The following is a 72,089-nucleotide window of genomic DNA, read 5'->3' as shown; positions in this document are numbered from 1 at the left end:
AGTGGTAGATTTGCCACTGACCGTTCCAAGACGGTGCCCACTGTGTTCCTGTATTTGTTTGTTTTCTCCTCTTGTGTTTTATTTTTGTGTGTTGTGTGCGAGAGTTGTTCGTATGTATCTTTGGGGAGGCTGCGTGTTTTGAACGTCGATTTCCCTGTTGGATATTCTTCCTTGTTTTTTTTTAGCTAATATTTTTTTTTCTCAGGGTGTATTTATTATTCTCCAATATAGTGACACAATATATAATATTTTAGTTTAGAATTTCCGTAGAAATTTAAGCTATATCAGTTGACCTAAGATACTACATGTTTTACTTAAAAGACACATCTGCATGAAGCCGAGGCTAGCTTAAAATCTACAGAACCTCTTCACTGTCATTGTAAGTTAAAAAATGTAAAATTACTAGAATTGAACGCTCCACTGCTGACCTGTTTACATTTGTGCAAATATATTTACCTTCTCTATTGACTGAAAAATGAAGACAAATAGTTTACAGCATTTGGTTTGATGGGCGAATATCCACATCATAGAGTACACAGACAACAAATGGCATAATCATTTTATCTAAATATCCATTTATCACTGGATAAATATTGTTCCTGCCTCATAAAGGCTCTGCCAAAGTCACACTGTCACTCAAAACAGACCTTACGAGACACCATGACTCTGTATTGGCAATAAAATGAGCCATAAAATGTGTTATTATACGTTCTTGGTCACTATTACACATGTAATCGTAATGTAATAAACACAAAAGCTAAATTTGTTAATCATCTGACGGCTAAAAAGGCTTGCAATCAGCAGAAAACGCACTTGCTAATGATACAAAACATTTGTCTCCATCAGATTGTCTTCTGGGCATGGACTAGTTTGATATTTTAGCTCATTTTGGACCAAAAGTAATAAAAACATTCGTAGCCTATTAAGCGTATACCAACGACTTGGTCTCGTTTAGTTAAGGTAGCAATTGGTAGTTTCCAGCCTTAGAATAAAAGTAAGTGTCAAAACTGAAGGCCCTGCTTTCATTCAAATTGATATTCAATGCAGATTTTGTGCTTTGGTGCTGTGTAACGGACATTTAAAAGACTTCTGACAAGTATTCAGCCAACCTGAACGGAATTAGTGCCCTGAAGCTGGTCAGATGCGAAACTCGATTGCTGGTTCTATGTGCAAATGTCAAAACAACAAATTCAATAAGGAGTACTGAAAACAGAATCGGTTGACAGGTTTTGTTAGGTACAGGGGAGGCTTGTGTTAAAGGCACTGTGCATTGTTGAACTCTTGCTTTTCCCCTAACATTTTTCCACAAGGCCAAATTTAGTAATAATTTGGAATATTTGTCTATATTTTCGCGAACCTATGTTTCACTATTAGGTACGTATGGACTACAGCGTCTGATAAATGGCAAATATTTCTATTGGATTTTAAGAAAGCTTACAAAGAAATGATAACTTTATCCTTTATTTCTTTCAAATCTCATTGTTTACTTGATTTCTGCTGAATCGAAGGAAGACGGTCTCCGGCCGGCTTGCGAAAAGTCCCAAAACTGGCATCTGCTACCTAGAGGTTTTTAGAGCATTAAGATCCACTTCGTAACTTTTCTAATGTAATTGAACATAAAAATACAGGAACTCTATATATATATTGTACCCTTTATAACACCAATATTGCAAATGGTTTCAGACTTCCCTATGAACAAAGGGACAAAGAGTATTTTTTTCTCATGTAAATTACTTGGCACAAACGTTACCATATTTTGAGATATTTTTGAAATTCATTTTGATTAGATGTATTTTTCAAAATTAGAATGACCAGAAGCAGCTGCACAATCAGTAAGATTGCCTCAAGATTGCTGTATAATTAAAGATATAACCGCGTAAACCAAATCTTATTATTATACAAAAAATATCAATTATATTGAATTAGAATTAGGAGCTCAGGTGTTTTATTCAGTGATCTGTTTTTTGTTAACAAACACTCCTGGATGAAATATGATCCAGTTTATTCTGAACACATTCCAAGCCTGTCATGGTAATTATTAAGAGCACGTTAAGCTATATTTCCATATTTGAACGAACTTATAAGAAAAGTAAATAATGCCTTTTTTCAAATGAAAGGTGAATGAATGGGCTTCCATTAATAACGTGAGGAATATTAGCATACACGTCTCGTACTGTACACAGCAAATAGAAGGATTAGTGTATTCTAATTCAATGAACATCTTTTATTTTATATCACTAATATGGTACACTTATTAAACTGTTTACAGGTCAATACTCAGAAGTGTTGCCCGAGTCCAGAAGGACCAAGGGCCAATAGTTTTAAACGCAACCAATTCAATACTAGTAAATGTTTTACTAAATGACTTCGGAAATTACTTATAAGCTAAGTAGACTTGTATTGTTTATGGACCTGTCATAAAGCGCAGACTATGGACCGCAAATATTATACATCATGTAATTATTCAAAATCGTATACACTTATCATAATACTATTGCTCTATATTATAATACACATCCTTATAATTATTTACATATATTACGCATAACAAATGATGCATGACTTGAAAACCATAGGCGCATTAAGCATTGCTTTAGAATTCAGTATTGAGTAATTCTTACTTGCTACGTCCAGGAACATTTAGATTACTTAATAGGCATAATCTCTTACTTTGTTTGGGAAAATCGGATGTCTCTTATTTCCATAAACGAACATTATGAATGATATGTTTCTGTTGAAATCACAATTTCGTAACCAATACCATTTGTTGAATGACTCTTTATTTAGATTTTCGGTTCATAGTTTGTGCTTTTGACCTGTCTACAGCTGAATATTAAATTTCGCTGGGCTGAAGTCAATACTTTAAAAAAGGTAAAGACCTTTTTATTTCTGATGTCGTGTCTTAAGATATTTCGACTGTCGGGCAATAGTTCTGCCTTTTGTGTGGTAAGCCATTCAATAAGTGTTTACTAATCATTTGTTACCCTAGGGAAGCTTGGATGCACAGATATATGCGCCTTGTTTAATCTGGCGTGTTACTTGCCATTGTTACAGCTGTTGTCTGCCAACAGAAAGAACATCTTTAAGATAATGACAAAGCAAAAGATGATCGCTTGACATAAACAGCAATCAATGTCTCTAGAAGAAAACATGTCTCATCCAAAACAACATGTAAATGCCATATTATGTGTCGTAAAGACCGAGAAATGCGTGCAACAAATGGAACAAATGTCCACAAATTTGTATAATAAATGACTACTGGAGCATATTCACCTGCTCTTGAAAAGTGGATGGTTCTATCACATAGATGGATATCGTATTTCTGAAATAGAATTTTGTCAAATAAATATATTACTAGGAAACAAAGCATGTCGTCTGTCACATGAAACACTGATATATCAAGAAGATTAATTATTGCTATTATTTAAAAATCTCATAAACCATTTGTTTAAACTGGCACTTTTTGCGTCTCTGAAACTGCATTTTACACAGTAAAGTAAACATAAGACAATATGGGCAGCGTTCTAAAGTGATAACATTTTCTGTCTCCAGTTTTGGAGAATTAATTTATTTCTTTTATATTAACGAGCAGCTATTCTCTTAGTGTTTTATACTTAAGAGTTTCATAAAACATTTTCTTTCTAATTTTCCGTTCACGTTGTTAGAATACAAATGTAATTATATCAAACATTTGTATCATTAATATATGTGCACTAAACACGAAGAAACAATAACATTAAGCTTTGTTAACTTATTGATATGTGTGATATGTATGGGAATTGAACGATGATAGTTTTTGAAAATCTCTTTTTACTAGCTAAGGTTTAAATATGAAACTGACTATTCATTGTTCATTGTTATAAGTGTATATGATACATCTAAATCTGATGTATCATTTCACACCGTACTTTAGAATAACACATAAGCCTCATACCTGAACAATATTACAGTTAGTGAGAAAAAAATATGAGAAGAAAGCATTGGGAAGGAATAAAATCTTTAAGCCTCTTTTCCAACCTACTAACCTTATTTTGACTAATTCTAGTTCAACGGAATAATCAAATATCACTGTAAAAGATATAGTTTAAATTCTTCAGAGAATTGTTATTACATGACACAGATTGTAATTGGGATTCTATTATAGCAGTTATATAACAGACAGATAATTTTGTCCATTTATCATATTGAATGCATAAGGCAGACTTTTGTCTGCAAAAATACTTTCTGAAAATGTCTAACAAGTACAAATTAGTGTCTCAATTTTAAATTAATAACCATTCATGAAGTCTGATAAAAATAAACCCAGAATATTTCTTATAAAACTTAATTTTTATCCCATGCTTTCCATGAACTATGTGCATGAGTTACATTTAAACGTGCTGAACTGAAATACATTTGGCAATGTTTGTTATTAAACTGGTTAACACAGCAGTGTTGCTAAATACTATTTTCTGTAACAATTTCTGTGAAATTTCTGTTGCATTAAACTTTTATCAGAATGAATACACAGAACTGATAATTCATGTTATTTTAAACTTTAAGTCTAAAAACAAGGACAACTGTTTAATGGAAACTGTCATGCTCAGTGAATGCTGCCGCGCTAAACAATACTCAGCATGGAAATAGGTGCACGTGAAAATCACATAAAACATAATAAAACCTTCTCATTTCTACCTGCTTTCATCATCATTTTTAACCGTTTTGTAAGGCAGAAGATTGCAACTCCCATCTTGACAAATGGCAAAACTTTCGCATCAACATCAGTATTCCTATAGATGTGTTGTTTTGGTGTTGATGCAAAATGCATGGTGATCCTCAAAAGTATTAAGAATGCCAAAACATGAAATGTACACACAAATAATACATTTTTAGACTTGTTAACATGTATGAATTTTTACAGCAGGACTTTAAAACATTTTTAATTTAGTATATTACATGTTTTACGTCGTTGGTTTAAGTTTTAAGATTTCCCTTTTTCTTTTGTCGTACAAATAAAAAAATATATTTCAGTTTAAAATAAGGAAAAGGAAAAAAATGAGGAAAAGCCACACTCAGTGACCGCAGCAGCCAATAAAACACTCTGAATATAGAAGTATGCGTAAATATATATACGTACACAGCGGCTGAGCATATAAACCATTGACACAAAAGCATGTAATAACAACAATATAGACGTAACTCTTAAATATCAAGTCCTGTTCATTTAAAAAGTATAAATCTAGGAGAGTTAGAAAGGAACTGCGGAATTTCTAGTTTTCCTTTATTGTATGCATTAAAGTAAATTGACATTATGTACAATATAACAATATAAATACGTTTAGTTGTATTACTAATTTCTATGTAGAAGTTATAATTTAAACAGAAAATCATTTAGAATATTATTTTGATTGAGTCTTGAATTTCTTTTCTCATGTTGTATAGAAACATAGTAACATCTATTATAATTTTACAATTTAGATAAAACAAAAATGACAATGCACTGAGTAGTGAAATGCATTATCGTTACTATTGATGAACAATGTCATTGTTTTACTATTAATACATTGGTATTGCAAACTTGAATGAATTAGCTGGAAACGGGAAATGTGTACTATTGTAAAATTTATACAATCTTCCATAAAAGTTATTAGTGCTACAGATGGGCGCTTGCAGAAATACAACATCTTTGGGCTCAAAGTCTTTGAAGGGAAAACAAATATAAAATAATAAATTTTTTATTGTTTTAAATGATTGTTGATTTTGTTCATTTTATACCAATCTTGTCATGGCATTTTTTGCATATTATTTCGTCTTTACTTGGAGAACAAATAGAGTTTTCTTATCTTATTTAATGAAAGATCAATCTTTCTCTTCTATATGATGATAGACCATTTATTAATCATACGTAACTTGCGTTACGCTGTATTTCCTCCTAGGGATGAGCGTTGTTTATAGAATGTGTGTTAATATATATTCTAATATTTCGTTGTGCTAAAATGCCAAGCAGAACTTAAGAGTGTGTTCGGCAAAATCGGTATAAGTTATAATCATGCGGTATAAGTAACATGTCTCATTGCTGACATGTATCGTAAGGTCTGGTTTTGTGTGGCAATATTTCATTCTAATAGAGAATCTTTTATGAACAGGGGACAATATTTATCTTGGGATAAGTAGATATTCTGACAAAATAATTGTATCCTAGATCGTTTGATTACTCTTCGCAGGAAAATCGCAATCCCAACGCATGTCATAGAATAAACGGAGCGGCTTTTGTCTGGCAATATAATTGGAACCAACATTTTGTCGAAACATACTATCTACGCATCACAATACGGCTCCTGGCTTAGAAATCATTTTTTAATATTTGCCTACAAATTGCAGTCAGCTCTGTTAACCGTTATTTGTTTTGTATTTAAAGTTAAGCTGAGATTAATTGGCATTTGACGGTTATATATTATGTTTATAAAGGCAATGCTCTCAGTGAAGTTTTGTTTGTTGCTTCTTAGTTATAGAGACCTGTCGTACAAATGTAAGTTTAAAAATGTATAAACAATTACTTTCCCATAATGGTCGTTTTAATAAATACAAGAAAGTCATGATGACCCAATGTCGCTAACCTGTTAATATTGGTCTTGAAATCATCAATATAAACATTCAGACAACGTTTCATGAAGATTGGGTCAGTGGCCTCTGCAGTGTTCACAAGCCTTTCGTTTGATTTAAGTGGTGACCTACTGTAGGTTTTGACCCAAATGACCCAGTTTCAAATTTAAACAAGCTTTTCATTTGATTTGGGCAAGTGACCTAAACTGGTCTAGGAATCATCAAGATAAACATATTGACCAAGTTTCATGAAGAAGTTAATAAAGGTAATAAATGTGGCCTCTAGGGTGTTAACAAGCTTTTCCTTTAACTTGACCTATTGACCTAGTTTTTGACTCCACATGACCAAATTTGGCCTGAAGATCATCAGGATAAACTTGTATGAAATCAAAGCATAAATGAAACCTCTATATGACTTAAAGGGTCGAAGTGAAACAAATTCAGTCCTTATGAATAAGAAACTAGCACGATGTGCTTTTTATGTTACCTTTTGACATTTTAAATTCAGGATTTTATCATATCATGATCAGTTATCCCTGACAGGGTTTTCTCAAGTTCTAATACGGAAGATTTAGTCGTTTTTTTTTTTTGATACCATCTTATGATATGTAGAGGCCACCCATCAACAACTGTCGTATGAAGGTGTTTTGTGTCTGTTCTAGGAAATAGATAATGGTTTGTTGACATCAAAAAAACTTCTGACGTCTAGAATAAGGAAACACCTGTCACCCGCAGTGTAATAAATTTTTGAGGTTTGCAGAATCGTGACATTTGTTTCGCAAGAAAGCTCCACTTAAATATAATTGATAGCTTCATGCATGGAATATGACAATAATACAAAATAAGACGTAAGAAATATTGAATATATCTGTTATAAGATTTAATGTATTATTGTTCCTAATAACTGTTTAGGTCTATGTAAATTCTGCCTCGTGGCGTAATTTAAATATGCCCATTGTATTCAAGTTACCTAGTATTACATGTTTTTCATGTATTATCGAAAAAAATGGACATTACGTTCAGATAGCACGATAGCGAATATTTAACCGGATGAGAAGCATGCGTATAGAATACATTACACATACTGCAATCATATGACTCTCTTTTCTAATGAAACAGTCATTTAAAGACGTTTTGTATTTTATAACGATTTTGTACATGCATCAATTTATTTTCACCAAATCAAAATCAAGTCTTGAAAGATATCTCTAGGAACAATTCAGGAAATGCAGCAAAACTCGAGGGAAACTAAATATCAATTAATAATAAATACATGTTACTGGAACTGTTTATATAATAATTACATAGTACAATAGAATGAATGTGTTACTCAGGACATATCTGAATGCGATGTTCTCTCCTTCTTAGCCGTCAAATGTCTGAAATGGACTGGTCCATCATTCAATTTGGGCAAAACAATTTATTATTCCAAGGGATGATCACTGAAAACTTACTGACTGAGGTCTGCACTGGTTGCAAAGACAGAATCAATTGCTGCCAGCGAGCTAAAGGGATTAGGAAACCATTGTCCAAACATTGACAGTTTTATCTTTTGAAATACAAAAAAAGAGATATTCTATTGACTTCTGTAACTCATTTGCGACAAAGCTTTAGATATTAACGTTATCTTTTTCACATACATTAAAACTATGATTTGTTTTAATCTTTGTGTATGTGTTTCGACATTTAAAATGCGTTGCTATACTCATCCATCTCCAAATCTTCGAATTGATTATAATCACCTTGAGGCCGTTGGATAAAAATGAACAGGAACGCAATTATTAGCTTTATCATGCGTCTAAGAAACTCGCCGAATCTCCTATCGGCGAAATGTGACGAAATTCCATATGAAATGTCTAATCTTTCATAACGATAACAATTATATAAGTTGTACTTAACGTTGACAAGGTAATAAGCAATTTAATTAAATGTTAAATGCAAGTCCAATGAACAAATTTATCACAAGTTTGACGTCGCGGGAGTGCAATAAAAGTCATTACATAAAATTGATATAACACTAATGTAATACAGCTTTGACGTCCATGTCGTTTAAAGTTGGTCAGATTGACTTGTTTATAATAGTAAGAGAAAGTAGAAGTATTGATGTTCCGGCAAGAAAAGCTAACAGGTAATAAAAAGAATATTTATCTCGTCTGATGCATTCAATATAAAAAGACACTCCTGTAATATCCTCTATATATATTATGAAAAATACAGATTGGGTGTTGTTTATTCCATCGGTTGGATCCTCCCGTTTCATTCCTTCACTCATATCATTCTTGTACACAGTTCTAAATAATAACTGAGTCGCGGCTTGAGAAAACCAACATAGCGTATTTGCGACCAGCATGGATCCAGACCAGCCTGTGCATCCGCGCAGTCTTGTCATGATCCATGCTGTTCTCTTTCAAAGCCTATATCAATTAGAGAAACCGTTAGCGAACAGCATGGAACAGCATGGATCCTGACCAGATTGCACGGACGCGCAGGCTGGTCAGGATCCATGCTAGTCGCAAACACACTATAATGTTGGTTTTCTCATGATGCAGCTCAAATATTAAGACAAATAATGAAATGCTTTTATTAGAGCAAAACATAAATAATTTGTTCTAACTAATTTTCGCCGTATTCTTGTCTCAGTGTTTTCTTTTTTTCAAACTTCTCGCAGGCGTGTACTCCCATTTCAAAAGAATATTGGATCTCGATGGTTTCAACCCGCCGGGATAATGGCGGATTATTAAGATTTAAGCTGATGCTGAAAAGATAAGATAGATTTGCAAAATATGATATAACGCTATAGCAGGATGTTTCCCCCGTAACAGTTATGGGATTCTTTTAAAAGTCGTTTTTCTTCGCGAAATAATAACAAAACTATTTGTTTTTTATATGTATTAGATATATGATTAAAAGTATTTTTATTTCAAACGTTGAGAATTGGAAAATACACACCGGAGAAAAAATATTCCCACGGGAGGGTCAAATTCTAAATCGTTTCAGGAATTCATTTTTTATTTTGACATATGTAATTGGAAACGGCCAAATATTGCTTTATGAGGCCCCACCTATCGTCAACTAATACAAAAGTCAAAATCAAAAGGTAGCGGTGTAAGCAAAAAGTCCAAACTAAATCCGGAGACTGTATCTAATCAAAAGGCGTTTCAATTTATAAACCGAAACAAGGGGGGTCATGATGGTCATAGATAGCTAGTGCAATTCCATTAGTGTTATTAATACATTTAGCCATTATATTCAGCGTTAATGTAGCTCAGAAGAAGTGCTTCGCATGATAGAGGAAATAGGTTTTCTCAGTGCTTTTCTTGCTTATTAGATTAATGATAATATGTTTCCGAAATGTCTGATACTAAATTTAATAGATTGGTAGACGGCATGTAGTAGTAAGCTAGGATGTAAATGAGGTTACTGGTTCATAAATTTACTCTTGAAAAATGTTGCATCATTAAATAACATTGTAAAACGGTATGTATCATTTCAATAAAACATTATGTTGTTCACAGCTGAAATACAAAACTATTAAGAATAAGTAATACGTTTGTTTCTGAAAAATCAAACGTATAGAAATGTTTTTGACATCTTTATTTAATCCAAGCAAATCTGTTGCAGACCCAGTTTGATTAAGTTTATTCAGATACGTAGAGGAATTTTTCAACTCAAATCGAACCTAGCATATGCTTAAGCAACGCTATTTAATAAAACAAACAATGAATGGTTACTATGATCGAAACCAACAACAAAAATGAATCTGAAACTTAACAATAGTCTTATCTCTGTTAAGCCATTGGGCATCAAACATAATTCAAGTAATTCGTATTTCCAAGTCACCATTTAGTTTAAGGGTAAAAAATGTACTCATTCATCTACAGACATGCCCCTTAATGAAGATTTACGCCAATTCGTTTGAACATATATTACCTCGATAATGTACACAAGAGAGTATTTTGGAAACGTCAGCATTGTTGTAAGTCAAATACTTCTTATTAATGATAAGCAAGATCTTCAGATCGGATGTTTTTAAAAGGGAACATTCAAAAGTTTTACATATGATTGAATTTTAAGCGCATAGATCGAACATTCCTTGGTCTTCAATACAACAAGTATCAATAATGTTCGCGAACAACGTCAGAATCTTCGTTTCAAAATATGTTACTTACGTTACTTACGTTATCTAAATGCGGTAGGTTTATCAACACCAACATATCTACTGATATGTAACAGTTTTGTCTATAGTAACGTATCTTTTATATATATTTTTCTACTAATCTAAAGACACTTTTGCACCAAGGTTTATCACGACCAGCCTTTAATTTTGATACAGAAAGATATTTCGTCATGAAAAGTGTCCAGTTGTCAAGGGGGGTATTCGATCTACTCCTTACCACCGAAACAAAATGGCGGCCAAAACTGAAAATGTGAGTTTTTCTTACTTTTTTTCTTTTTCAAGGATATCTAGACAATAACACATGTCTATCAACCTGCTCCACTGTTTTCTCTATCAACCGGTACCTTTCACTTTGGAAACAGTGCTGTAATTTGTCTGGAATGCTGGTCATTAGATTCGAATCGATGGAAAATCCTCCGTTAAACACGGGATAAGGAATAGTGCGATTAGCAAAAATGGTCTTTTTCCTAAAATACCGCAGGTTGTAAGCTATTTTTCTGACTGAGAGGAATATTTCCACATGCTTATCTAATACTGTTCGTTTTGTGCAGACCACACTTCGTATTTTCAAAAAAAAAACACAATTTTTGTCCGATGGTAAGGAACAATGTGCGAAATCAGAGGATAAGGTGCAGTGCAATTTTTTCAAACGGATTTTACAGTCTTTTTTCATCGTTTCTGAGATAACCAGTTGACATTTCTCTACCATGTAATAACTGAAGGGGTCGGATTGAGGAGTAGAACAGTAACATAATCCCCGAATGAACATATTACCAGACAAGATATGTCAGTAGGTAAGCACACTTGACTTTTTCAGTGATTGTCGATTAAACAAAACTGTTGTTCTCTATTCTTCGTGGTGTCTTATATCACTTTTGGCCAATCAAACATTTTATAGGAACTTATATTTGGCCATTCAAATGCTAAATAGGTAGGGAGCAAATGTAACCGATTTTTCCATTGGTTAAATATACAAAGCAACCAATTTCCTCTTCAGAAGATATACTACAAAGTTTGATTTCCACTTCAGAAGCTTTTCACGAAATATAAACAAGAACGATTCTTCTGAAAATTACAAATCGGTTAGGTCTCTTGGTAGACTTTTATAATTATTCATGACGGCCAAGAACCGTTGCTTTTTATTTCACAATCTCATTTGCATATTTAAAGTGAAACTCTGACCATCTTACTGTAATTCGTGTAGTATAATACTAGTAGCAATTTTCAGTTGCTGTGCATTTCCATGTGTAAAATGAATGATATTTCCGCATAAGTATTTGGTTGTCGTGCTTTTGAAATATATAAACCAGGCATTCGGAACAGGACAATGCTCTATTATGTATGCTAAAACATACTAGTACGGTAATCCAATCTCATTTGAAAGACTTCCAAGTAGGATGTCTCGTTATCAGCCTGCATGAAAAAAGTGAAAAATGTAAACATTTTCATAAACATGGCTATAATTATGGGGACTCGGATTCAGTCTTCATTTAAAAATGCAAAAGGAATTATTCACCCAAAATCACTAGTGACGCGCATGTGTATGTTACTGTTTACTATCTTATTCACAAATCAATAGAAGAGTAATTCGTCTCCATGTCATATAGCACTAAGCTTGTTTGATTTTTATACCGAATCTTTGACTGTTACCTTTGTCTGTTAGTAATTTATGAAGCTTCAAACTACCGTAAACAATACATACGTTACTGGGAAGTTATTTTATAATCAAACATAGATACAAATTTTTCCGGACTCCTTTGGTATCAGTCATCATTTAAAATGATGCCAAAGAATATGATAATGTGTTTGCCGTTTCTGGGTAGAATAAACATTCACACATGTCTGTTTGTAAATTATATAACTATTATGCTTGCTCATTCATGCTGTTAATTCGGGTTACATTTTATACCATATCAGCGTGGAAAACCTTGCCCAAAAGCGTATATAACAGATTGATACATCCGTTACCGTACTGTAGAAATATCACAATTTAATTCATTTTTTAATGCTCTTAAAGACGAAGATCATTGTCATATCTGATAGCTGATTACCCTTTAGGCAACAAATATCTATCTATGAATATTTTTTATGAGCATCAAAGAAGGAAATGATACATACGTGATCGATATATACGTTACTGAAATATTTAAAACTAACTCCTACGTCAGCATACGTCAACAGTGACGCAGGGTTTCATGTTTACAAGCTTTTTAGGTCGCCAACTTTTAATTTTGATAACCTTTTATCACGTACACATTGTAAACAAATTCAGTTTTGAGAATTGTATGCTATAGATATGATAAGAGAATAATATCACACCGTAATAAATTTTCATATCTAATAATTTTTAAATATAGAATATGTTTATTATTTTCAAATGAAATCATTACATGTATATTAATGTATATAAAAGTAAAGATACAGTGTTTACGAGTGATACATACGTATCCAATAGTAACGTATGTATAATTTCAAATAAAAAAAACATTTCTTTTTTTGTGGCATTCGTAATGTAGTAATACAATAATTTGAATATCATGCTCGGAATATACAGGATATGAATAGATAGGAAAGTATTTTCGCATTATGTTCAAAACGGGTGCCATTATTTATCTCCAAAGTTGATTTGACAATGTAATTCAAATTCCATTTGATCTGTAATTCATTTACATCAATACTAATGCTTCAATTCAGTCGTACAGGATGGATTTTATATCGTTTCGTAGAATTTTGATAATTACATAACGCAGATTCTTACTTTTGTACAGCAGGAGGTTACATGCCAGTGTAATTGTGCAGTAACGTAATAGGGGTGGATTAATCCATCTTTTTATCAATATGTGCATCGCATGTAGAAGTTTGTGAAATGTGCAAGAAGAAATGATGGATTAATCCATGTCCGCGAACTGGTTTTCACTACATGAAATTGTTACGGATTACTTTATCTTTTATCAAGTTTTGTAAACTTGCACACCAAAATACATGAATTAATCCATGTTTTGCATATATATTTTAGACGGTCTTACAATTTGTTTTCATTATATATAATAGGGGTGGATTAATCCATCTTTTTATCAATACTTGCATCCCGTGTAGAAGTTTTGAAAAAGCGCATGAAGAAAAGATGGATTAATCCATGCCGAACAACAGGTTTTCATTACATGAAAGAAAAAATAATTTATCAAGTTTTTAAAACATGCACTAAGAATGCATGGATTAATCCATGTCTTTGATTATATAATTTAGACGGTCTTACAATGTTTTCTCATTGCATATGATAGGGATGGATTAATCCATCTTTTCATCAATATTTGCATCGTATGTAGAAGTTTTGGAAAAGTGTAACAGGTTTTCACTACTTGAAGAAAATAATTTATCTTTATCAAGGAAGAAAGGATGGATTAATCCATGCTTTTGACTCTACATATGAGATAGTCAGCTAATGTGTTTTCCACTACAAATATTGGGATGGATTAATCCGTCTGTTTCTATATTAACATTGCTTGTAGAAACATGTAAACATGCGCGAAGGAAGGAGGAACATATCTGTGTCTTTCATTTTCAATTTTAGCATGAAATGGAGATGGATTAATCCATTCTTTGTATTTTTTATCAATATTTGCATTTATATGTGCTAGTTTTCAAACATGTACACAATATAGATGGATTAATCCATGTCTTACATTTCCTGCGTTAGATAGGGATCCATTAATTCGTCATTTTCTACTATCAATATCAGCAATGATTTGTAGATGATTCGAAAACATGCAAAATAAATGCATGGATTAATCCATGTTTTTTATATATATATATATATCATACCAGGTTTATATTACCATGATTATGACATATATCAACAGTCCAAATGAAAGGATGGATTAATCCATGTTTTATAATGAACATAAAGTGTAATATTTCTTCAAAGTATAGAATTCATTTGGACTGAATAATGGATTAATCCATTCATTATCAGTAATGAATTCTGTATTCGCAGATGAATTAAACCATGATAAAATGGAAATTATATCTTCTTTTATTCGGGGTTTTGCCAATGCATGGATTAATCCATGTCACAAATTCCGCGTTTTTTTGGAAAGTTGACAATTTCCAAAATAGTCCTCAGATATTTAGTCAAAATAAAGACACTCTAAACGGCGTATACTACCCCCAAACAGGGATTTTTTTGTCAAATCCCTTTTTATAAAATCATCAGTTGTATGTATTTGCTTTGAAAAAAAAGCTATTTGTTATCGCGATATTGTTTATTCTTCTTTTCTGCAATTCACATGATATGCATAACTGCCTTGATAGTGATTAAACATCTTAAAACATTTCCTTTATTATAGTTTTGGACCAATATACTAGAAATTTAGGACGTACATAAATTTCAGGGCAGTATCATAGATGATTGAATTCAAATGAGAATACACTATTGCCCATAAACAGTCATACAAAATTTAATGTGATCGAAACATATTCAAAGGGCATATAAAAGATTTTATTGAATTAACGAAAAGTGGTATCGGTAAATACATTGTATATGCATAATTTACTTAACTGGTACATACGTTACCTTGAGCATACTCATCGATTTTGTGTTATGTATGATGAAAATATAATAGAATGTTCTCAAAGTTGTTAGAATGACTGTAAATATTCCAGGACTTTTCCTTCAGACAAAACTATTGTTTGTATTACGTTTAAATTACATAGAAAAAAAGAAAAAACTGGTTTAGTTCACTCTGAATGTTTAAATAAAATTTGATTTCAATTCATCTTGTTAGTTTGATATACGAAGCCGGAAAAAATAAATGCAGTTTGTATAATCAGTATGTAGCTAAAATGCTGGTATATTTTCAGCTATTCTACTAAACATACCGACACAGTCAACCGCGCAACTGTTCCCGAAAACAGTTTGTTTTTTAAACACTGGTGTAGTCACGTATGTATTTTGAAAACCCTCAAGGAAAAAGTGGTGATGTTTTTTAATGTATCATAACTTTCTTCAGAGAAAATTTTCATGGTTGGTTTTTTTGTGTGTTTAATCTAGGTATCTTTTATTTTGGAAATGAAAACACCTCACTTGTATACCTCATTTTTTTTTCCAGATTTTTTAAGACCTATATGCGCCTAATTTGTAATTTTGGGTGAATTACTTCCCCAAAAAAGCTTTTAAAATGTTTGAATTATTATATACCATTAGGGGAAAGGCTTCTGGAAAATAAGGTTTAGTCCTTTTCATAAATAGATGTCAGCAGTAGTGTTTTCAAATCATAATAGTAAGATTTAGATTCGTTTTTTTATAAAGCTTATGGAACTAGATGTGTTGATAAACGTATTTTATGATACTGCTTTCACCACTGAAATTAACATGTATGCTTTAACACATAGTGGGAACTCCAGAAACATTAGAAGCATAAGCACCACTTGCCAAAACACAAATGTAAAAGCACATAGTGTAAACACTCCTATACCAAAAAGAAATTTACAGATAGTTAAATGTTGGCAAGGGATACTATATTAAATACTTGCTAAACTTTTGGCTTTCAGTACATCACGTGTCTGATAGACAGGCGGATACCTTTTAAATCTTACTACATTGAGCAAGAGATAGTTATAAATGATCACCAAAATATTATTTTAACAGAATTTTACTTGATTGTCTCTGAAAAGAGCGAAGGAAAAAGTCGCTTGAAGAAGTGAACTGCACCTTATCCTCTTATTTTCGTACACTGTTCCTTACCATCAGACAAAAAACTGTGTAATTTAAAATTACGACTTTTAATCGGCTCCAGACTAACCATGAAGGAAATATATATGATATTTTACTTCTAATAAAAAAAATAGCTCACAGCTGTTTGAATAATTAGGAAAAAAGACCATTTTTGCTAATCGCACTATTCCTTATCCCGTGTTTAACGGAGGATTTTCCATCGATTCAAATCCCATGACCAGCATTCCAGACAAATTACAGCACTGTTTCCAAAGTTAAAGGTACCGATAGATAGAGAAAACAGTGGAGCAGGTTGATAGCCATGTGTAATGGTCTAGAAATCCTTAAAAAAGATAAAAAGTAAGAAAAACTCACATTTTCAGTTTTGGCCGCCATTTTGTTTCGGAGGTAAAGAGTAGATCGAATACCCCCCTTGAGTTGTACTCAATAAAAATATGAAAAGTTTAATAAATGAGGTTTTGAGTCGCATCGCATGCTTTTGTGTTTAGCCCTTGAATTGTCTTACTCGACCTATTCTTCTGTGACATTGTCGGGACAGTAGGAATACGCCATGACAGGCGGTTGACAAAGCCTAAAAGAGATAGTAATAAGTTTCAGTCTCACTGATTTATGACGTTTGAGCACGATGGGAATTACGAATGAGGGTTTGACACGGTTTTAATTCCCTGATTTTGACACTTACTTTTTATATATGCGTTTGTTTTTTTTATTTACTTTGTCTGCGTTCTTCTTAAATTATATCAAATATGTACACATTCGTAAAAAGACTTAAATTTTGTTTTTGGATAAGTTCTTTTGACATGGCGTTCAAGTTTCGGAACACAGCCGATGGTCTAGTGGTAACACGTTTGGCTGTCAATCCAGAGGTCCGGGGTTCGAATCCCGGTCCAGGCACTGGACATTTCTGAGATGCTCTTGAGTGTCTCCCACCTTACTAGAGGCCTGTACTGGTTCCTCCCAGGAAAGACGGCTTCGCGTGTATCGGTGCTATACACCGGGCACGTTAAAGAACCAGACTATCTATTCGCAAAGAGCTAGGCTAAGTTAGCCGGACACGTCTGTATCTAAAACGTTCTCTCTGTCTGTTTTGGGGGCTTTATCTCACTCTGTCCCTATGGTCAGATCGCACTGTGTCTGTACTAGTAGAGGATAAATTTCGCGCCCTGTGTGGCTGCGTCTGCTATATGTGAAGTGCCTTTGAACGTGTTTATCATGAAAAGGGCGCTATATATCTGGTATAATAATATTAATAATAGCTATACTGATAAACAATTTATTCCAATACTCGATTAATGAACAGAGGGATTCAAATACTTGACATTGCTTTTCTCGCTTGGATAAAGATCCTTTGGAAACATAGAACGAAAACAAGCAAAGTAATTACGACAAATGATATATACTACAAAGCCTGTCAAAATTTTGAGTTAAATGACAAACATATTAAAGCTTTATAAAGAATTTATTTCTGACTGTTGTAAATATTTTTCAGTCCACTATGAGTTGAATTCTTTTTGATAATTAATTGATTTCAGTTAATTTTCCTGCAAAGCAAAATCTAAAATTAAGAAAAGTGTCCAAAGGAACGCCACCACCCAAAACGAAAACAATGTTTGTATGGATATATAAATGTTTGTTTGTTTGCTTGTTTTAGGGCAAGATTAAGGGTCAGATGAACAGATGAAGTGAGAGGCAACGAATGGATTCAGGAGCCACAGAGTCTTCAGCAGAGTATTACAGATTAAAATGTTTGATGAATATTTGTTTCAAAATAGACAATATGTTCCCACTTTCTTTCCAATATGTAGATCAAAATGACGTCATACAAAGTCATTAATTTGTTTACTGCATATCACATAAATGTCAAATATATGACACCTGATCTCAATTGATGTGATTTGCAGACGGCTGATATGTTCGGTAGAAAATACACAGACAAATGTACAACAATTAGTCTCATATAATGACACATAAATTTACAGTAGCACCAAACTTTTAGTATTCTTGTTTTCAATTGTTTATTTGAATGATGTAGCCTGAAATAAATCAAATTGATTTTTTAAGACACGTTTTTGCAAAATCTTGCAAAGTCAACAATTATGATGTTGAACATGTGTTCGTTTTTTATGTGTTAGAGGAGAAACTCATACTTAAAGGTCTTCTGACCTTATTTTTCAAATGACCAATCCCTGCAGTTTTATTATTGATAGATGACATACACCCATTTGTTTTCTTTATAGTATCGCCCGAGGAGCTATGCACAAAATAGCTTCCTGGTTATTTCAGTACTTAATATTACTTTAAGTATCAGGTTAAATATAATTTTGATTCTGCCATGATTTTGAAGATGTTAGTACTAATCAATGGTCATTGATGAATAATAAAATCTATAAGATCCTGCGGAAGCATAGAAAGCAACCAAGCAAAAACAAAAGCAGACTCGGGTTGAGTGTGTCGGTTCATGAGAGATAATGGAATGTGTAACACTCACCATACCCCTCGCATTGGCTTAAGCGGAATTCAATTCCATTGCATGATCTTGACGAACTAGAAACTATAACAACTCTAACTTCGACGGCAACATGTTTGTAGAAGAGTTTTGCTTGCGTTAATATGATCAGAATTATTCATAACTTTATTATGGCAACAGGTGTTCTAATTGAACAATCAAAGAGCTGCATTTTCAAGTACCACTTGCATTCTACTTGGGTAAAGCGAAATATTTTTACAATTACCAAATATTTACTTTAGAAATAAATATCAAGCCATTTCAGAAATCAAGTTCATCAAGTTAGATTATTGACAGCACATGCCCCAGACAATGCTACAACCTATGAAAGTTCGAAGTTTCATTGAAATATCATATGGTTTTAACACTCGATTTTAGTTTGAGATTTTACACAAGAAGTCTGTGATAATGTCTGAGTAAAATTGAACAAATACCCAAGACAAATTAGTATAATTTCGCAATGTTTCGAACATGTTACAATTATAAATAACTGAAATACATAAATTCAATGTCTTTTATATGTCTCTTTTGAACATCAATTTTGCATTAAGGGGCCTTTTATGGACACGGAATATTGTTTACATATGGAGACAAAATAGCTATATATCGTTGATTGCTCAATAACTCCAGACAGAAGAACTTCGTATGTCAAACCGAATGTCAGATTCTATTTTTCTACGCTCTTTCGATTGGTACAAATATGAACAGTGTATGCCCAAAAATAAGTCACTGCCATTGCATACACGTTTATACAGAGATAAAACATAAAGCAATACTATTATGGGTCTGTTACTGTTTTCAATATGACCCTTTACCTTATTTATATATCAACTGTTCTTATTGTTTTCCAAAATATTCTGCAGAAATGGAACATACCATACTATCTTATGTTTACAGAATTTCTATCAATAATGACAAAAAAACTTACAATGAAATATATTTGTTCGTCTGTTTAAATATTAATGAAATTTACTTTCTTATTTTCCTCTTTGATCAGCCGAAGTAAAACATACAAGAAAAAGTACTTGCATTACGATTTAGAGGAAAAAGGTAACTTATGATATGCGAAATAAGATGCTGAAAATAGAGGTGAGACGATTAATTTGTAAGACAATATTTGTTTCAACACATGCTTACCGCACGAATTCAACGCTATTTCAAAACTAGAATCGCTCATGCCTTACAAAAGATGTAGCGATGTTGATATTTAATCATTATCTTGATGTACAGTTAAAATTTATATCAAAATAGCATTGTCTGTATGATATTCTATTGAAAAAAAAAATTTTGTCTTTTATTGTTTTACATGTTGATTTAATGATTTTGAACGTTTTCAGAATGCTTTACTTTCATTGAGAAAAATAGCGGTATAAAGGCAGTGACCCACATTTTTTGCATAATGAACGCACCCACGTGTGCGCCTGTTAGCTTAAAATATTCAAACATGGGCATTATCCAATTATTTGATTCGATTTCTGTTCGAAAAATATGGTCAAAGATAAATTGTACATTTTTTTTTCAGTTTCGGTAAAATCTGTACAACACTTTCGTTGGAAGTCAAACTTTTCCATACGAGTACGTTTGAGTTTACGTGTATATAGTATGTTAGTACATATTTATGAGTATAGATCAGCATTGAAATAAAGACTGGAATTACAAGAATGATACGACATATCGTCTAACAAATAGGTGTATTAGACAATTTATGAACAGCTTGACCTCATACCTTACATAGACAAAATGACACAATAATTATTGTAATTCCCCAGATATCTAGGACAACATATTTGTATTACGTATTAAATCACGTTTATCAGACAACCTATTTGCATTTATCACGGTTTATGCAACACATTTCACTCAACAGCTGACATTTGCCGACAAAATCGTCTTCGAGAATCTTCCTTTGTCTGGTAAAACAGAATATTTTGAGCTTTTGCAGTAAACGAAATACTACACAGCTGACAGCGAGAAGAATTAATTTTTATACATGTAGTTTTATTAAATTTCAATTCAAATCTGTTGATTGTTCAAACATATTTGCGAAACTAACATAAATACAAGCTCAACCCATGCACCAAATTACAGTATTAGTAACAAAGATTTATCCAAGAACTAATGGACTCATGTATATTGAATCAACTGGAAAAAAAAAACACAACAAAAACACAAAAACAATCAGATACAGGTGGGTAGGCTAAAGGGTTGAAGTTATACGCCGAAGCCAATGGTGGACTATTTTAAATCAAACAGTTTATACCTTTTTGGCTATTAGCTATTTTCAAAATGTTGGGTTATTCAAATACGCGGAACAAGCAACGTCTTACGTGAGTTAAAGTCATAAATGTATTACTACATATGTAACGTATGTAAACAAATTCATATCTTATCTCAAATGATGTGTCTTATAGACAGTTAATGTGTCTTATATACTGTAACAACAGAAATAATGTAGTTTCAGACTTTGCCTATTGACATCAGTGCCAATAAACCCCTCAAACATTTGCATAAAATGCAAAAATTCACTGTCATAGTCTATTACACATGTGTTTGCTTTTATTTCGTCTGGGCAAAATATTCACACTGAACGGCTTCCTGAAATGAGATAAAAGACCTTAATTAGCGCATGTTATTTATTAAGGTATTAGGCCCATAATAGAGTACCTCCTTTTTGAAGAGTATTCAATTCCTACCATAAACCTACTTTGACAGCAATTTTCAGGGGGGCGTAGGTTCAAGCCCTACTGGGACCAAATTTTTTCCCCCTGTTTTCCTTTTTTTCTAATAAGTTTTTACTTCTTTCAAGACTTGTTATTGATTTATCGTACAAAAATGGAAAAAAAAAACATCTGATATACAATTTCATGCTGTTAAAAGTGAATTTACCTCTTAAACAGAAGGGGTAGAGTTAGACAACTTTAAAAATACTGAGTTACATTCGGTAAAAGTTCTCTATTTTGCCTTCATTCTTTAGATTACATATTGTGGAAGAAATATAGGTAGGTTTTACTTCTGCCCCAAGGTTGTTTTTGAATGAAGTGAGCAGAATTCAAAACAGACCCACAGGATTCGACCATAATTTTTCAATATTGGAGTTGGAATTCTGTCTGATTAAATCCGTTTACTCGAGGCACCCTAGAAAAAAATATATTGACAGTTTTTATTTTAAGTTTTATGATTGTTTACCAATAGTTTGATGTTTCTTTCATAAAAAATAATGGAATAATAAATTCTCTGAAAACGTTTTGGATAAAGGCCACCACTTTGAAAATTGTCTCTACTTGAGCTTTAGGAAATGCCATAAATTACACAAAATTTATAAAAAACGGCACGGTAAAAGTTTTTAAAAATTTGCATATAAGTGCGAAGCACGGTCAACTGTAAGAATATACCAAGTGAATGCCATTTTTTAAACATTGCTATTAGGGGTCTAATACCTTAAGTCAGTAATTGTTTCCTTGTAAAAAAGTAGTTTGTTTTTCTATTCTCGGTCATTTAGGACTTAAATATTTATTTTCAAATATTTTAGATTCAAGATGAATTTGCTATAATTTTGCAGAGAAATTCGTTTGCGTATTTTACAAAACATAAGAATTATGTCCTGCAATGTCTGTTTTGAGCACCAATTTTTCATCAAGGAATCCTTTTTATGGTTTGATTATACGGACACCAAAACATCGCATTTCGAACCCAATCACATAAATTTCTTTTTTGCAATCGATAGAATGAAACAACAATGAAATCACGCGTTCCCTGTGTGCAATTTCGGCATTCTCAGATGTTTACGGAAAGTCCGAAGAACGCCGAATTATCGAACGTAAATACGAGGTTATACGGTAACAAGAAATATCTTTAAAAATGATGATCGGCGAATTGTAATAAGGAAAGAAGTTTATGAATTTTTCATCTAATATTCATCTTTCATTTAACATTTTTCAAATTGCAAAACTAAACACCGCACTTTAACAATTTAAATGGTTCTCTTTTAATTTTTCGCAAAGGTTTCGTAGGGTTGCAATTTTGTTTCGTTTATCCTTAGACGAATAATACAGCTGTAGTTTGATGAAGATTCATGAAGCGGCTCATGAGAAGAGGTCATTAAACGTGTTTATATTTTTAGCTAAATTGGTCCCTATCCCCATTTGTAACAAAATAGCAGGAGACCTTACGATATTGTTACACATCGAGTTTGATAAAAATCCATTACATTTTAGTGGGTTAATGCGAAGAAAGGCATATCTACTTTTAACTATAATGGTACCTAATAGGGCCCAAGTTCCTATATAAATAAATTTGGAAGATGACCTTATAATGTTGCTCCAGATCAAGTATGACAAAGATTCACCAAACTGTTCATGAGACGCTGTATAAAGGCATTTCTAGTTTTAGCTCTAGCAGCCCCTAAAAGGGGTCAAATGTCCCAGCTGAATAAAGTTGGCTGCGGGCCTAATAAAGATGCTACAAATCTACAAAATTAGAATACATGAGAAAAAATCAATTAAAGGATTTATTTATTTATTATTTTTATTTATTTTTAAAAAAGGCCAATTGATCCCGTTTTAACAAATAGCATATTCGCTATTCATGAATCTTTGGACAATGACGTCACACCTATAAAAAAGTGAAGGTCAAGCAAAACATACAATTGTAATTATTTCAATATTTCTGTTTCATAACCAAAGTTTGAACGTAGTCATATCACATAGATAAACTGTATGCAGCGTACCTTCATTTCAGTGTAATGAGATTCAGTCATTATATAGCATATATATTATAATAATAAAAAGATTTCAAGAGTTCAATATTTGCATACCATACTAAAGAAAAATATTCATATATAATAAATCAGTTAAATAATCTATAACAAATATATCAAAGCAAACAAGTACTCATTTTAATATGTCATCTGAATAAGTCACAAAAGCAAGGAACCTTTTCATATACAAACGACAATTGTAACAAGGAAAATCTTTTAAAAAGCACTTCTCTACATAAAAGACTCTTATCACACCATTATTCATGTGATACGCAGACCGTATTCAGCTCTTTCTTTAATTTGATATATGTTGGTATTTGAACATGTTTTTATCATATTTATTAAACTTACTTAGCTTTAAAACTGTGAACAGCGTCGTTTAGGATAAACGCTTTGTCTAAATTTCACTCAGCGTAGCACAATCAACAGAGTGAAAGAAATTGACACTCTCATTAAATCAGGCAGAGTGTTGCATAAATCTTCCATTTTGATAAATTATCTATAATGCGTTATCAAGTAGTTTGATTTGCAAACTGAAGTCACGTGGCATAGGTAACTAAAACGAATTTAGACGGCGTCGCCGAAAAATATAAAGTCATTACGAGTCCACTGCTGGTGCTAGGGGAGTGAGCAATGCTGCACAGTTGCACAAAATCATCACTAATTTATCTAACATACAGACTCAATATAAAACGAGGCTTCATTCATAAAGATTGGTTTATTTTTTGGTTCCAAAGTATTTCTTAAATGCAATTTCGTGCAAAAATTAAACATCAAGCAGTTACATGTTTCACCTGAAACTGTTTGAAATAATACCATTGCTAAAAGAAACTGCTACTTATTTCATTATCAATACCCTCGAGTAACCAGCTTCCTTTATGGTAAGAGGACAGCGCGCAATTTCGTGGATAATAATTGTATAAGCTCAAATTATTTTACTTAGATATAAAGTGAAAATCTGTTCTTGTTTTACCCCCCACAATTTCAAAACGTATTTTATGTTGCTAACTGACCGGCGCTGCCATTTTTAAACATCAACCGGAACTGACTTCCATTTAGACTGGTAGAACATTTTACGTTACCGTTGCGAAATGGTTGACTTAAACGGAATGAAAGGTACTACAATAACAGAGACCCTGTAACATTCGAAAGTTATTCGTTTCTTATCACTTTTGACACAAATATACTGTTATGATTTTATTTGCATACAAAGATAATTGGAGAATACTGCATGTATTATCGTTTTGCTGGAGGTGGGCTTCTATAAACCTACATCACTTTTATAAAGAATTTTACAATGAACAATCTATCTATCAATGAATATGACCGTTACATGTGTATTGATAAAATGCTTTTATTGAAACAAATGAGCATGACCTTCTTATTAACTAACAACAATACTTCGATCAGGATATTGTTTTTACACTGTACAAGTCTTTTCGAGTCTTTAGCCATATAAGGTAGTGACCTTTTTCTCTCCATTTCGTTAAATAAATTAAAGCTTTTAAACCAGTCTTCCGAGGCCGTGACCTTTTTGTAAGAAATGTAAACAATCGGCTGCAAAACGCTATTTTTTGGAAACATCGATGTATTATATATAATTTAATGGAAAAATTAAGAAGCATTATTGCATTAATATGTTTATACTATTTCACGTTAGTATTGAAAGTAAAACTGTTTTTTCCGCCTCCAAGTACTATATGGAGCATTTTTTGGGCGCAGAAGATGATTTCTGAAGGTGGCTTCCAGGCTATCACGTCAGAAGACAAAACAGTGCGCGAGCTACATGTAAAGTTCCCGGTATCACGAAATGAAGGGTATCACGAATTAAGGTTACTACATAATGTACTGTGTATACATTTTTTGTATTTGTTTTCATCGACATTCAAAACAAAAAATACGAAATGCTTACGAATGTTTTTTATATATTGATTAAAATTTTATTCTATTACTAAAATCTTGTTCTTATATTCCCCGTTTCCCGGTACAGCAGAAAAGGAAAAATATTGAATGTGCTACATTTTTAAGTGTCTACTATGACATCCACCTGATGTATTTCACAAAATAACAATATTTAGAAGTGTTTTGTAGTAAGTCTACTTCGATCTGAATTATTTGAAATTTAATCAAGAGTTAATCTGTATCTAAATAACTCTCAACGAAGCCATTAAAAGTCAACAAATACCTTCTAATGATTCGTAAAACTCATACCCATTAGGATTAGACTCTCAAATGTATTTTGAGTGCTGAGTTCAAAGGCGTAATAAATCGTCTGACCATATTTTGGAATGAATACAACGTGCTATTTGTAATGCAGCAGTGACCACTCTACCGCACTTTTTAGTCATTTTTGCTGACTGTTAACCGCGTAAGACAGGGTCACGCTTTTTAAAAGTTCAGTTATATAGGGATAAACAACCGTCAGACCTCAGGCTTGTCGTTACAGACAGGGTCACCCTATATAAAGATATCCGCTAATGCAGGTTAGACTGTATATATTTGATAACTAAGTTTCGCTAACGCCGGAGCTAGAGACGGTGAGAAGTGTTTATATTTCATTTTCTTTTAAGAACAGATAAAATTAGATAATCTATTTTCATGCTTGGTAGTTTTCTTAGCTTCCAAATAATCTTCTAAGTCTTATTATATAGAAACCTATCACTTTCTTTGTAAGTAACTGTTCGCTTTAGATATTTTTCTTTGTTAGTTTCTACTTAAAGCTTGTGAAACAATGTTTTAAACATGTCGGTAAATTGTTGTGTTTTCAAAATAACTTCTACAACTTTTTGTTTTTGTTGGTTGTTTGGTTTAACGCCGCACCGGCTTACCTATAGGCCATATGGTGACTTTCAAGCTTTTGCGGAGGAAGAAGACCTAACGTGCTATTCCAAGCATTATTTCATCCTCGGCGGGCACCTGGTTAGAACCACTGATCTTCTGTATTATCCATCAAGCCGGATAGGTTCCTCACAAGAAGAATTCAACGCCCCGAGAGATGCTCGAACCTACATTGGTAAGAAGCAATTGATTTGAAGTCGGCGACGTTAACCACTCGACCACTACCCATATTTTTGTAGGTATTTAGTTGTCGAAATTAACGTGTTTGTGAAACGCAGATGGAACCCGCAAAAAATACATGTCCTAACCCACGCCTATTAAATTCCTTCCTAACATATTACAATCTTAATTAAAATATCTGACTATGGTATCAAACATATCATATCATACCTCAAAGTGTTTGCAACTTCCATTTATAGGTTTTGTTTAAGCTCTGACTGAAAGGCAATTTTAGAATTACACAGAATAATATTTTGTTTGAACACATACATTCTTGTTGCATTCTAAATTCAAGCTTTCCATACTTAAAAGAAAGATACAGTTCACACAAAAACATATGTGTTATATGCAAAGAAACATTGAAATGTATAACGAAACACACGTCTCCTTCTTGGGTTCCTTACGAAAGAATAGCCACCTGAAGTGTTCGTGTTTTAAATTTAGAATCAAAAGTCCTGTCAAATGATTTTACCAGTTCAGTATTAGCTATTTCGTTTAGATGTCCGAAGAAGAGTGAATCTGTTCAGCTTTATTTTGATGTTAATAAGAACACCTTTGAGTGGATGTGAATCAATCATGTAGCTGGATAGCCTACAACTTATCAACATGTGTGTAAAGCTCTGTCAGCTTTTGTATTAAACAGCTGTATACTCGCCATTAGAAAAGATATAGAATGATTTTCGCGGACGGTTTGATCGGTTTATCAGTTGAAGCCAAACCAATGGTCTGTTGAATGCCAGAATGTCATGCAAAACCTTATTTATTGTATTAAATGCAAGTGTAAATTGTTTAATCAGAAATATCTTGTCATTTTGTAGGCTTTCCCTTCGACTTTTCCTTTATATTTTACAAGTTTTTCTAAGGATTGTCTTGTACTTTACTCGATACTCCGGCTTAAGAAAATTGTAATAAATTATAAGTGACGGTTAAGGTGTGTTTACGCAGTAGATATACTGTCCAACGTCTGTGCACTATTGTCAGAGATAATACATATTAGAGGACCATATTGTAAATTGTCGGGCTTCTATTTCTTAGTGGCAGCGGACATTTAGTACTTAGATAATCATATTGTAATTGTTTTAGATAACGATTATAGAGAATGAAAAGTTTTTCATTTTGTTGACAACGATGTGTTCTAAAATCATCAAAGGCAGTGCAAGAATGTTAATAATTGGCTTTTAAACATAAAAGTTATAACATTTCAATATTTATCTACATAGAAGCCGTTTTGATTTGTTCACAACTGTGGATAATTCTTTGTAAGATATTCATTTAAACATATTTCCACATTTTCTAAACAGACGGAAAAAATAAACATAAATTTAGTTCTATTCTCGCTGGATCCGCCCATGTATTAACGGGAGAGAAATTGTGTGCATACAAGGCAATTCATTTTAGGATAGAGTACACAATACAATACATATAACCTAATAACCTGATAAAAATATATAGTAAACATTGTCGTGCAATCTTTCGAGATCTTCCAGTTCAAACAATATAGATACTGTAATTATCTGTACCTATGTCATCTACACGTGCATATGAATATGTGTTGTCTTCTTTTACAGCAGACAACCCATCCTTTATACTATATCTAGTCAACCAACTGTTAGACGAATTTGAAGATGAAGAGAGTCTTGGGGAATGGTCAGAATCAGACATGGGCCCTAAAAATTCAAACAACAATTCAGACCTAGACGATGAACAGCTTGATGACATTGACGAATCTGTTAAGAGAACGGGCACAATAAGAAATGAAAACTGGGCAATGAATAGGTTTAATGGTACTGGCACATTAATTTTTTGAAGATGATGATAATTTAAAGAAAATTAATAATTACAATAATACAGTAAACAAACATTTATTTCATATACAATTAAATTTTACAATTATTATATATAAACACATTACAATTAATCTAAATTAAAATCCATTGCTTATGGCTTAATAAAAAAAATAAAATCTGATGAATACCATAATTAATGGAAAAAGTGACAAACAGTGTTAACAATATTTATCTACGATTTGACCTGGTAACCAAATGACCTACCCATGAACTTGATGTTTATTTGAAACATCAAGTAGATATGTATAGTCATAGCTTCTATGGATATAAATAGCTGATAGCATGTATTTTGAATGAAAATTGGTTAACTTTTAAACTTTAAACTAGATCTATATAACTAAGAATAAATACCTGTGTTTAGGGTTACATCACAAACAAAAATGTGCTGCAACTTTTATTTTGTATTATACAATTATTGCCTTTTAGGTCCGGTCGATATGTGGATTGATCGACCTGATAAAAGCGATATCAACTGATTTTCTAAATAGGCGGAAAAAATAAACATAAATTTTATTCTAAACTATGGAAACTATGTAAATGTATTTACATAAAAGCGCATTTGCTTACTATCTAATCAACAATACGTAAGACATGTCATTAAAACTAAAAATAGCCGCCCTATGGTAGGTCATTTCCTAAAAGTTCAAGCTTAAATGTCTTTCATTCAACAGTAGTTCGACTTTAAAATTACTTTAAGCGTTTTAAATGATCAGATAATGATTTTCATATCAAATCAAACATACGGTCGTGTATTCATTCCTTTTAAAAATATGAAAATGTTACATTCATCATGATACCAGTACTGATATTGCAGCAATGAAATCAAATGGCCGTTACAAATCAACAGTTTTGAGATCTCGATACATACTTATCTCACGTATAGGAACGTCAACTGTTCTGAATTTAATTGTATCCCTTAATGCATATATTCCATGTATCCTCAAGATCCGGTTTACTTGTTTACTTTCAGAGAGAGAAAATATAGCTTCTTCGGTCCAAATCAGTTAAAAAACACTAACATATCACTACTGATTTGTGAGATATGCAAACAGAGACTTGAGTATATATATGTAAGTGTTGAACCAGTACGAATGTGTGGTACAATTCGGGCTCGTATATAAAGTAGTATCAAAACTAATTTTACTTGGGTTAGTTGGACTTGCTCTGACAGGTACGTGTTCGTTTGTACTGTTAGGCGCTTTGCCGTAATTAGTCTTGTATATTGTGTTGGTGATTTAGTTCGTATAAATTCTGTCTACTATATAATAATTTGTAAAACGAACTTGTATCCTAGCGGATGTCACTATGGGAGAGTCAACTGTTCTGAATTTAAATATATCTCTTAATGCAACTCTATATATTCAATGTATCCTTATGCTCGAGATCTAGTTAACGTTCAGAGAGAGAAAATACAGCTTCTTTGGTCCTAATCAGTTTAAAAGACTGAAATGTCACTACTGATTTGTAAAACATGAAAATAGAGATTTCAGTATATATATGCAAATGTTGAACCAGTACGAATGTGTGGTACATTGCGGGCTCGTATATAAAGCAGTAACTAATCTTATTTGGGTTAGTGGACTTCCTGTGGCATGCGCGTGATCGTTTGTACTGCTAGGCGCTTTGCATAATTATTCTGGTATATTGTGAGAGCAATTTAATTCGTATAAATTCTGTCAACTATATATATATATATATTAATTCATGAAAAAGACCACGATACGGGTGGAAATATTTAAAAAAAGGGTTTTAAGGAAATAGCCAAATCCTTTTGATATATTGTATATTTGATTTATTCCTCAACCGGTTTCAAAAATTATCATCAGGAGGGTTACAAACAATATGGCGTCCTTTGACGTCGTCAATAGAAACAAGGGACGTCATTGTTAAATAAATGACGTCTAATTCACTAACGAATAAAAATGACGTGACGTATATATGTCTCTAAAAGGTAAAAGTATTTACAATGCATACTTAAATGTGTACATAGATTTTACTATCAAATATTATATAAAAAAGAACTGAATTAACATTGAAGCTTCGCATATTCTTATGTTTCTAATTTTGTTTTAATCCTATGCTATGAATTCTTTTAATGACTGAATTCTGGTCTTCAGGGTGTGTTACTTCCGCAGTTTCGGTATTTTATATGGTGCGGTGTAGACCCACCAGTAGCTCGAATTTCACAGTTTCTACTAAATAATTTGCATTTGCTGAAATTACTCCAGAAATAGATGCAGTCCTTACTGTTGCACTCTCTTTCACATTCAACACTATCATGATCCATTTCAGTTATGTCGCAATTCGCGGTGTTAGTTACTTCAACGTCTGTACTGTACATGGTTCCAAAATCAGTTACTGTTGCATGACTACAGCCATCTAAAATGAAATAAAATATTGTCAAATATTTCGAAATTCATATATAATCCGCAGAAAGCTATGATGGTTGTGTTATAAATATTTGAAATATCATGTTATTATGAAAAATGAAAAAGACATTCAAGCATCACATCAGGAACCAACTGTGCAATATACGCAACATCAAAACATTATCCTTGCTCTCCGTACATTTCTATGAATCACCATGAACAAAGATACGAATATTTATCTAAAACAAAATCATGTCGTTCGATTTCTCTAAACTAATTTCAAATAGGTGGAAATAGATTCGAATGCAGAGAGGAAGAGATGCTTCATTTCTATGATTAAATGCATTACGTCTACGGTTAAGAATTTCTCCTCTACTAATTTAATTTCAGTAGGCCCTTGTGTATTAAAGGAGTCACGAAATTCTGGCTGTTGGTAATGTTATAACTGGAAGAACTTATACAAGGGATACTTTGAAAGCTGTAATTAGCCATACAAACGCATCGGACATAGAATTACCTTGACCATAAGCCTTCGCCTACAACCCCAAACGCTCCCCAAAAATACACCTCTTAAGCCTAATCAGTTATGCAAATACCAAGTCAAGTGGTCTTCAGGTTATGTAGTGAAAAGAGTTTTCAAGGCTCAGGCCCCTGAGACCTTGACCTTTGACTTACTGAACCCACACATAAGAGAGTTATCAAGCCAAATCATATTATCAAGTTTGAAGGTTCTTGGTCAGGTGAAACTCAGTTACCATTAAGAAGATCTTCTCGTGTATTTGACCTCAACCTTTTACCTACTGCTTTTCACCTACCTTATAAGCGCAATAATTCTATCAGGTTTGAAAGTTCTGGATCAAGATGCCCTAAAATTATGGAGTGGAAAACGTGTTCAATGTTCAGGTCGGTTTGACTAAGACCTTGGACCTTTTGATCTGCAAAACTGTAAGGGTCATCCACTTAATAAGCCTAACTATGCCTTCAAAATTATGGCTGTAAGTAGAGTGATTCTTTAGCCATTGCGCGGAAACCATTTCGAAGGTTCAAGTTCGTGTCACCTTGACCTTTGACCTACTAACTCAAAAACTATTAAATGTTCAGGTCCATGTGACCTTGCCCAGGTAATATGAATAATCAACGTAATTATCACAATCATGCTATCATGGGTGAAGGTGTCAGGTGGTTGTAAAGTTCTTGAGTGGTAAGCTATTGTAAATTCCAGGTCTCTATAAGCTTGACTTTTGACATATCAAACCATAACCCAACAGGGCTCATCTACACTATGAGCCCTTGAAGCTTCTAAATTTTAGGTTGTTCGTAAGTTATTGTGCATTAACTGTTTTGAAGATACATGCCCCATTGACCTTGACATTAAATTTGGCCTACTAACGCTTACCACAATAGTGGTCATCTACCACATAAGATACAAAAATGTGACGGTTCTGGGTCAAATCGTGTTCAAATTATTTTTAAAAATCGTTTTCAATTTTCAGGAATTGATTTTTAACTTGATTTTCTGACCAGAAATACATTAGGAGTCATTTTCTTAATAAGTCAAATCATCCTAAAAAGTCTGACGTTTCTGGTTGAAGTGGCTCTTATGCTTTCTTATGTTTCTGGCAGAAACTGTTTCGTGGTTCAAGCCCATTTGGCCTTGGCCTTTGGTCTCCGAAATCAATATGGGTCATCTTTTGATAAGCCCACTGATGCTACCAAGTTTGACTGTTCTGAGTTATGTGGCAGAATTCTATCACAAGTTTTGTGTCCCGGTGACATTGACCTTTGACCTACTGATCCAAAGATCTAAGTGATTCTTAAGGTATTGGGTGGAAATCTTCCTACAGTTAGACCAACATACAGACCAACGCAACCGACAGGTGTAAGGCAATATACGCCGCTTCTTGCAAGGAGGGCATAACAATCTTTGAATCCTTAAACATTTAACAAAAGATGTATATACACACACTTAAGAAACAGACATTTATTTGAAATTATATTACTACTTAAATAATTAAATTACATGTACATATTGAGTAGCTATGTGGTTGTAAATACTATTAAAACATTTATCGCACAATGACATACTGCAAATTTTCCTGCTGATAAATTTCCACTTTTTCGCATTTTTATACCGGTATTTTTCATCATGTACATTGATTTCGAAAGTTTTAAAAATTTCAAGTGACTTATAGGCCAAACGTGGCCAGGTATTGTAAAATGTAACTTTATAAGTATTGGTTTTGTACATTACACGATGTCACTATAATTTATTATATACTTACATACTTACTTACACATCTTACTCAACAATACAAACTCTACGAGCCATAAACAGATATGGAAACATGTGAATACGCGTTTATGTTTGTAGTAATAAAGAATAAAAATACCAGTTGGACAGAGCATGCAGTGATCAACTTCACGTCTGTTCAATTTCTGAAGACACGTAGCTGGCTCATCACAATCTGAAAGAGGACGAATTTTTGAGGCCCATCGGTCTCAGTTATGATAGTTAGAACTTAAGACTGTCAAGCAAAGAAAATCTGATGATTTCGTTTTCAATATCTTTTACTTTGAGTTTTACTCTGCTTAATTTACCTGATGAAATATTGTTTTAATAAACAATTTTAATCTCTTTCTCAAACAAGAGGGCCAAGATGGTCCTAGGTCGCTCACCAGAGAAACACACCATAAGAGTGTAAACATGTTTGACCTAGTAATTTCATAGAAACAAATATTTTGACCAATTTTAATTAAGATTGGACCAAAAATGTGGTCTCTTAAGTGTAAACAAGTATTTTCTTCAAATTGACCTAGTGATCTAGTTTATTAGGCAAAATGACCTACATTCGAACTTGACCTAGATTTGATCAAGGCAAGCATTCTGACCAAATTTCATGAAGATCAATTGAAAAATACAGCATCTATCACATACAAAACGTTTTTCTTTGATTTGTCCTCGCGACCTAGTTTCTGACCCAAGATTACCCATATTCAAATTTGACCTTAATTTTATCAAGGCAATCATTCTGACCAAATTTCATGGAGTTCAATTGAAAAATATAGTCTCTATCGCTTACATGAGGGTTTTCTTTGATTTGACCTAGTGACCTAGTTTTGACCACAGATAACCTATATTCTAACCTAACCTAGATCTTATCACGGGAATCATTCTGACTAAATTTTATGAACATCCATGGTAAAATGCAGCCCCTATTGCGTACACAAGTTTTTTCTTTAATTTGACCGGGTGACCTAGTTTTTGACCCTAGACAACCCCTATGCAAACTCGACCTAGATTTCATCCAGAAAAAACATTCTGATTAAATTTCATGAAGATCCGGTGTAAAATACAACCCCTATTGCACACACAATGTTTTTCTTGATTTGACCTAGTGACCTATTTTTTGACCACAGATGACCCTTATTCTAATCTGACCTAGATTTTATCACGGCAATTATTCTGACTAAATTTTATGAATATCCATTGTAAAATGCAGTCCCTATTGCGTACACAAGTTTTTTCTTTAATTTGACCGGGTGACCTAGTTTTTGACCCTAGACAACCCCTATGCAAACTCGACCTAGATTTCATCCAGAAAAAACATTCTGATTAAATTTCATGAAGATCCGGTGTAAAATACAACCCCTATTGCACACACAATGTTTTTCTTTGATTTGACCTAGTGACCTATTTTTTGACCACAGATGACCCTTATTCTAATCTGACCTAGATTTTATCACGGCAATTATTCTGACTTAATTTTATGAATATCCATTGTAAAATGCAGTCCCTATTGCGTACACAAGGTTTTTCTTTAATTTGACCGGGTGACCTAGTTTTAGACCCTAGAAAACCCATATTCAAACTCGACCTAGATTTTATCCAGACAAACAGTCTGATTAAATTTCATGAAGATTCGGTATAAAATGCAGCCCCTATTGCACACACAAGGTTTTTCTTTGATTTGACCTAGTGACCTAGTTTTTTACTCCAGATAACCCATATTCAGATAACCCATATTCAAACCTGACCTACATTTCATCAAGGCAATCATTCTGACTAAAGTTCATGAAGATCAATTGAAAAATACAGCCACTTTCGCATACACAAGATTTTTCTCTGATTTAACCTAGTGACCTAGTTTTTGTCCCCAGATGACCCATTTTCAAATTTGGCCTAGATATTATCAAGCCAATCATTCTGACCGAAATTCATGAAGATCAATCGAAAAATACAGCCTCTATCGCATACACAAGGTTTTTCTTTGATTTGACCTAGTGACCTAGTTTTTGACCCCAGATGACCCATTTTTCAAACTTGGCCTAGATTTTATCAAGGTAATCATTCTGACCAAAATTCATAAATATCAATTGAAAAATACAGCCTCTATCGCATACACAAGGTTTATATTTGATTTGACCTAGTGACCTAGTTCCTGACCCCAGATGACCCATTTTCAAATTTTTTCGTAGATTTCATCAAGATAATCATTCTGACAAAATTTCATGAAGATCAGTTGTAAAATACAGCCTCTATTGCATACACAATCTAAATGTTGACAGACGACAGGCAACAGACGACAGACGACGGACGCGGGACATCGAGCGATCACAAAAACTCATCTGAGCAGCATTGCTCAGGTGAACTAAAAAAGAAAGTTTGTACTGTGTTCACAATACTGTTTATACTCAAGTCGGTAGTCTAAAGACGCAATGAATCGAAGTGAATGTAAATTACTGTTGAGATTTTTAAATAGTTTTAATCGTGCAGCTAATGGTTCCCTTAATTGAATTCACATACAGGGTTTCCGAAACTACGCGAACAAGCGTATTCTATTTTTACTTTTTTACGATTTGTTCAATCAAAGGCAATAAAAACTGTTGGAATATAATATGTTTATTTCCTAAAATGTTTTTTTTTCCTATCATGTTGATCAACCTTAAGCTAAATTTCAAAAATGGACCAGTCAATAATTCAATATGAGCAGTACCATTTTGGAAGGGTATTCTCTGAAAATTTACAGACTGAATAGCGACCTGTACAGACCAGGCTGATGTTGGGTTGCACCGCTGGCAAAGGCAGTTTTATTTGCAGCCACAAGACAAAAGTTTAGTTTATGAATTTTGTCTATGGCTTCCCTTGAAATAATGAGAACCGAAAGTAACTTCCTATCATACTTCAAAATGTTCATGTAAATTAATGTACTGTATATTCAAGTTCAATGCACACGAAAAGCTCAAAAAGGAATAGCAACATATATATATACATTTGTATATATATATATATATATATATATATATATATATATGAATAAAATCAAAGTGAACAGATAAGCTCTGCGTTTCTGGGTACAGGTGTGCGTTTTTGATGCAAAAGTAAATAATTCATAACTAGTATTATCCCTTTTCATGATGGGCACGATTGATTCTTCCTTTGCAATCATTGTAGATCTTGATCAGCCTGCACATCCAAGCAATCTGATCAAGAATTGCACTGTATTCCATTCAGAAGTATTGACATGCACTCCTTTACTACCCAAATTAAAAGATGGACAAGTTCATCATAGAGGTTGAGCAGGGTAAGGGCTAAAGAATGAGGTAAATATACCTGTTGTTTTATCAAAGCATCTATGAATTCCGCCGTAGGACTCTTTACACTCCTTTCCGGTTTGACACTGATATGAAAAGAACCAAATTCAATGAATTTATTTCCGATCATTGTGAATGATGGTGACTACATTTTAAAAGATATTCAATGTCCAAACACATACAAGCTGCGTCTATTGTGCTGTAGTTCGTTGATTCCTATTATTACCAAATCAACGGGACAAAAATATGTCTTTAAGTTTTCTATATTTGTACTACATTTTATCATTAAGTTTGGTGACTCAAGCTAGAATACATTTTTATCGAATTTCAATTTTCTTTTTAATAGATAAGGAGATAAAGTTTCACTTGTGCTGGACCAAGTGGAATTGGGTTGGTTTGGTTACTTGGGGGAATGATACTTAATGTCAGAACAATATTATCTGCCTCCGGTGTTAAACTTTAAGACAGGTTAAGTCATGTACATTGTTGCCAAATTTGTTTGGATGTTTAACGCCAGAATGACAAAAACATTACCAATAAAATATTTGCAATAATATATGAGCCGCGCCATGAGAAAACCAATATAGTGGGTTTGCGACCAGCATGGATCCAGACCAGCCTGCGCACCACTATGTTGGTTTTCTCATGGCACGGCTCATATCACTTTATAAAAACAGTATTTACAGTTGGTAGGCTCATCTTTGCGAGGTGAAGCCGGCATCTCGGTCTGCACGTGGAATGAACTAATACAATACACACCATTAGGACCACCTAGAAAGAGAGAATTATTGAAACAATACAACCACGTTTTCACCGCTTTATATATATAATACAACGAGGGTTGTCAAAACAAATCATTTCAAAAATAAACAACGCATCAAATAATTATTTTAACTGATGTTATTTCATTGTATACTCTACAGGACTATAAGGATTAAAATTTAATATCTGTCATATTATTTGAGTATTTTTAAATACTGGACGGCAGTCAGTGCTAGTCGGCGCACGCTCAATTTTCCCACTACAAAAAGAAACAGCTTCATTTTAAATTCATGTTACTAACCCGATATACATCTCACAGGATTAAAATTTATATCATCGTTAACAGCAACGTGTGGTTAGTAATTATGCTGTGTTTCAGGTCTTTGACATCACTTACGTTAAAATAGTGACGTAATTTTGAAAGTACTGGTCGCATACCATTTCAGAAATGGCAACGTCAGATAAGTTTGCGGCGCACAAAGTATTAAAGTTTTATCTTGCCCTCGTTTTGAATCACTCGCCTAACCTTCCTTGAAATGTTTGGGTCACGTAAAGGCAAGTGTCCTGCTAACATTTGCCAAACTTCCAGAATTTTCTATTTCTCTTTGTGTTTGTAAAGGAGTCGTACCGCGATCTACACAAAGTCTAATTAATATTTTCTGCGCCGCGAAATTATCTGACGTCGCAATATCTGAAATGGTGTGCGATCATTACTTTCAAAATTACGTCACTTTTTTAACGTTAGTGACGTCAACGACTTGAAACGCAACATAATCACGTGCCACACATTGCCGTTAACGACAATATGAATTTTAATCCTGTGAGATGTTGTAGCGTAATGGCTTCAAAAAGCAACATGGCATCAGTGTTACCAGACTTGTAAAACCTGTGGTAGAACTTTCACACACATTTATAAGATTGAAGACACAATAGTTCGTTTCTGATGTTTATTTAATTTCAGGTAGTTAAAGAAAGTCTTTTAGTACAAGTAATTTTATTGTCTCAGTGTCCATCTTTCAAATAATATTTAGCTACTATAAAATGTTAAGAACTAATTATTTATATCCTGAAGTTGTCTTTCATGAAATCTACATAACATATTTGGAAATTAACCTAACGAGGCATAATAGTATTTTTGACTTACGTTGGCAGAACCACGGTTGGTGGCTCTGCCGCCTCGCCTCCCTGAATGTCTAGTACATAGACCTTTTATATGCACCGGCCAGACTGTTGATTACCAAATTAAGATGTAGTTTTCCTGGTGTTATGTCTTAACCTGCCCAGAGCTACGCTAACTTGTCAGTTTTATATTTCAACAATTTTAAAAGGTCAGAGTTTCCGGTGAAAGCCTTTAACCAATTTTGAATGAATATATACTATCCAAGACATTGAATAATTCAGTCTTTTTAAAACAATAGCCTAGCCCCCTTTTTGAAATTACATTATAATGTATATCAGGTAGGTAACATGAATTTAAAAGGAAACCACTTCTTTTTGTAGTGAGAAAATTGAGCGTGCGCCGACTAGCACTGACTGCCGTCCATTATTTAAAAAAAATACACAAATACTGTGACAGGTATTTAATTTTAAACTTTATAGTCCTGTAGAGTATACAATGAAATAACATCAGATAGAAAAAGTATTTGATGCGTTGCTTATTTTCGAAATAATGAAAAAAGTTCGCGATTTTCTGGGACAACTCTCATATATATAAAATATCAATATGGAATATAAGCCATTTAATAATATTTCTTTTTACATGACTTTGAATAAAACAAACTTGAACTTGACACCCTTTATCATTGAGTAAATCAAGACGGCGGTATATTACAATAGAAATGCGACATTTTTAGTATTTGAACTCTTTGAATAAACTAAAGACATAGTTTGTTTTTATTGTTTAATAATTGATGATTGTCTTGGAACCCAGTGTTCTTAGAAACGTTGGAACCAGTAAGTGATATTTTAACTGTTGGCCTTCAAATTAGTTAGGCTCTTCTGTGCAAAAACATTTTTTACGAAACCGTAATTAGAGTTTGATCCTTGGGCAATTTAATTTACATGACAATGAAGAACGTTGTCCAAGGGGCTAGTATTTAGCAAGAAAGTAAATTTCAATATATCAACATATTTTCCAAAGGTATGAAACAATAATTTGTAATAACATTGTGAAAGTGGTCCGATCGTTAGTTATACAATTCTTGCATCATGATTTACAGTTTAATCAAACACTTTATGATTTAACTATGATGTTAAATATTCACAACTTGCCTCATCCAAGGAACGTCGTATAATGTATTCTGAACAAACATTCTGGAGTGGCTTCAAAGAATTTCAAATGCATATTATAAGAACTATTTTTTACCAAATTTCATGACATTTTCATCTCTATTTTCAAGAAAGATGTAGTACCGAACATGTTAACAAGTTTCATTGTGAACATTCGAGAATTTTAGAGAAATATAGGCACTTAAGTGAGACCACCCCCTACCCATTTTCTGGGCTAAATTTAGGCTCTATGGTCCTTCATTGCAAATTTTGGTAAAAGTTTCACCTGTATGTATTATTTTTCACTTTGATTCTGAAATATCATTCATTCCGTCATGAATATGACTCAAATGGATGCATTTTGTTCTTTGTTTCATATAAAATTCAGCTACTTCAGAACAATTTTGTTACAGTTTCTAGATTTTCACTCCGTCGTAGACCTATTTTCCACACGATATCCATACATTTACTTCAAGAAAACGAAAAGAAAACGGGGTGTTGAATAGTATGCAGTGAAATGCAAGCCAACTGAAGTCAAGTACCCTCATATTGCCGCATTTCAGAAAGCGGTCCGCAGAATAAACACCCTACTTTTGTTTTCAAGTAAACAACTGGAAAACGTGCGAATATTAGCATGAAAAGTGTTCTTTTTATGTAAAATTCATTACACGAGTGAAATAATGCCAATTTGGCCCCCGATTTACACGCAAATGCGCGAAAAATGGAAAAATGAGGATCTATTTATTAGGGACTTCGTCCGACTACACCACGGAAGCATATTTCTGACCGAATTACTGCATTATAACCTTATATCTTGAAGATTATATAAGTGTTTTTTACGTATAACCAACATTTTAGCATATAATTTAAGTTGTGTAATTATTGCTCCTAAAATAGTGGTAGGTAAAAATTATTCCGAAATATTAAAGGAATATGTTGATAAGTTAACCCAGCTGTGTGTTTTAGTGAACAAAATAACGTTATAGTTGCCTAATAAAGTCTGGAGATTACCATTCCCTTAAATATAGTTTTCGCGTTGTTACGCGCAAAAAAGTATCATGGAAAAGTGTTCAAAAGATATAGTGACATTTCAAGATCTCAAAACTCTGAGTATGTATGGTTATTTCAATAACATTTACAGGGACGTACCTGGGCTAACGCCTATACCCCTATGCGTACAATTCGAATTCGGCACCGTAAAAATGAATAGGTTTTAAGTGTTAAGCACGCAATGAAATGTAAAGCCCAAGGAGGTTGAGTGGCTATTTGAACAACATCATAATATTATAATAAGATTATAAAATTCCTTTTTGAAATATTAGTCTGATTTTTTTTTGATTTTTTTTTAAAAGAAAATCGTGAATATAGAAAAACAATGTAAAAGATAACTGTTATTTTCATAGAATCATAGAGCACAGTCAGAGACCGCCAAATACCACAAATAGAAACACTCACACAGACACGCATGCAAGTGAATATAAACTGACAGCGATGACAAAACGAACGGATATGTGTATATTGGACAGCCCTTAATTAAAGTTTTCTATAGAAGTGCCTAAGTGGAAATCTTAAGTAGAAATATTCGAACAATGCAAGGGAAGCAAATGTACAAATGTATTAATGCCGGAAAACCCTGATATGTTTAGAAAATTAAACATAAGATAATTAATTAACGTAAACTTGCAATATTATGCAAGTTCGTGTCTGTGCTTTTGACAGTGTTTGAAGGTGGAAGACTTCGAGTGTCTCCTTTGGACATAACCTTAGGTATGAAATGGTACTCGGATAAAACCATAAATAAAGAGACACTTCTTGCGGGGTTTCGGAAATACAAAGATACGAGCGGATACAAGCTACAGACAGTATCTCAAAGTTGCACTTTGTAGATCGGAATTTTACATTTAAAATGTTTACGTTAAGTTTATGTAAACATGCAATTAACAGTTTCTATGCAACAGATTCAAAATAAGACAAAATGCATATTTAAATTTTTATAACTAGTACAAAACTTCTAGCCCATGATTTATATTTGCTAAAGATGTATGCTAATTAGACGTTTTAGATTTAGAGCATCACTGCAGGGAGATTTTTGATATCATGTCAAAAAAGAGATTCTATGAAGAAGCCATCCTGCTACCTTACGGAAAATCGGTGGTTCTACCCAGAAGGCCGCCTGTGATGAAATAATGCACGGAGGGACACCTGGGCTCTTCCTCCATCATTAAATCTATAAAGTTCCCATTTGATCTAAATTTGTGTCGGTGCGTCGTTATTCCAAGAAAACTAATGTGCATGCAAGTTTCTACGCCAACGACCAAGCGCTCGTTTCTACAAACATACCAACTTGAAGATAATATGTATATCCACAAACACTTGATGTACTCAATTCAGTAAAAATGTCATCATAAAAGCAGGACAACCGTCTTACTCTGCTGTTCAAATTTCAAATGACATGTATTTTATTGGTAAATCAAGAAAGCAGTGCTCAGGAGAAGACAAATTATCAGCCGATGTTGAGAAAGAAAAAGATACACTAAATATAACACTCTTGGCGTGATATTGGTTGCATGGTTGCAATTAAATCTATCATTTTTTATCCAAATCTAGATACCGAAATACAATTTAACCTTTTACGCAGTTTGAGTTTGCGTTTGCTAATATTAGATGGTGTTTACAAAAACAAGAAAAAAGTACGTTTCGCTAGAGAAAACTTGAAATATATGCAATTTGTTGGTTAATACATATATTAAAAACCTATCAAAATCAGGGTCCAGAAGTCATGCATTAAAATTTAACATTAACGAAGATTTCAAAAACGATAACAACAACATTAAAATTAATACAGTTAGTTCTGCTTTGCCATGCGAAATATGCAAAATATACCTGCGCAGGTCTTGACTATTGCAAAATAAAATATATCATAGGATGACATAGTCTTTCAGTGACGCAAATATTTTGGAACATTACTAAATATCAACTGTTATTGTTGATTTAAAATTGTTTTTCCTGGAGTGTTTTGAAAAGAGCGATTCACAGAACTCTGACATTGATATTATACATATATATCATGATATTACGTATGGCATGATTCATTTTGTTATTCATCGTTGTATCGAAGTTTCTTAAAGAAAAAGTCTGCAAGATAGATATCAATCATTTTAAAATCTTAGATAAAATTCTGTTTGAATACTTGTACGGGCCAAGCATCTTGCCAGAGCGATCGAGCTACTGAAGCACACACTTTCCAGGGTAAAGTTACATAGGACACTATACGAAAATGGTTATATTTCTCAAAGTATCCGAGGCTTCTCCAGTTGCTATTTTAGACACTGTCACGATCAATGCCAGTAAAAATGCGCCATGTGATAAACTTTGAATTTAGATTATCATCTTTGTAATGAACAGTATAAATGTTAAAATCAAAATATATCAACATTGAAATACAGCAAAAGAACGCATCTCTTGTCGAATATTTTTCAATGGGAGACCCGCCGCCCCCCCCCCCCCACGAAAAAAAAACCACATACACCGGGAGATACCGCCTCCCTCAGCTACTCCACATTAGCAGCATTTCTGTTAAGTTCGTAGTTTTGCTGCTCATAACTGGCGTACAGATCAATATCATCCAGGTAAGCCTCTTGTTTACATGCACAGCCTACACAGAATTACCTATACACCTGTAAAAATAAGTGCCTGCCCGCTTAGATTTACTGTTCGTAGGGTCTGAGAGTTTGTTTTCCGTAACGATTTGATAACTGGAATTGTGTTTGAATCCATTTGTCCTCCTCTTCAGATTCATGTGGGGAAGTTGGCAGTACTTGTATAGATTCCAAGAACACTGCCTACCGTTACATTACTGAAATACTGTTGGAAAACGGCGTTAAACCAGAAACAATCAAACAAACGTGTACACAATAACATATAGTAAGCAAGTTAAAAGACGATACGTACTTCCCCTATATCATAATATTAGGTAGTTTCGCATTCGGCCTGTATAAAAATCACTACCGTAGCATCTCTATACCAAATAGCCCTGCTGTACTGTAACTTAAGCCTGGGTAATGATATTGTCCTGAATTTAAGACCCGACGACGATTACAGCTATATGCATTTTACAATACCGGGCTATCTAGTCATATAAATTATTAGCAGTTTGAATAAGAGAAATAATTATATTTAAATGTCCAATGAAATAACAAGTAATTTTAATGATTTTATCAGTTATGAAATGGACGTTTCCTTGCGTTTGTGGAGAAATCACATAAATATTTCGGATCAGTACTAATTTTCTTATATTTCCATGCATTGTGATTTTCCGCCGCTCAAATGTAAACATTTGAATCATTTGAAAGTCGAATGATCACAGGAAATACTACAAATATTGAATTAAATGATTGCCAGACGACAAGTTGACCCGGACAAACTCTTGTAAAAGGTTCAAAAGTTTAACGTGTCGATATATAGTTACAATAAATTAATGATCTAAGACGTTTTGCTATAATCAGTTTTATTGTTTATTTATGGGCAACATATTAACACGACAAATTAATATTTGTCTTTATTCTTGAACAAAACGCATTATTTGAAATTACTCGAATTAAAAAATAAACACACACAGCCTCCTCTATATGTTTAATAATTACCTTGCAAACAATTCTATCATAACAACAAATGTAACAAGATAAAGTGACCATAAGTTAAATAATTAATAACTATTTTCATGTCAAAAATAAGTAACCTCCTCAACGGGACCGGGTACGCCAGAGGCTCCTGCCCAGCTGATGAAGGTTAAAGAACTTAACTGCCTTGCCAACAATTCTGAACATACTCAACAACAAAAATATGACAAAAATAAAGTTATCCGTTAAGTAATTAAAATCTAATTCAATTTTAAATACGCTGTAACATTTTCAACGAGACAGGGTAGGCACAGAAGCTCCTGTCAAGTTGGTTTGAAGGTTCAATTCCACTTACATAATTTTATAACAAGATGGGATAATATTATAACAATATCGGTTGTAAGTTACAACTTGTAACGGCCTCTTAAATTAAACTTGACAGGGTAAGCGCGAGGGCTCCGACCAAGTTGATGAAAAATTCACTCGACAGGAAGGAGACCAAGCGTGACATGCCAGTCAGTCCGAATAATCAAAAATCGCACCTTAAAGGAAAATATGTAACTGCAACGCAATGCAACAACTTAAACAAACTAAGGTAAAATACCAATTGCGGTTCATGTTACTTGAGAGAAGTTTGAGACTATAAACAAGCGAGGTTCCATTCCAGATCATAGTCTTTACTCACGTTGTTGACGTCGAAAAACAAATGTCAACATCAAAAGGAAAGATAAGCAACCTTACATTACCGAAATCCAATTATTTACTACAAAATGTTTTACTGTTTACTAATGCCTGTTACACAACACCAAGCAATCTAGGTCCTACCACACTATAAGAATCGGTCATAATACTTAATTAGGGAACGGCATCAAAACTGTGGTATTCTACTGCAATCTTACACTAGATTACTAAATATTTACTGTAAATATCTTTATATTATTTAACGATGCCTTTTACGCAACGCAAAGCAATCTAGGTCCTACCGTACTATAAGAGCCGGACCTAGTGACCCAAAGCAACTTCGAATCATAACACTTTATTAAAGATTGGCATCAAACCTCTGATATTCCACTGCAATCTTAACTAAATATTTACTGCAGCAAACTTTGTACTATTTACTGATGCCTTTTACGCAATGCAACGCAATCTAGGTTCTACCGTACTATAAGAGCCGGACCTAGTGACCCAAAGCAACTTCGAGTCATAACACTTAATTAAAGATTGGCATCAAACGATAATATTACACTGCAATATTAACTAAATACTTCCTGCAGAAAACTTTGTACTATTTACTGATGCCTTATACGCAATGCAACGCAATCTAGGTCCTACCGTACTGTAAGAGCCGGACCTAGAGACCCAAAGCAACTTTGAGTCATAACATTTTATTAAAGAATGGACAAATCAAACCTATAATATTCCACTGGTCGCACTCTTACGGGGGCTAAATACTTTATTGCAGAAAACTACTTTGTGTACTATTCACTAATGCATTTTACGCAATGTCAACGCAATCTAGGTCCTCCGTACTATCAAGCCGGGGGGGGAAAAAACAATTCCCCCCCCCTTTTGTAGTGCCCAAAGCAACTTGCGAGTCAACCATTTTATTAAAGAATGGGCTCAAACCTATCTAATATGAGAATAAGCACTGCCTCACCGGGAATCGATCACCTCAACTCAAGGAACTCATCCCTTTAACATTTAAAAAACTGTCTATAGGTGTTTAATAACAGGCAAATTGTTGGAAGACACAATGGACAAGACTTGGTGACAAAAACAGCTCAACCTAGTGCTCAGTGATCTAAAATCATACAAACTGTGAAAATTTACTAGGATTGCAGTACTCACGTGTTACGAGTCTTAACAGACCGACAACACATTAACAATCTAATTTGCAAACCACGTGGCAGTTAGAGGCTCAGTCTAGGAAACAATATTAGCCTCTTGTGCAGGCTTGGTTTTTCTAGTTTGTGTTAAGTTGTAAATCTGAATTCTCGTAAATCAATCCTAAATAATTTTGTTTTTATTCATACACATCACAAAGACTTGCCTTACACTCTTTATTGAAAAACTTTCACATGTTTAGTTTTATATCTGTTTACACATTATAATGATCGATAAACAGTCACATAACTTGTTTATTTTATCCATACTGAAATAATAAGCTGAACTGGTGAATAACACTTTTAATAACATACGGATGCTTGTGGCAGGCTTTGAAGATAAGTATTGTCAAAATAAGAAAATGTGACTTGCTTTAAATCTGTAATTCTAAAAATGTAACAATTCTCTGTACAACAAGACAATAAACAGAGGGGCCATGATGGGCCCTGAATCGCGCTCGCAACTGACATATTAACATAAAGTATCATCGAGATCACTGTGCTGACCAAGTTAACATTAGATATGATCTGGAAATGGTAGCCATCTAAGAGAGTTTAACTAGCTTGTTGCCTTTGATTTGACTTGGTGACCTATTTTTTGACCCCACATGACCGGGCAGATTCAACTTGTGACTGAAAGATCATCCGCGGATTGGAGACTTCTGATTATGTTTCACTAAGAATGCGTCCTAAATGTGGCCTCTTGAGTGTTCACATAAGCCGTTTTCCTTTGATTTGACTAGTGACCTAATTTTATCCCACCTGACGACTAAGTTAACTTGGCCTATAGATCATCAAGATTAAAATTCTGACAAAGTTTCATTAAGATATGGTCATAAATGTAGCCACTACAGTGTGGTAACAAGAACAAGCTTGTCCTTTGATTATGAGCCTATAAGTGACCCTATTTTTTGACCCTAGACGAACCCAATATCAAACTTGTCCAATTTGTTATAGAGGGATAACATTTTGACAAAGTTTCATTAAGAGTGGTGTCAAAATTGTGACCTCTATAAGATATTAACACGCTTTCCCTGAATTTAACACCTGGTGACCTAATTTTGACCCCACTTGGACCAGATTGAATCTTGATCTATGGATCATTAAGGATTAACATTTTGACCAAGTTTCATTACGATATGGTCATATTTGGTGCTTCTCTACCGATCGTAAACGTAGCTAAAATATAATCCTTTGAGTTTTGAGACGTAGTACCCTAGTTTTTTGGACATGGCCCTACATAACCACAATTCAGACTGGACCTTGAGATCATCAAGATTTTACCACATTGGCGGTGGACCGACGTTTCATGAAGCCTATAGTCTTAAAATGTGACCTCTAACGTACAAGGGGACGGCGTTAACAAGCTTTGTTCTTTGAATTTTATATGGGTGGACCTAGTTTTGATACCAGGAATAACCCAACATCAACTATAATCCAGAGATTTTATTGAGAGTAAGGAAAAAGTCATGACCCAATTCTAAAGGCTTAGGTGAAAAGATGATGTCGCTCTAGAGTGTTAACGAGTGCAACAATTGGCTTTGACGACGAGGAAAGGGTAGATGGGGACGAGCATTGTGGGAGCACAGAGGGGCGTATACACAAAAGGTCGTCACAGGAGCTTGACAGCAACCTACTGGACTGCTACAGGTGGTGGAACGTAAACGGCTAGAGTATTGTGGCCACAGTGTGGAGGTATTAATTATACCCCTACAATAGTGATGCCTTATACTAGACTAAGCCAATATCACAAAGCAGCATTTTCTTGATGCTAGTGACCTAATGACCTCAATTCATCTCTCATAGTTGTCACATAGAAGTCGGCGGAAAACCGCCAAGTTCATAAGTTGTTGTGGATGGACAAAGGTTTAAATGGGGATTCGTAGGGAGGTCATGCCTGACCTTTTGAGGGAAGCTCGTAAATCGACTACAGGTAATAACTGCGATGCTGCAAACTGGGGAAAATCACCAGAACACGTTGGTACTAAATTGTGTGGTGTTTTCACAGAGGCCCAGAACATCCGGAAGTTCTAAAAATGGTCCAAAACCAGTTTTAAAAACAAGAAAATGGTTAAATTGAAATTGAATTGAACTTAACATCAGCAAAGGAGCACGCAAGGGGGAGACCCAAAGGAAAGGAAACGAAGAAAAAAAAAGAAAAGAGATGAGGGAAACACAACCAAAGGGGAGAGAAAATAGCGCGGAACCGGATAAGGATAGATTGCATAAATGGCGCGACTTTACCGTTGTTGTTAATGAGGTCGGAGGGGAAGAACCCCAGGTCACCGCTCCGTGGCCGATCATTTTAAAGAACCGGCCGGGTCAGTGTGACCTTGACCTGGTGACTTACGGACGCGATCAGACGGCAGTGGGGTTCCGGCTGGTCATAATCACGGCGGCTCCCTACAATTAATAATGATCCTAGGCTCAAGCATTCTCAAGTGTCATAATCTGAAAAAACATTTCACACTGTATTTTAGCCTTATTAGTGAACCTGTGGACCTAACTTACGCGGGTCAAGGGAGTAAAACTGGACTGTAATTTCATGATTTGACACCTGTGTACCAGAACTTTATCATCCTAGGCTCAAGGTCTGCAATTACGATCCTGGTATCGGAACCAAGGGTTCAAGGAAAGCTGTATCAAGGTCATGTGACGCATTGGGACACTTTGCTCATCTATTGATATGGCCCGTCAATTCAAACAGGGAGGCCTGTAATTTTACTCATGTTACCACCTTTGTTACAAAAAAAGCTATGATCACAACAGGCCAAAGTGTTGCACAGTTATCCCTTTGACCTATGCTACACTGACAACCCAAAGTCGACTTGACCTGTAACTAATGTACCTAAAAAATATGATTCAATTCGATACACGATTTATCTTTTCATGAGTGATATCATCTGCTTAGTCCATGGTGCCGGCACTAGGTGAAGGAACAGAACATATCGTCTTATAAATCTCATGAAAAATAGTGAGACTGATATAGCCCAGCACCAGGAAATATAAGTCAGACGGCCATTATAGCATGTCCAAAGAAGCGACTAGGAGTTGTGCATGACCACTCTTGTCTCTTGAGGCAACCTTTATTATGTCCAGATAAAAGAGAGTTGCAAAAGTTCAATATAAGTTATTTACAGTACACACAGGAACGTAAATAAAAAAAAGCAAACTTAAAAACAAAATCCGCACCAGCATAGATAGTCAAAGAATACACACTGAAATTTGATGTAACCATTCAAGTGGTTTGTACTCCAGAAGGTGTCTTGATTTTCCCTACTGACGCAGGTGAAAATAAACAAGTTACAAATGTAATCCTATTTATAGTATACAACACAGGAAAAAGATAATTCTAGGATCTTAAGCATGACACTAAAGGCCGTCGCATGATGATGAACATTGTCCAAGTTAAAGTCAAAATCCCTCTATGCATCAAAAAGAAATGCTCGCAGACAAAGTCTTCTTGTACTGTTGTGACTTTTGAACACTTAACGTTGACCGTTGAAAAAAAAACGCTTATACCTAGGGCCGCCGCTGGGTTCTTCCGCATAAAAACAGCGCTGTCTCGATGGTGGTGAACATTTTGGGGCCAAGAATAAATCAGAAAAAGAAAACAAATCTAAAGTGCCTCCACTGCTGAAGAAAGGAAATGCTCGGGGGCAAGACGCAAGTTGTCATTCTCTGTATCCTTTGACCCTCTAGTGTGAACCATTGACCTTAGACAAAGGGACCTGGTTTCTTGCGCATGGGAACACTCCATCTCATGATGGTGAACAATTGATTGCAAATCATCAAATCCGCTCCATGCATGTAAGCGAATGCTCCGGATAAAGTCATTTTTGTAATTGACCTTTGGCGTGAAAATTGTGGATCTTGCTTTGAAGATAGGAACCTTAGGGCTTATTGGCGCCATACACTACTCCGTCTCACTGAGGTTCACAATCAAGCCCCCTATAGAAACACAATTGCTCCATGCACTGTCCAAATTAGTTGTCCCGGACAACAATCCGGACGGACGCACGCACGCACATACCCCGAATAGACAGCTTGGACACTATGTCGTTGGCTAATCCGCAAGCGTGTCTCGGTACATACAAACCCCAAATTGTGATAGTCGTACGTATCTCTTAAGGAACCAGTGCTTAGGTCAAACACTGCTGTTAACTCAAATAGTTTATGGGTTTCTAATTAAAACCTGGAATTCCATCCTTAAAAGTTTTTTTTTGTCGGGTTGGTTTATTAAAGGGTTCCCTTGGTTCTTCTGTCTTTTTAGATTTGGTCCTTGATGTCGGTTTCTTTCTTGTTTTCAAGTATGACTGGATTTGGTTTGAACCTTCCATTTTGTAGCTGGCCTCTCACAATAAGGTGTGAACCTGTAAAGACCAATAAATCAAAGTATGTGTAAATTGATCACAAAGAGACTCAACCACTTTCTAAGATCCCATGAAAAGTGAATGTACGGTGAGGGGTATAAAAAAGTGGCGGATCACAAGGATAAAAAGGTTTACTGACGCACGGACGGACACGTACAACAGTGACACGCCGCGCTACACGATCACCAAACAAAGGCTCACACCATTTGTGCGACATGGGAGACAAGGCGTTGATGGGCAGGTGAGAGCTTAAAACAGTAAAAATCAATATCAGTGAGTACTACCGCAGGTCGTGGTCTCTGTGTCGCCAAACTAAATATGTAATAGAGAAATGGAAACATTGGATTTGTTGTTAGTTTGACAATGGTTTACCGAGGGTTGCCCAGGAATATTTTTGTGATGTTGGGAAGAAAATGGAATAGTTTGGATTGGGGAAGGGGCGCGAATATAGGCCTCTGTCATATAAAAGGACTGAAAAGACCCTTGCCGGCTAACATTTCGACAAGAAAAGCATTTTCATAAGTTTTTCTTTCAGTGATATAGGTGCTGTATATGGAATTAAATTCTTTGGGTATTTTGAAAGAGTACCACCCCCATGATCTTCTAGTGAAGTTTGGGTCTAAATCTGCCAGGTGGTTCGACTGCAAGATATTTTTTACAATTGTTGGCAATGACGGACCTCAACTCATGTGTCCACCCTGATGACAGGTGATCAGCTATAAATTGTTTAAAAAATTTGCATACATGTAAGGAAAATTTTGGTTTTGTCGAGAATGCTTTATCATCAAGAAATGAAAATGTTTTGTGGTGGGGGGAGTCCTTCACTAAGGGTCTATTTAACGAAAACTTTTTTTTCCTGTAATGCTAGAAAATTAGGGTGGGTAGGTCGGAAAAACATTTAAGGAAATTTGCTTTGGATTTTTTAAAAAATTATTTTATGGGGAGACTTTTGGAAATTATTTTTGTGTCAAAAAGGTGAATACCAATAGGGTGGTTAGATGCTGCTAGAGCATCAGTAAAATATGATAAATATAACATCACTGTCCATGTTTAAAGCATAAAAGAACAGTTTTTGTGCAGCAGCTTTGTTGTCAAAATTGAAAACCACAAATGTTCTACAGCGAGCCAAAGGGACGCCGAAAGGGGTAAAAAGAGTCCATTATGGGGATCGGGCCAGACATTATCCGTGGTAGTATGGGTGCAGGACAGTACACGGAGAACGGAAACCTGTATAATTTTATGGCCTAATGTTCCTTGTGGATATTATGTGAGTCTAGGAATGCACTGACTCCAATGCGCGAAGAAATGCTGGGTTCACAAAAGGAACAATACTGAGTGTTTGTGATATACAATATATCAATAAGGCTGTTTTTGTGCATGAAATTAAAACGATAGGTGCGTATCCCACCACTGTGCATGTAGATGGCACATAACAAAAGTTCGATATGATGGATCCCCCCGCCGAATAGGGTCAGTTGTGAGGAACAGCAAAAAATATATCCAGGCAAAAAGTTAGAATGTTACGCAGAGCCGAAATATTTCGTAGTCAAAATCAATATCCACACGAAACTTAATGGGTTTTTTTGGGTGGGAGGGTAAGATCAAGATTTACTGGGGGGTGCGAGTGGAGTGCTGAGGTGTGATAACGCCAATCAACTATGTGCGGAGAGAACTAACTAAAAAAGCGAAAAACTTGGGGGGGGGGGGGGGGGGAGGGCTGGAACAGTAAGGAGAGGGCGGGGGGTGTGCCTCCTCGACAGGTAAGGGTTCTTGGCACCATTTGTGTATGTGTACAGCAAACATGATGCCTGTCTTGTATAATAAATGTTCATGTAAAACAATGAAAGAGTTTACATGAAATTCTTCCAATTGGTTGGTTTTGGTTACGTACAGATCTGCTGGATTGTTTAAACCCCAGGTTAAAAGGTGTCCAATAACTATATGGAAAATGACACACTAATAAAAAAGGAAATGACGGGGATCATCAAAGTAAGGTGTTGTGTTCCACTAGTATTGTCCAGTTTGATGAAGCTTTATTCTCCTGCTAGTAAGACTGAGAATAGGCTGCTGTCACACTGACTACAGGGACTATTTTTTGTACATTTTTCATTAAATCAAGGTCAACTCCTGAACTGACGTCGACGGTGTACAGCTCCGTACCAACCGGCTCCGTCCCATCTCATCTCTCAATGGTGAAACCCGCTCGTTGCTAAGCGGCGATCATATCTCCATATCGTGTGCCCTCCTCTCGCCACTCTCAGGCGGGGGGTGTGCCCTCAGCTCAGAAAGTCGGCTTCCGTGATGAAATTCTACGGTTCTAACCATCTTAGTTACATCGCCGAACCATGTGTGCTGTGGGTCAGACTTCGCGTTGCCTGTAGTTGGGGGGCATTGCTTCCTACTCAACCTCTAAAGTGCGCGCGTCTACAAACCGTTCACCTTTCTGACGGGGAAAGTGAACCTCTAGGGCGCGTGCCGCGCCGCACGTTTACTCATCCGAGATGACATATCGCTTGTAAGCAGGGCAGCATCTGCAGTACTCCTTGGGCGCGTCATGCGGGTCCTCCCGCTCCGCCCCGTCGTCCGGTCACCCTGTCTCGCACTACGTTGGTCTAGGAGGCTCGACGTTCCGACGTCGCGCCGCGGCACACCGCGAAGGGGACTGCGTTACACGTTGTTATGGGAGCAGTGTGTGTTGTCCCGTACGATGTTACTGAACACCTTTAATCGCCTCGTAGTCCGCGGACGTGTCAGGTGCACCCCGCCGTCGTCTAAGGGGGGGTTGGTTCACGGGTAAAAAAGAGTGGGCCGAGTAAATTGCGCTAAGAACATCAGTGGGGGAAAAAACACTGAAGGGCATCATTGCAGTTCTTGGGTTCTGTCTATTTTTCAAGTTGATTGAATTCGACCTGCTAGTGTTACTGAGGATGGCGCCTGCAGACGGACATTTTTCTTAATCAGGGCAGATAAACTCTGAGGGAAATTGACAATCAAAAAAAACACTTGACGGGGCACATCACCGAAGTAATGTGTTGGTTCATGTTTTTATTCCTAGGTTTCATGAAAGTTCTACTTAGTAGTTACTGAGAAAGTGCCTGTCCCGGATGCTATGTGCGACGTACTCTACGGACACACGCCCATTTCATACCCCCCGTCCCGGATTTCATCGGCGGGGGATAATAAAGAAACAGAAAGATCGAATACTTATGAGCGCACAGACACGTGGGTTTAGTCTTTCACAAGCACTCCTTGGAGCAGTAACCACATACTCGGTATAATAACCAAGATGCCTGAAAATAGTTAACAGTGAGGCAATCTAAGACAGAAAACTGACCACCAGCTGTTTTGAAATTCAAAGGTCTAAGGGACTAACATCCTTTTCCGCAGTTTTTTCAAATTTTCAGCCAATAAGATGAACCCCAACATATATTCATTTGGCATGGCGGGAGAATTTGTTAATTCAGAAACTTTTTTTAATGAAAATACAACAGTGCCCATTTTGTCCAAATGTTATAATGAAAACGAAGTAAATGCGTTTACGATTTCCCGTTTTGAAAAAAGAAAAAGTCCACTGTTGATCAGGGTAGTGTTTTGGTTTTACGCACGAGCGACCCGCCTACAGCCAAACATTCTTTAACCCAGTGAATTCCCGGTACCTTTTTGACTTTGTGGTCTATGACCTTCTTCACTTTGCTCGTATCATTAAAGAGTCAACAACAACTTGTAAAGCAGCTAGAAGAATTCTGTTCGCCTTCCTCAGTTTAGTATGAACACAGCAGCCGAAGACAAATGCTACAATTGGTTTTATTTGGTATCTGAACGTCATGAATCATAAACTGTAATAACTTTAAACGTTAGATATACATTTGAAGTATGTGTGCAGATGTCCAAAATTCGATTTCAACTAACCCATGCTGGCAAACCAGATAGAAATTTTCCAAGCCTGACCCTTAAAGCGGATTTTGAACCATAAAACAACTAGTCTTAGAACTAGCCATACCTCAATACTCATCAATATTGTTTGGGGGACATGCTCGACTGGGGCTCCTAGGAAGAACAGAAACTGAATGCATCGGACCAAAAGGAATGTGAGTGCTTCAGTTGCATTTGCAGAGCTCAAATTTAAACTTTTTTGACCAACGTACTGCAAATTTTAGCTGTAGGCTTTTTTTTTTCCTTGTTGCTAAATCTGAAATGTCCGGTACTTGCAAATTTAGACTTTCAATTATGAATGTTAGAATAGTTCCAAAAAAATCCTGCAGAACATCAATATGTGTTTGCACTGAATTTTCTTGGGCGTAACTGCAAGTTTTGGTGCTTTCTCCTAACTTGCACCGCTCAAAGTAAATTCAAACGCATCATTGATGGCGTAACTTAACTCGGCTGAAACTAACGGCATGTCAAATGTTTTCGTACTAATATATTATAAATATGCGATTCACCTGGGGCGATTAACTGTATACATGTACGAATTAGTAAGCTAGCCTGCATTCTAGATTTAACTATAAGGATGACCTCTACATTTCGTATACTCAGTAATCCATTCAACAAAAAATGGGCGTGACCAAAAAGCATGTTGTGGTATTTCTGTTATCCTCAAATGAAAGGCGTAATCTCCAAACATTAACAAAAACCAGCAACAATTTTGAGCTATTTTTGTATATTGCAAAATAAATTGTGTGAAAAAATTTTTATCTCGTTACACCTTGCATACGGCGGCATGAAATTGCTTGGCATTTAAGACGGAGGTCCCCAAACATGTCTCCACTGCCCTGTGTTGTTAAATTACAGTTAACCACTGTGTGGCGGCAAACATCTCTTGCATTGGGCGATGAGAAGCAGTTTGAAGGTGATACAATTGCCTTGCGATCTCAGCCATCTCGACTCACTACCATCAGTAAAAAACAATGTGGTGCAGCTGTACGCGCGCCCACAGAACCCTCCGGGGATACAGGTGACTCGTAGGGGTGTTTGGTCATTACGAACGTTTTATAGGGTAGTCACGATCCTTACATTAACTATGTTAATGTCTAACCGATGTACGTGATCAACACAGCGCTGGGTTCGGCCATATTGTAGCCCGTTGGGTGGCGCTCCAAATAGGTGCAGGCTCAAGCAAACATTGGTATATTCCAATCAGTCAGCTCGTCGCGGCGGCGACGAACGGTGCAAAAGCAAACGCTAGACACGCTCAGGGCTGTATCAGAGATGGCGCACACCGGGTCAGAACTCAAAATCGACACACTGGAATGATGAACAGGAAGTGCTTAGTGTGCGCGCACGGAACGCCTCGAACAAAGGCCAATCCGCTTGCGGCTTACTTAGCACAGCCTCCCATGCTATTGGAATCACGGGCTTCCCGGCCGTCCGCTGGGTTGTCACCCACACTAAACTACTCCTGCGACTGGTGGGCTACCCGCAAAGAGGAAGCGTCGAGAATTGACCAGGTGTCACATAGTGTCGCGGGGTGACCACGACGCGACACACAGGCGAAATAGACATCCTCAATGTAATGAGCGATGTACAGCAGGTCACTGTCGACTCATCTTTGTGCCGCTGTCCCGTAGGGGAGGAAGAGCCGACTGCGTGTGAATCGGTGTACCGTCACGTAAAGTTAAATGGTCGTAGGGGGAGCAAAAGTTGGGTGGAACTAATCTACCAAAACTGAAGGCAACCAATTTTTTTATTTTAATTTGTGTCATATGAAAACAGAATGACAGCCAACTCTCTGGGAACAGGAAAAGCATCAAGGGTATACTTTACGATTTTATCACAAAGATTGTTAGAGCGTGTTTTTGATCCATGGACGGACAAAACTGGACGGCGCCGATCGTGGGGCACAGTGTTACTTAGCTGAGGCTGAATCCGTGGGAGTGGTTGTCAATATACACAGAATCGGTCCTTGTCTAATAGTGCTCTTGATCGGTCTATAACGACGGGGACAAAAAAAAAGCTGATACACGAAGGGGTGTGAGCACCTAGGGTGTCGAGTTATGAAGCCGAGAATACACATAGTAACATGTAGTGCGGAAAGCATCCATAGCTCACACGATGTGAGCGTGGTGCCACAGGTGGTGCAGGCACAGGGTGCGGAGGGTACCGTGCCACGCGCGCGCCAATCACCCAGATGCAACAGGTTCGATGACGGGGCTAGAAGCAGTAAACATGGCGCCAGTTTCCAAATGGATGATAATAAAACTGTACAAACCATAAGAATGTTCTATGATTTTTAATAGGGGAGAGTTTCGTTGGGGTGTTACATTATTCTACAATGTGTCGGAAGTTTAGTTACTACGTTTGTTCTAGAAAAATTCACAGGGGAGGGGGGGTCCAACGCGATGCACAGGGGTGGCTGTACTGGCGGGGCCGTCAAGGTATTCTATATAAAAGTAAAATCATTCCGGTTCAATGCAGTCATAAAGGGGCCTGCAGTAAAATCACGGCAATTTCTTAATTTTAAACAAAATCAATATAGGCGTAAAAGGAAGTCAAAGAAACTAAGTACCGGGGAATAGGAATTAAAGGATCGCTCTGAAAAGCGACACAAAGGTGAATCTATTCTCGTCATCCCCGAGCTGAAGAACTCGTTAGAGAATTTTTTTTGTTCCTCAAATTTTCAAAATGTCGGCGCCAGTGTAACGTGTATCCACTCTCACTCTAAATATAAAATGTTCAAAATGTCGCCGTTTAAAAATGCTACTCAGTATTGAATAAAGCATGTTTGTATCACAAATTATATCAGTGTAGTCACGTTACCGGCTGATTAGCTTCTGACGCAACAAAATTAACAGCTTACTTTGAATATTCTTTCGGGTCGCAGACATCTTATTGTGCGGATATTGCGTTTCGCCTACTGATCTGACGGACGCTTATTAACATTAACGAAGACCGTGATATCCCGAATTTCATCGGGGTCGTCGCACGCCCATGGTCTAAACCGGAACTCCATATTTTTTTATTTGGATAGTATGTGTTGTTTGGATACCCTCGTATGTTACCGTAGTGGGATTCGATCCCGATTTTCGTCGCTTCGCGACGAAAATCGGTAAGATCGATTCCCTATTACACTGCAATCTTAACTAAATACTTCCTGCGGAAAACTTTGTACTATTTACTGATGCCTTTTACGCAGTGCAACGCAATCTAGGTCCTACCGTACTATAAGAGCCGGACCTAGAGACCCAAAGCAACTTCGAGTCATAACACTTAATTAAAGAATGGCATCAAACGATAATATTACACTGCAATCTTAACTAAATACTTCCTGCAGAAAACTTTGTACTATTTACTGATGCCTTATACGCAATGCAACGCAATCTAGGTCCTAACGTATTATAAGAGCCGGACCTAGTGACCCAAAGCAACTTCGAGTCATAACACTTTATTAAAATATGTCATCAAACCTGTGAAATGTCACTATAGTCTTAACTAAATATTTAATGCAGAAAACTATGTACTATTTACTGATGTCTTTACACAGTGTAAAGTAATCTAGGTCCTACCTAGCTATAAAAGATATACCTAGTGACCTAAAGCAACTATGAGTCAGAACATTTTATCAGAGAATGGCATCAAACCATTGATCTTCTACTGCAATCTTAACTAAATACTTACTGCAAAAATCTTTATACTATTTACAGAGGCCTTTTTTGCAACGCAAAGCAATTTAGATCCTACTGTACTACAAGTTCCGGACCTAGTGACCCAAAGCATCTTCCAGTTATAACACTTAATTAGAGAATGGCACCAAAACTGTGGCATTCTACTGCAATCGTAATACTACATAAATAAATTTTCACTGAAAAAATCTTCATATTATTTACTGATGCCTTTTATGCAACACAAAGCAGTCAATGTCCTACCGTACTATAAGCACCGGACCGAGTGATCCAAAGCAACTTCGAGTCATAACACTTTATTAGAAAACGGTATCAAAACTGTGGTATTTTACTGCAATCTTAGATAACTAAATTTTTACTGCAAAGTGTTTATACTATTTACTGATGCCTTTCATGCAACGCCAGGCAATCTAGGTTCTACTGTACCATAAAACCCGGACTTAGTAACCCAAAGCAACTTCGAGTCATAACACTTAAAACATGATACTATTCACTTGTGCCTCTTACGCAATATAAAGAAGGTTAGGGCCTTTCGTACTATAAGAGCCATCCATAGTGACCCAAAACAACTTTGAGTCATAACACTTAATTAGATAACAGCATCAAAAAACTATTCCACTGCCACTATTCACAACACGCTAGCAATGAAACAGTTACTGTACAAAACAACATCACTATAATGTATTGCAGTCTTAGGCAAAGCAAAGCTACACAACAGCGATTAAACTCGTACAAGCAACGGTTTGCAAAAACGTATGTGGCAATTGCGATGCAACAAGCGAACTACATTATTGAAGCTGTCATGTCCCCTCGGGTACAAATTGGAAACGACCGACGAGAAATGATAGCTGAATGTCTAACAAAGATGCTCTAGATTAGATATAAGTATAAACGCTTACTAAATGCATCTAATATAGATATCACGCACAGTCTCCCTCCTGCCGACTTAAATTCTCCAGTAAAATATGATAACGTCGAGCGACAATTACATTATTGTGTCGTAGGCTACCATAAAAGTATAGAAAAAATAATTTTATCCATAACAAGCTTTAAAACAGTATATTTGTAATGAACGTTATCTGATTGAGAGTTCAGAGTATACTGTTGATTGTATAGACATGCATATTTTGATTTTGGGCCGGTGGCCACTACATAAAATAAACATTTGTCATTATCCTTGTCATAATGAAACTGGACGGAAACGCATTTTATAAAAAAGAACATTGCATGCGGCACCTTTGTGATCTCATTATGGGGTGTGGCGGGTGGGCAAAATTGTCAACTTTATATGTACTCGCTCAGCCAACGTACAAAAACAGACAGAGAGCTGCACGAGAATTCTCAGCTCTTTATGCAAGTTTGACAGACTGTTTACCGATATCAAATTTAACTAGCTACAAGCTTGTATAAACTCGAGTACCAATTTATAACGATAAGAGCGAGGGCGTATCGGTTCCATAGCAACGGACGTGACATTAATTTCTCTAAAAATAAATCAAATTATTTTAAAAGAAAAATAATTTTTATTATTTGAAATTACTCGAAATAAAAAATAAACACACACAGCCTCCTCTATAAGTTTAATAATTACCTTGCAAACGATTCTATCATAACAACAAATGTAACAAGATAAAGTGACCATAAGTTAAATAATTAATAACTATCTTTATGTCAAAAATAAGTAACGCCAGAGGCTCCTGTCCAGCTGATGAAGGTTAAAGAACTTAACTGCCTTGCCAACAATTCTGAACATACTCAACAACAAAAATATGACAAAAATAAAGTTATCCGTTAAGTAATTAAAATCTAATTCAATTTTAAATACGCTGTAACATTTTCAACGAGACAGGGTAGGCACAGAAGCTCCTGTCAAGTTGGTTTGAAGGTTCAATTCCACTTACATAATTTTATAACAAGATGGGATAATATTATAACAATATCGGTTGTAAGTTAACAACTTGTAACGGCCTCTTAAATTAAACTTGACAGGGTAAGCGCGAGGGCTCCGACCAAGTTGATGAAAAATTCACTCGACAGGAAGGAGACCAAGCGTGACATGCCAGTCAGTCCGAATTATCAAAACTCGCACCTTAACGGAAAATATGTAACTGCGACGTATTGCAACAACTTAAACAAACTAAGGTTAAATACCAATTGGGGTTCATGTTTGCGTCTATTATGACAACGCGCGAGCTAGATCAATCGGGCTAACGTTTAAACTGATACCGATTAACGAATCTAACGCCCGGTCACCTTCCAGTCGATAGATTTTTCCCGCCACAATAAATTTTCAAAAATTTATCCCCCAAAATTCTTATCGGTTGGACGCCATGTTCTTAGAAATCTTTTAAACACAGTTGCCAAATGCCCAGCCCAGCAGCAAACGTTTAGCAAACCTATTTTTTAAATGATTGTATTTACCTTATGATGTCTTTTAGCACACAAAATATCTTTCTTTCTTTAGATTATTTTTATTCATTTATTTACTTATTAATTCATTTATTAATTGATTTATTTTAATTTTTTTTTCTAATAATATAAGATGTTACTTTCTGTTAAAAGTTCCAAGCCAAAATGCTCTCTTCTAATGCTGTAGTTGTTTATTAGCAAAATTATCCACAAAGACCCGCGGTTCTCTTCTTGACTTACAAAACATCTAAGTGGCAACTGTTGTGGCAATGAACTGTCAATACCCTACTTTTAGGAGGTTTCAGTAAATCTAATGTTTATTTTAAAACCACATATTTATTCTGTACGTACTCGACCGATATATAGGTCACGCACACACCTATTAATATAAACTACACGCCTCGTTGAATATGTCATGTCGATAAAGTAGTATGCTTGAAATTTAACCGTTTTACTCAATGTTTTTAAATTGCTGCCACTTACTCATCATTAAATATTTTTCTATACTATAATTTTTCTGTGTTTTTCGGCCAAAAATTTGAATTTTGTGCATATATAAAGTGGTTTACGTGTATTAACGATAAAAACTAAATAGTTATTCGCGATCGCGCCATATAAAATTTCACAGGTAATCCTGTATAAAATCAGCTGTTTTTATGTAATTTTGTTGAACTTTCTGTCAATAACTTATCAAAAATGCTACAGAATTCCAGCTATGTTTATTCTCTAGCGGTGCTGGAAGTTTGAGGACATAATATTAAATAATGAACTTTACACGCATGTTTTTTATGTACGTGACGCCCTAATTTCGCGTGTGCGTTTTTAAAAAACTAATTACTAAATTTTTTTACTGTTTATTTACTTTTTACATCTTCATACTACATTTTTCTAATGTTTACTGCTAAATTTTTCCTAGGATGGCTACCTTTTTCATACCCGTTGTCCCGGACGTGCACCAACCCGTATGTACTTTTGCCGTCCGATAGTAAACCCTTTCATCCTAGATTTTTTAACTAACCTTTCCATTAAAACTAGGTCAATGTAATGATTCAGTTTCTATGGGACGAGACTAATAGGCGATACGAATGGGCCCGCAAACCCCTTTCCCGCTTCATCTTCCTTATTTTGTTTCTGCATTATATAAGGATTCGTCAATCGAGCAAATAATTTGAATTCGAAAACAATCGAGAATAGGAAACTCTTGGTTTAAAACCACCCAAGGCATCTACTTTACCGTTATCACGTGCATTTTCGTTTCAAAGCGTTTATTTTTAGCTGATGATTTAGCTGAGTTTAATTTTTCCGAACTGAAAACTCATCTTTTTTGACCGCGATGTTTTAAGGAACTTACTTGCGAAAAGAGGATTTTTATATCATCATGCCGCCACACCCACTTTGAGAATTATTATTAGCACATGGAAAAATTGCTTATTATTTAGTTATTAGAAGGAATACATCAGAATTTGAAAGAAATATTAACAACTGATCCACCAGAATAATCCTGTAGTAGTCTGTTTCCTCTATCGTCAATGTCACCAGTGTTGACTGTTCGACCTTCAGGTGTCACAAGTTCGCCAGCAGGCCTGCTTTCAAAGTTACACTCGCCGGTTTTTTTTTTTTCGAGGGACCTGTCGTTTTTAAGCTGTTCTCTTTCATTTTCGGTTGTTGTCAGACCCCCCGCTTTCTTATTAAAAACCTTCGGAAAGCGTAGAAAATTTTAAATTCTTTTAAAAATTGTAAAACTCAAAATTGTCAACTTTAAAAGTCTCGCTTGCTAAGTAAAAAACAGCAGGAGCTGCCGGTTTTTCCAGTCTTTATGAAGTTTGCGACTGTTTACCGTATAAAAATTTTAATAGTACAGGCTTGTTTAAATCGGGACCAATTAAAACGATAAGGCGGGGGGTACGGTTCCATAGCAAGGGGACGTGACTTAATTTCTTAAAATAAATAAAATTTTTATAAAGAAAAAATTTTTTTTTAAATTTTTTTTTTCCCAAAGGGTTTTTGTAACCGTTACCTAAATGAGATAGTTCACAAAATTTAAAAAGCACAGTGTTTTAAATATCTATAATGCTTTCACGTTTTTTGCATAACTGTATAAAATATTTTGGAAGTTTTTTAATACGAAACTTATATAAATTCAACTGAAAAAAGTATTATGACTTGTTCTTTGTCACAGTTTTTAAAACCCATACAGTATCTGTCAATTTGTTTTTTATTTATTTTAAATTAAAACTCACATATCAAAACAAAAATGAAATAAGTATGCAAATATGGAAAATAACTCCATTGTTGCTTTTTTTTCGTGTGTTAGGAATATGCCCTTTTGAAAACTAGACTGATAATCAATGATAAAAAAATTAGGGTAGTTTTAACATACAAATGAATTTTTCGCCCCCAAATAAAAAATTTACTCCCTCGACAAATGTTAATCCGTTTTCTTTTTTCAGGATGCCAATTCTTTGGGGTAAACTTATTTTTTCTTTTGTGATTTGCAGTTTCTACCCGAGAAAAGGGGAGATAAAAAAAAAAAGTTAAGCAGTAAGTGCTTTCTCTTAAAGCCTTTTTGGCTAGGGTAAATGCATGGCATTTAAAGAACAAAAAAGAAAAAAAAATGTAATAAAAGAGATTTAATATTGTTTAGAGGCATATATTTTTGTTTCTCGGGTAACTATAGGTAGCCTTCATTTCGAAACATAATCAAAATTAACTGTGATTAAAAACTGACTTACAATGAAAAGTACTTTTTTATAATCCGCCATGATTTAGATATATTAAATCTAAAATACACTCCAGTAAATCAAGTTCCACCTTGTCGTTGGTTATGATATAAACTAACTGATGTACATGGGGTTTGTTCCCTCTCGTAAAATGTTTTTCCCCCAAAAACTCGTTTACGGGGTGGAAAATTGTTAACATGTATAGTTTTTTATGACTTTTTTTCTGGTAGATGTAGGGTATTTGATATTTATTTATGATTCGTCGTTGATGTAAAAAGTTTGTTTCAAAATTATGGCGAGGACTTGAAAAAACCCAAAACATAGTGGTTTTGCGACCGCATGGTCCAGCCCGCCTGTGCACCCGCGCGTTGGTCGGGACCCTTTGCTGTTCGCTTTCAAACCCATAGCAATTAGAGAAATGTTAGCGGCAGCTTGGACCCTGATCGATGCGCGCATGCGCAGGTGGTCTGGATCCATGCTGGTCGAAAAACCCACTATTTTGGGTTTTTATGGCCGGCCTTTAAAAAAAAAAAATCTATTAAAAAATCCGGTCTAATTTTAAAAAATCGGGTCTTTCTTTAAATACTCCATGGAAATTGGAAAATTCCCATAAGGGCAGTAACTCGGGGCAGAAAAAACACTTATTTTTCCTATTGGTAAATCGTATAGTGGTGTAAAATAATGGTTTTTAGCCTCTCCGTGCTGGTGTTTTTTCCCTAACTAAATACATATTATATGTTTTAAGTAAAAACGGGCTAGCAAGTTATGCAATGTAAGCTGGGTGACTTTTTGAGGTTTTAAAAATTTTTAAAAAATTCCTGTTTAAATATTTCTTAGGCTTTTCCCTTTTGTGCAGCAGTTCGTATTTTTGTCCCATTTGATAAAAAAAATTGTTTAAGAAATGAAAAAATTAATGTTTTTCTTTGTTCGGGCAGAGTCTAGATCTAGCTTTTGTATTTATGTTGTTAAGGCAGCAGTTTTGAGCATGCATAATCCAAAAAGTAAATATGTTCCAGGCAATTATTTTTTAAATTGGTTTTCTATGCAAACCAAATTTTTACTAACATTTCCCGGGTTCCATAATTTGTTTTATTTTTACTAAAAAAATTTCTGTAATGTTATTAAATATTATCGTGATTTACACCCCTTTTAATGATAGGGACCTTTTACCCCTTACCCCATCCCCTCTGCAACCTAATGTTCTGTAGTTTGCATATTATCAAAATGTTCTCGTTGGATTTTTGGACCTACAAGTCTCCAATAACTTTTCCGTAACAGCATCATTTTGTTGTGAGCCTACTTTGTGATGGAATCATAGAGCAAGAATTTATTTATTTTTTTTTTTGTTGGGTTTTAAATCGGCCCGACACAATTTTTAGGTTTATGGCGACTTTCCATTTTTAAATGGGGGAGAAAGCCCCCCGGTGCCCCCCGTGAATTTCATCCGGCGGGCACCGGGGTAAAACCACCGACCTTCCGTAAGCCGCGGGGGCTTCCCCCGTGAAGAATTTACGCCCAAATGGGTTTCGAACCCACATCGATGAGGGGAAAAATGGTTTGAGTCAACGTTTAACACTGGGCCCACGGGGGCCCCCCCATGGCACAGAAACACTCGCGCACAAACGCAGGAACGTGTACACAAATTGGCAGCGATGACGAACCGAACGGGTATGTGTGTATTGGACAGCCCTTCCACAGAAGAACCCAGGTGGAAAATTTTAGAAAAAAAACATGGAAAAATTTCAAGGAAGCAGGTGTTTTTATGCGTTTAAAAAGTGAAATGTTCAGAAAGTTTAATAAGATTTTCAATGTAAAGTAAAATTTGCAATTTTTTTCAGGGTGGTTTGTGTTCAAAAGAATTTCCCAGTTTTTTACAGTGTTTAATTTTGAGAGGAGCCCCTTTGTGCCTTTTTGGGGCCTAATTTTTGCAGAACTGGTATCGGTCAAGCCATGAGGGTTTTCAAAAAGCCAGCTTGAGGGTAACGGTATTAAAAAAAAACGAGCTGATACAAGAAAAAGGGGACCATATCAAAAAGGTGCACAATTGATAAAAATTTACATTTAAAAAATTGAAAAATTTTGCTAGGGTCGTTAAGTTTACGTAAAATGCAATTAACGTTTCAACCCAACGTTGCATATTTAGCAAAAGAAAGCGTAGTATTTTTAACAGTCAAAGATTTTGCCTCATTTACTTTTATAGCACTGCGAAAAAAGATTTAAATATAGGGGAGTGGGGGATCCGTATATTACCCGTATGGGGAAGAAATACGGGAAAACTAAAATACGGGCGTTAGGGGGTTTGTATATTTTAAAAGTCCGTTTAATAAATTCGGATTTCCGTTTACTGTGAAATACGGAATTCTTAGTTACGTCCCCGTATATTATTAAAATAGGGGAAAATTCAAAAGGGTTATTTGATGTATAACACCGTATATTCCCGTATTTTTTGGTGTGGGGAATAAAAAAATCCGTATTTTTACGAAAATACGGGACGTATTTTCCCGTATTGTTTAAATTTTTTAAAACCCCCGTTTATTTCCCTATTTTGGATTTCGGAAAAATTGTATATTTTGTATTTTTCGAAATTTAAGGGGTTTTAAAATTTCCGTATATTCTTCGTTAAAACCCGTTATTTCCCGTTATGGGGAAATACGGGATTTAAATATTTGTTTTTTGAAAATACGGGAGTTTTGTCCGTTTATGTTGGTATATAACCCTTTTTTTTCCCCGTATATGCCAGAAATACGGGATTTAATTTAATTTGTATATTTTAAAAAATCGGGACTTATTTTCCCCGTATTTTTTGTATACAACTCCTATTTTTCCCCGTATTTTTGGAATACGGGATTGTATGTTTGTCATTTCAAAAAATACAGGGATTAAATTTCCCCGTATATTCTTCTTTTTAAAAACCCCGTTTTTTCCCCGTTATGCGGGAAAATAGGGGGATTTAAAAAATTTGTATATTTCAAAAAATAGGGGGACTTTTTATGCCCGTATTGTTTGGGATACAATCCGTATATTTCCCGTATATCCCGGAAAATCGGGTTTAAAATAATTTTATTTTTAAAAAATAGGGGATGCAATCAAAATGGTAGTGAAAATTATATTTTTCCCCGGGCCTTTTAAAGGTCAAACGTTTTGCATGTTTCGAAACTTGTCGTGTATGTGAATGAATGCCAATTTGAAAGAAAGAAATTTTTTAAATTTTTAATTTGAATGACTAAAAAAAGCTTCCGGACAAAACAGTTTTTAAAAATAAAACTAAATAAATCCTCATTTATCTAGCGCGTTCCCGTTTTTTTTAAACTTTAATCAAAATGCGTTTGAGAAAAGGAAAAAGTTTAAATCATTTTTCCCTATTATTTGTAGGATAAAATACTTCGGGGATCATCGCCATTGTAAAAATAAAATTGCAAGCTTTAAATTAACTTTTTTTCTGCACTTTTCCCAACGTGTCCCTAAAATGAAAAATTTTTATGATAAAAGACTGTATTGATATTATTTTATAAAATCAATTCTAATTTTTTTACAGAGCAAATAATTGTTAATGTGTCTGCGCCCGCGTCCAAGGATCGAAAAAACGCCTTTCGTTCGTTTTAAATCAGTATGTCTTTTTACCGCCGAGTAGGTCGGTTTTTTTGTTTTTTTTTTTTTTTTTTTTTGTTGGGTTTAACTTTGCCTGACTCTTTATAGGCCCTTTAGCGACTTTCCTTTTTCTTGGTGGAGGAATACCCCAGGTGCCCTAACGGCATTTTTTATCACGAGCGAGCCCGCTTTTGCTTCTCACATGGAGAATTCAAGCTCTGGTGAGGCTTGAACCCGCATCGGTGATGGGCCACTGGTTTAAGTCAGATCTAAACCACTGGGCCCCCCGGAGCCCCCACCCCGGGTAGGTCGGACTTTAAAACCCAAACCATGTGTTTTCTAGCTTTTTGGTAATAAAAAAAGCACAAAATTTAAAACCGAAGTCATTCAGTTTAATATAATTAAAAAGAGCTAAAAATTGTTTTTTTTTTCTTTTTTTTTCAATGTTTACTTTCAGTTTTATTTAATTTTTTAAAAATTTTATTAAGCGAAAAATTTTTCTTTTCCCTTTGCTTTTGTTCGAAGTAATTCGAAAATGTTCTTTGTTAGTCGGGGGCTGCGAGGAATGGGAAATATTTTTTTTTTCGTGCGCACGTGTTGCTACCACGGGGTATGTGGTAATTCCCGTCGCGGGTGTAACTTTTCCGTGCGCAAGTGCAGCATCCTTTCCACGTTATATCCATGTGCGCATTTGAAAACTAAACACGTGCGCACGTGTTAGTGAAAATGAAAAAAGTAAAAGTTCGCAATTTTCAAAATGTTGTTTTCAAAGTAAGTGTTATTTTTAGTTAGCGAAATTTTACGTAGAAAGTGTTTCTTTTTTTAAAAAAAAGGTTTTCTTTGGAATTTTTCCGTTCGCACGTTGGCAACAACTGCGACAGATGCTATCACAGCGAATTTTTTTTAAAGATGTTTTACGTGCGCTGTGTTAATCGCAATTCGTACGTGTTCTCATGTGCAATGTGGTGTTTAACGTGCCAGTGTAAAAAAAATGTTTCCCTTTGTCCCCCTATTAAACCGTGTAAAATTTTTCCGGGGGACTTTTTATTTTCTGTGGTGTAGTGTCCTTTTGTTTGACCTAGCAATGTGAAATTTCATATTTTTCCCGTAAATTCATTTTCTGTCCAAACAAAAAATTAGCGATCAAATATTACAAATAAAATTTTCTTGTTGATATTACTGTCGCATGTGCGGTGTGAGCGGCAAAGCTTTTTAGTGCCAATATCGGGTGGGGGTTGAGTTTTGGCCAAACCTTTTCCCCCAAATTTTATTTGCAAATTTTCCCACTTATTTGTCAAAGCACCGGTATTTTGGTATTTTTTAAAAAGTTATGTATTCACCCGTTGTAAAAAAGTGGTTTTTTTAAAAATTTAGACAAAAGAACATTACCTGTCACAAGGTACTAGAATTAAATATTTTTTTTAAGAGAAAAAAATTTAAAATTTCTAAATATAAAAAGGTAGGATAAATTTTTTTATTTTAGTTTAAAAAAATGAAAAACCGTGGTAACGTGGATGGCGTGCACTGATTAACAGTAAAAAATACGTTATTGTTTAAAAAATTAACGAAAACGCTCGAAAAATTTTGGAAAAGATTAAAGGCCCTTCTTAAAATCAAATGATAAAAGTTTACAGTTTTCCTTCCCGGTTACGATAATAAAATTTTCTGCCGAACAGTTTTATGAAATTAATTGATTTTTTAATTGTATGTTTTTAAAAAAATCAGATGATAGCCAGTCCCTAAGCCGGGTAACCAGTTGGCAATTTTTTAAATTTTTCTCCCGCAAATTGCAATTCAGAAACCGTGAATGCCATTTTACATAAATTAGCGCAAATTAAGAGGGGTCTTTAAAGCATGTATTGGTATGATTTTTCCGTCAACAGCGGAGAACACGCTTCGCGGTTCTGCCTGAGGGGGTAATCTGGCTCAAGTGATCGCACGCGTTTTCTGTTATTGCATATTTTAGAGGAAAGGGGGTCCAGTAAGTACTTATTTTATTTAATATGTTTAATTTTTAATAAATGATTTTTTTTTTTAAAAAACCGACTGAAATTTATTTCAATTAATCGGAAACACGGTTGTTTTTATTGCTTTAACAAATTTGAAAGGGGCAAAAAGGTCGGGTTTTAAATTTTTTAATCTTAATATAAAAAAGAAATTCAGGGGTTTGCCCTTAAAAAGCTCGTTCGTTCTTCGTTCGGCGTTCGTTCGTTCATTTTTCATTCATTCGTTATTTTTTTCACAAAACCATCATTTTTATTTTTCATTCATTCTGTCCCAATAGTCTACAAGGATGTCAGTCACCAAAAGTCATGTTGCAAGTGTTTTAATAAAAAATATCGTTCAAAAATCTTTGATGAATACCATTGGGGTTTTAAAAGAGATTAAAGTTGAAGGACAAAACAACTCCTGATCAAGTTTTTTTTGAAGCTAGGCGCCGAGGCCAGCTTCTTTAAGAATGAATAAGGGGGCCACGCACATTTATTCATTCGATCAAAATGGGAAACTCGGGAAAAACATTAAAGAATTTAATAATTACAATCTTTTTATTTAGAAAAAAGGGTTACCCGGGAAATTTTACAAAAAACGCTTTTTTCTAGATGGCACTTTTTAAAAAATTTAAAATCTCTTGCCTTGTCTAGAGAGAAAATGTTTATTGCGAAAAAATCAGTTCAGTATAAAGAATTTTTAATATACATTTGTATTCAGATTATTTGTCTCTCAGATTTTTAAGTCTTGTAAGCGGTTTTGTGGTATTATTTTTTTTAAGTATTATATCAAACAAGGTTTGGGAATTTTGAAAATTATATTTTAAGAATTTTATTATTAATCTGAAATTTTAAAAATTTTATATGCCCAAAAAATACTTTCTACAGATCTTTTGCTTTTCCCAAATTTTAGTAAACCTTTTAAAACCCATAAAACGGGGGGTTTTATAGAACAAAAATCCCAAATTTTTCGATTTCCCTATAAGTGTTTTTGTTGTTGTAGTAACACGGGTTGCGGGGTGGGGTGAAACGATAACTTTTCTTTGGTCATTTAATTTTTTATTATGCATTAAAAAGGCAAGGTTTATAACGTATACTGGGAAAGAAGTTTAAATTTTTTTATAAAGTGAAATGCGGAAAAAGTCTTTGTTTTATAAAACTTTTTTATTGTCAAATAAAAGTAAATTTAGTAATTTGAATATGTATCTAAATATTTAAAAAGCGTTACTATTTACATCTAAAAAAAACATTTACTTTCAGGACCATACTGTACAAACAATAAGTAATTTTCTCAGCTTATCTGTTTTTTAAATCATTTTCAAAGGCCCTTTTGCTTTTCACAAACTAAGTTACGTATTTCCGATTTACTGGTTTTTTTAGTTCTTGTTTTACTCCCTTTGCAGCTGAAAATCTTCAGTTTTGACCCCAAAAGTCTTTTTTTTCAGCAGGGCGCAAAAGATGTACTTAACAGTTTTCTAGTGCGGTTTTTTATACAAAAAAAATACGGCAAAAAATTGGTTTTGTTAAATTATTTTCCGATGATATTAATTTGTCAAGTTTAAATTTGCGTATACGGAGGCAAAACATGGTGAGTTTTTCCAAATTTTGCATAAAGACGCCTGTATTTATTTGGAACTGCCCCCATTGTTTTTTAAATTTTTAAAAAAAAGGGCTGATTTCATTCACTATCGATTCCAAAAAAAAAAAAAGGAGAAAATGAGTGGGGTGTGTGTTTTGGTGGGGGGGGGGGTGGGGGGGGGGGGGGGGTAACCTTTAAGAATTCGCTATTTCCATTGCGCTTCCCCCCCCCCAGTAAAATAATGATACCTTAAATGTTTTCGTGAAAATTTGGGGAGGATCTTTACTTTCGTATTCCCCAGTATAGCAAAATCTTTTTACAGTCCCGGGGGTAATGTTTTTTATGATTCCTCCGTCTTTTCATGATTTTGGCTTTGGGGCAAAAATTTTGAAAACTAAAAACCCCCGGAAAAAAAAAAAAAGCGGTATAAAGACGAACAAAAAAGTATAAAATTTTTTTTTTGCACTTTGGACAGAGAAGGAAAGTGATATGTTTTTCAATGCAAAAAGCTTAAAATTTTAAAAAGTACCTATCTCTTGTGTAAGTGGGTTACATATTTTTTTTACCCCGCTTGAAACAACACGACCGGATATTTTTATCCCCGGCAAATTTTAAAAACAAGGGAAATTTTAAAGGGTGATTAACTTTACACAAATTAAATTATTTTTTTTAAATGTAATTATGCAATCCTGGGGCTAAATAAATTTTTGAAAATAACGCAATTTTTTAAACGAATCTTAAAAAAGGGAGGCCTCCTGATCGTCCAGACAAAAAAATATATAATTTAGCTGTGCCATGAGAAAAAAACAGCATAGATCGAGACAAAACCCGCGCACCGCCCAGTCTGCTCAGGATCCATGTTTCGCTAACAGTTTCTTTATTTCCAAAAGGCTTTGAAAGGAAAGCATGGACCTGCCAGACTGCAGGATGCGTAGGGGTCTCGACCTGTTGGGCCAAACCCACTATGTTTGGTTTTCGCATGACACGGCATTTTTTTTTTTAGATATATGGAAATTAATGGTGTGTATATACGTATACTGCAGACTATAAAGTTGCGGAAACAATGAGAATTAGTTTTTTTAAATTAAATTTTTTCTTAAATTGTATATTTAGCGCGCATTAAACACTAAACCTCAATTGCGTTATTGGTAACGACGGGAAAAAAAATTTTTGCCACTGCGGTCAGGGTTCGTTCCGGGCGACCCTCTTTTTTCTATATAGACATTTTAAATAGTTTTTAAAAAACGAAAATTTCTATTTTAGTTTCTAAAAGTGAAAATAAGTTAAAAAAGGTATCCCTTTATGAACTGATAATTTTGCTTTTTAATCGAAACCCCCTTTTAAAATTTTACTCCGTAGTGATTTGTAGAATTTTATCGTCATGATCCCGTGCTTTAGGAATTTGTTAAGGAATATTAAAGCCGGTTTTCCCGGGTTTATATTTGAAAAAAAAAAAAAAAAAAAAAAAAAAACACAACTGTGAGAAAATAAAATCTCGGGGGGTCTATCTTGCTGTTACCGTTTTTTTTTGTTACTTTTAGCCCGGCCTGTGCACGTGCACGAAAAGACATGCGTCGTGCAAAACAATCATTTGAAACAAAAAAGGATTTGTTAGGGAAAGAAATCGAGTATGTCTGTAAATTCAAGGCGGCAAGGGGCAG

At 34.9% G+C, this 72,089-nt stretch overlaps 1 protein-coding gene across 1 annotated transcript; it reads right to left on the bottom strand.

The window, feature by feature from the left end:
- Positions 1-28,782: 28,782 nt before the first annotated feature.
- Positions 28,783-63,408, bottom strand: LOC123555646 (uncharacterized). Its single transcript, XM_045346242.2, has 5 exons — positions 63,286-63,408; positions 37,305-37,391; positions 36,640-36,706; positions 33,419-33,493; positions 28,783-31,038 (listed from the first exon to the last, which is right to left on the bottom strand). The coding sequence occupies exons 1-5, from the start codon at positions 63,313-63,315 to the stop codon at positions 30,773-30,775; spliced, it is 525 nt and encodes a 174-aa protein (XP_045202177.1). The 5' UTR covers positions 63,316-63,408; the 3' UTR covers positions 28,783-30,772.
- Positions 63,409-72,089: the final 8,681 nt, after the last annotated feature.

The sequence above is a fragment of the Mercenaria mercenaria genome, chromosome 7, assembly GCF_021730395.1.
Source record: "Mercenaria mercenaria strain notata chromosome 7, MADL_Memer_1, whole genome shotgun sequence".
Classification (NCBI taxonomy): Eukaryota; Metazoa; Mollusca; class Bivalvia; order Venerida; family Veneridae; genus Mercenaria; species Mercenaria mercenaria.
This window is presented reverse-complemented; position numbering and strand designations above follow the sequence as displayed.

Excerpts from the sequence above, each read along its gene's own strand:
- LOC123555646 (XM_045346242.2), bottom strand. The coding sequence starts at position 63,315 with ATGGCGGATTATAAAAAAGTACTTTTCATT. Across the intron at positions 36,707-37,304 it reads CAAAGATGAGCCTACCAACT|TGTCAAACCGGAAAGGAGTG; the intron begins GTAAATACTGTT and ends TTTTCATATCAG. Across the intron at positions 31,039-33,418 it reads CTGCATGCTCTGTCCAACTG|ATGGCTGTAGTCATGCAACA; the intron begins GTATTTTTATTC and ends ATTTCATTTTAG.